At 38.7% G+C, this 72,089-nt stretch overlaps 1 protein-coding gene and 1 pseudogene across 1 annotated transcript; both read left to right on the top strand.

The window, feature by feature from the left end:
- The first annotated feature begins 14,909 nt into the window (after positions 1-14,909).
- On the top strand, positions 14,910-15,845 carry LOC100730990 (olfactory receptor 4X2-like). Its single transcript, XM_003465159.1, has one exon. The coding sequence runs from the start codon at positions 14,910-14,912 to the stop codon at positions 15,843-15,845; it is 936 nt and encodes a 311-aa protein (XP_003465207.1).
- An 855-nt stretch (positions 15,846-16,700) lies between these two features.
- Positions 16,701-69,576, top strand: LOC100730710 (olfactory receptor 4B1-like; annotated as a pseudogene).
- Positions 69,577-72,089: the final 2,513 nt, after the last annotated feature.

The following is a 72,089-nucleotide window of genomic DNA, read 5'->3' as shown; positions in this document are numbered from 1 at the left end:
TACCTTTATTTAAAATATTTCTAAATATGACAAAATAGAAATGGTGACAAGTACATACTTTCCAATGCTTTGGTGATAATTGCACTGAAATGTAAAGTTTTTAGTGAGAATGCCTTTTTAACTTTTCCCAATATTCATGGGAACAATGGAGAGAAATAGTTCCTTTTAAATTCTGTGTTTTTTCCCAGTGAGACCAAAACAAAAGTAATCAACTCTCCTTAGCCCATGATGTCTCCATGCGTTGCAGGTGAGGGAAAGCCTCAGAATTTGGACATTGCAGGTGGAGTGGGCCCTGTTGGCCTCTGCAATTACCAGCTCCTCAGACCACAGTGACAGTGTTTTCTCCCTCACTCTCAGTCTGAAAGCCAAACTCATCCAGAAGTAAAAGATCCTGTTGCAACCTGCATTTGAAACTCCTACCCTGTAGTAATGCAATAAACTGTCCAGAGATAGAGACTGCCACAATAGTATTTATTGTTGGAGCAAATGCTTTAAAATACAAGTTAATAGAACATAAGAAAATTCAACATAAAATACAGTGGGGAGGCTGTATCATAACCAAAACCCATTTAAAGACATTTACTAAATACCTCTGATGTACTATGTAAAATTTGAATTAAAAGTACCAGACAGGGTTTACTCTGAAGAAGCATATCTGAAAGCTCTGGGGTGGAATCAAGGCCTATTCTCATCAGCTCTGCAAAAGAGAAAAACACTAATGTGTGGCTACAGTCATTTCACAAATAAAATTCATGACCAGCACAAATTATGATGCTAGCGATGACTAATACTCACTCAGTGCCACGTCCTCTGCACCATGTTCTTTTGAAACTCCTAAAGATTCCTAAACATTTTACAGTATTTTTGTGACTTAAATTCAGAATAACCTCATGACGTTGCTGATAGTCTTGTTTATGTTGCTGCTATTAGTCTTGTTAAATGTAGGCAAAACCAAGATAAAATAGGTAACTTTTATTTGTGTTGTGGCTGATAAGCAACAATAACGAACCAAGAAATCTCAAATTATGACCTCTTAAAAGTTCAGCAAGTGGGATGTGCTGTGTACCAAGGAACTGTCCAGAAACCCTGGGAGAGTTGGTACAGCAAAGACTGAACATGGAGCATCATGGTTATTTCCTCAGAAAGTACTTAGGAATACACTTCCTGCCCTGCTCGGCAGACTCTGAGGATTTGGGCCTGCTGGCACCCTCAGTTCCAAAGACTGGGCAGCCTGGGGTGAGTGTCCCCACAACATCCCCCAAACCCCGGGTGTTTAAGATCCTAGCTCCTGCCCCAGCCAGGGAACTTTATGGCTTCCTGCTGTACTGGACCAACTCAGCAGATCTTGAGCCTACCTGCACCAACTTCCTGGCTTCCAGCCCTGCTTGGAGGACTCTGGGGATTTGGGCCTGTTGGCACCCTCAATTCTGGAGACAGGTCAGCCTGAGGTGAGTGTCCTTGCACCATCCCCCGAGCCACAAGAGTTTAAGATCCTTACTCCCCTCCCTTACAGGGAACTTTATGATTTCCAGCTGCACTGGACCAGCTCAGCAGGTCTTGAGCCTTCTGGCATCAACTTCCTGGTTTCCTGCTGTGCTTGGTGCACTCTGGGGATTTGTGCATGCCTGCGCCCTCAATTCTGGAAACTGGGAGCCTGAGGTGAGTGCAGCACCCCAAAACCAGAAGTTTGGTATCATTACTCCCACCATCCAAGGAACTTCACAGCTCTCTGCTATATTCAACCTGCCTGGCAGGGCTTGGGCTTGCCTGCCTCACCACCAGTGACCCTCTCTCAATACAGGGAACTGGGTGGCCAGAGTCCCAGGACCTGAAGGCATAAAAGATGATTTCCAACAGGCTTTGGGGAAACCTTGGAATAACACTTGAAACATGGAAATATAGGAAAATGATAAAATGAAAGACCAAAATACAATCTCAAACCTTTAGTCCATCGCAAGAAAACCTAGCAACTATGTACATAGAAGAAAATGTATGCCATACACCTGAAATAATAGCAACTGAAATACAGAAGCAACTCCAGGAAGCTTTAAAGCAATTTAAACTAGAAATAATCTCCTAGGTAATGAAGAAATAATAAAAGTAATAAAAGAGATGTTGAGCAAATCTAAAGAAGACACAATTTAAAAATTGGAAGAACTAAACAAAAAGGTAGAATCCCTGGATGAACAATATAAGAAACAAACAGGATACATGGAGCAGATGCAAAGAGATACATAGGAAATAACAAATTTCATTGAAAGTTGTAAAAACCACCTCAGTGAAAGTGAAGATAGAATTTCAGACCTTGAAGACAAGATTGCAGCTAGTGAACAGGAAAGGAAAGATCTTTTAAAAATAACAAGAAATCAGGAAATAATTCAACAGCTGCAAGATGATGCAAAGAAAAACAACAAAAGATTGATAGGAATAAATGAAAAAGAAGGGGACAACATGAAGGATGTCAAGAGGATATTTAGAGAACTAATAGCTAAAAATTTCCCAAACATGAGAATGGAAACTGACATCAGGACGAGTGAAGTATATAGAACTCCAAATACCCATAACAAAAATAAAACTACACCCAGACATATAATAATCACCATGCCAGAAATCCAAAATAAGAGTAGAATATTAAAAGCTGTCAGAGAGAGACCAGAGAACATGGCGGACAGACAACAGCAACTACCAGAGGCTCTCTGAAAGGTTCGGCTCAGAGGCCAGAAATAATGCGGACTAGGGAGACACGAATCAGTAGAGATATGCTCTGCTGACTCAGGAACGAACTGGGCTGAGAGAATCCAACTTGGAATACAGTCCTGGCGCTAAAATAGGAACAGAAAAATCTCGGTGTGGAGGCTCGACTCCGCGCCATCGGAAACCGGTTTGGATTTCCCGCCGTGCGGCGGCCGGCTATCTCCACAGCGGCTCAGCAAGGAGAGACGCGCCGAGCTCTGGGAGCGCCGAGCTCTGGGAACGGGAGAACGGAGTCGAAAAAAAAAAGGACGGACAGAGGTGTACACGAAAACTGACTGGTGGCGAGGTGAGTGAGAATCTGACCCCCCACCACAGTTTGACTCTAGCGGAGATCTCTCTGGGCGCCATTCCCCTCTCGGACGGGATTGGAGAAAAGTGCCTGGCCTGAGTGACGCTGCTGGCGGACTCTCTAGGCTAGACTAGCCTAACCCAGATCCCAGAGCCGGACGATGGCCCGGAGGAGCGACTGACTTCCGCGTAGGCTGCCTCCTCCGACTCCCTGGTGCGCAGCGGCGGGCGGGAACAACTAGCCAGCGCAATTTGATCAGGCTGTGGCTGACAGGCAGGGAAGCCGGGCCTCCTTTGTAAGATTGCATTTTATAAGGAACAAAAAATATGGGGAAGGGAAGCAACAAAAAAAGCTCCTCGGCCCCCAATCCTGAGAAACAGGCAATAATGGATGCCGCACCAGTATACATTAAGCACCATATTGAGAGCCTCATAGACCAATTCAGGAATGAAGTTATCAATGATCTGAAGCTAGAAGTATGCAGAATAGTTAGAGAAATGCTAAACACCACCCAGGAAAAAACAGATGGTGGAATGGAAGAACAGAAAAAGAGGGGAGAATTGCTTGATGGAGAAAACAGAGAAAGCATTGAGTATGTGAAGCAGGTTCAAAGGGACTATCAAGAAATTAATAAGTCTATACAAGACTGGCATAACAGCTTGAAAGAAACTAAGGACAGACTATCTGAACTGGAGGGCAGACTTGAAATATGGGAGAATGAAATGAAAAACTTCTTAAAAATAACAAAGAAACAAACAGCAATAATACAAAGACAAGAAGATGATAAGAGGAGCCACCACTTAAGGATTAAGAACATAGAAGAAGAAGTAGGGACACAAACAAATGAATTACAAAAGCTACTCACAGAAATAATCCAGGAGAATTTTCCTAATTTAGCAAAAGGTAAAGATACTCAGCTGTATGAGGCATACAGGACCCCAGCTACCTACAACCCTAACAGAGAAACACCCAGGCATATAATAATAAAAATCCCAGAAATTCAATACAAGAACAGAATATTAAAAGCTGTAAGAGACAAGAAACAGATCACTTACAAAGGAACACCCATCAGAATTACAGCAGATTTCTCTTCACAAACCATCAAATCACGAAGAGCATGGGGGGAAATAATTCAAGCTTTGAAAGATAATAATCTCCAGCCAAGATTGAGATATCCTGCACAACTGTCCCTGGAAATTGATGGAAAAACGAGGTGCTTCCAGGATAAAGAGGAACTGGGGGAATTTGCAACCACCAATTCAACTCTACAGAAAGTATTGCAGGATATTCTAAAAAAAGAAAAATACAAAGAACCCAGAAATAGTGGCAGGGAGGCCACAACGAATGGAGCAGAGAACAAAATGAAGAAGACAAACTGACAGCTACTGACAGAAAAAGAGCTCAACAGAAATGAGACAGAGAAGATTGGATGATAGGAACAGCTATTTTTGAGAAAATGACATCTTAATAGGTAATGCTGATTCAGTACCATCTTGTTTTGAAGTCTCATCTAGCTTTTGTTCTTCTGTCTCCAATGGTCTAACCAGGTTGTATCTTATTGGATTTTGTTATGTACGTTAGTATAAGCAAAAACCTTTTAAAGACAAGGAGATTATACAGAGACCATTGTTCATTTTCTGTTAGTCAATTCCAAATACTCTATAATGCTGTCATTCTCTTAAATGGTTTTACATTGTTTTGATATACTTAATGCTACAGTATATGAAGTTGTACTCAAGGACTTCAGGGAGGGAGTCAATATGGTAACTATTTTTAAGTCGGAAATATCTGGTGGTGAAACACTATTCTGCTTAAAAGGTTATGTTTTGATCTGCCCTGTTTCGCTGTTATGCCCTCTTTTTCTTTTTCTCAATCTCCACTCCATTATATACTTTTTTATTGTTATCCATTTAATTAAAGGGAAAAATATAGCAGGATATAATATAGTAACCCACTTTGACTTTCTATTTTCTCGATTTGAAGCCCTGTATTACTCTCACCATCTTGTTTTTGACTGAGGTTCCTCTATTCTGTTTTGCTGAATAGTATCAGGTTCGAAAGTTTAGGCATCAGCTGAGAAGATAATGAGATTCATTATAACGCCCATTCTCGTTGACTTCTATCTACTTTTGAAGACCTACAATATCTCCAATGTTTTGGTTTTGTCGGTTTTATCCTTTACGGTTTTGTTCAATAGTATTACAACTAACGATATAGGCAATTCTATTAGAAATAGCGGGAGGCATTAGGGTAACCATTGTTGATCACCTTGTATTATGTTTTTATATTATCTATTATATCCACCCTTTTGACTTGACCGATTCTGTTCTGTCATGTCACATTTGGTTTTACTCTCTTCCAAAAAAGCAATAAGAACAGTGGGAGCAATGAAACCCAAAATGTGTAATAGTCACTGTACAAAAGAGAGGAAAAGAAAATGCTCTAAACTATATAACTGCATGTATATTTAAATGTATAAGACAGAAAATGATATCACAGAGTTCTAATGGATCATTGAACAGAACTGTTTGCAGTATCATTGCTGGAATGTCCACTCTACAAACTTTAATTCTGTGACTTGAACAATTATTTCTAAGATGGCAATATGTAATCTATTAACTAGTGATTTCCTACTGCGCATTTTTTTTCTTCTGTAAATCTGTATAACTTGTACCCTTCACTGTTTTTTTTTTCTTTTCTTTTCTCCTTAAATAAAAATTAAAAAAAAAAAAAATAAAAAAAATAAAAGCTGTCAGAGAGAAAAGAGGCATAACCTATAAAGGAAAACCTTTCAGAATTACAGCAGACTTCTCAAACAATAAAGTGAAAAAGAGCATGGAGTGAATTTTTTCAGATTCTAAAGTAAAATGATTTCCAACCTAGACTGATGTACCCTGAAAAACTGTTCTTCAAAATGAATGGAGAAATAAGATACTTTCATGACTAAGAACAGCTGAAGAACTTCATTATCACCAAGTCAACCCTGCAAAGAATACTGAAACACAGTTTAGATACACTTAGGAAAAAAACACTAAGCAAAGAAGACAATTAAACATAATGGAAAGATAAAGATGTAACAGTAGAAAGATAATATGTCAACAATAAACCAACATATAACAGTTATAACCATTAATGTAAATGGTCTCAATTCACCAATTAAAAGAAACAGACTGGCAGAAAGGACCAAGAAACAGCATCCAACCATATGCTGTCTACAAGAAACCCATATAACAAAAAGGGATGATCACAGACTGAAAGTCAAAGGGTGGGAAAAAAAAATACTTCATGCAATAGGAACCAAAAAAAAAAGCAGTGGTAGCTATTCCCTTTGCAGACAATGTGAACTTCAAGCCAAGAAAGATCAGAAGAGATAAAAAAAAGTCATTACATACTGGTTAGGGTAAAACTTCAAGAGGAAGAGATAACCATCTTAAAATATATATGCACCAAATTCCAGAGCACTGAGTTATACAAAACAAGTATTAATAGAAATGAAAAATCAAATTAGCAATAACACAATTATAACAGGAGAACTTAACACACCATTGACACCAAGGGATAGATCAACCAGATAGAAAATCAGCAAAGAAATAACAGAACTGAATAACTTCTGTGAACAAATGGACTTAATAGACATATACAGAGTGCTACATCCAACAACATCAGGATGCACATTCTTCTTAGCAGTACATGGGACATTCTCTAAAATAGACCATACACTAGCCCATGGAACATATTTAAATAAATGCAAAAGAATTGAAATTATCCTATGCATGTTATCAGATCATAGTACCATGATATTAGAAATTATTGATAAAAGGTACTGCAAAAATCACATGAACACATGGAAACTCAGTAATACACTCTTTACTAATCAGTGGGTCACAGAGGAAATGAAAGAAGAAATTAATCAATACCTGCAAGAAAATGAAAATACAAATACAAATTACCAAAATCTGTGGGACACAATGAAAGCTGTCCTCAGAGAAAAATTTATTGCACTGAGTTCCCAAATCAGGAAAAAAGAATGAATACAAATAAATAACCTGGTGCTACACCTCAGAAGTCTAGGAAAAGAAGAGCAAGTCAAGCCCAAAGTCAAAAGAGAGGAAATTATAAAAACCAGAGCAGAAATTAATGTAATAGAGACTAAGAAACAATCCAAAGAATTAATGAATCAGAGTTGGTTCTTTGAAAGAATACATAAAATTGATAAGCCCCTAGCCAACCTTACTTTTAAAAAGGAAAGAAAAAGCTCAATTTGATGCAATAAGAAATCAAATGATGAAATCACTACAGACTCTATAGAAATACAGATGATCATCATCACCTATTTTGAAAACCTCTACTGAAAGGTTTGATAACACAGAAGAAATAGAGAGATTCCTAGAAACATATGAAGTACCAAAGCTAGATCAAGAATATGTAAAACTGCTAAATAACCCAATTTCAATTAGTGAAATTGAAAATGTAATTAAGTCCTTACCTACAAAGAAGGGCTCAGGCTCAGATGGATTCACTGCAGAATTCTACAAGAAATACAAGGAAAACTTAATGCACACAAACCTCAAACTCTTCAATGAAGTCAAAATGGAAGCAATCCTTCCTAAGTCATTCCTGGAAGCAAATATTACAATAGTATCAAAACCTAAGAAAGAACCAACTAAAAAATAGAACTACAGTCCAATCTCCCTAATGAACACAGATGCAAAAATCCTCAATAAAATATTGGCACATAGGATGCAGCAAATCATCAAGAAGATTATACACCATGACCAAGTGGGATTCATCCGAGGCATGCAGGGATGGTTCAACATACGTAAATCAATAAATGTAATCCACCATATCAATAAAACCAAAAGTAAGAACCACAAGATCATTTTTATAGATGCAGAAAAAGCCTTTACTTTAAAATCAGGCACAAGACAAGGATGTCCCTTATCACCGCTCCTATTTAATATAGTACTGGAAATACTAGCCAGAGCAATTAGACAAGAAAAAGAAATAAAAGAGTAAAGATAGGAAAAGAAGAAGTTAAATTATCATTACTTGCAGATGATATGATACTCTACATAGAAGACCCCAAAAAACTACATTGAAAGTCTCCTAGATATAATAAATAAATTCAGCAGTATAGCTGGATACAAAATCAATACTCAAAAATCAGTAATATTCCCATATACTAACAACAAAATCACAGTGAGATAAACAAGACACGCCCTTCACACTAGCAACCAAAAAAATGAAATATTTAGGAATTATTCTCATGAATGAAGTGAAAGATTTATATATTTTCCCTGGGCATGCTGAAGTTAAAAATTAAAAACTAAGAATTTGAGAAATTAATATTCTAGAGCATGATAAACACTACGGAAATAAGACTCTATCATCTCAGAGATGCCAAGGACTTAAATGAGTCAGCTTTCCAAATTTTAGAACAAAATACCCACTCTCGCAATTCAGAGGAGGAGAGGGTTGTCTGATTCACAGTTTCAGAGGTTTCAGAGGTCGACGGACTGGCTCATAGCAGAGAGGCTAGTGGAACGAAGCTGCATATTTCTTGGCAGCCAGGAAATATGGCCCAGGGAAAATTTTTTATCAAATAAAAATTGTGAGAATGACAAATCCAGAGAGTAAAATATGTTTTGATGAGAAAATCCTCCACACTCATCCAATATTCAGATTAAATATTGAGATTTTTTGAACTATGTATAATTAATTAAGCCCAACAGAGTAATAAGGAGAACAACTTCCCCATGGAATTTATTTTCTCTGGAGTAAAACTCTTCCAAATAAACAATGGCTTCAGGAAAGTTTCAAAATCTGTTTTAAGATATTGACATTTCCATAGGCATTAACATCTTATAACAAAGAAATAAAAAGAAGAAAATGGAAATTATGGTACTGTCTTGGTTACTTTTCTCTCATTACTGGGCCAAAATATCCAACACCTAAAATGAAAGAAGAAAAGGTTTATTTAGCTCACAATTTGTGGAGGTTTCAGTGTATAATCAGTTGGCTCCAGAGCAGGATGCCATGGCACTCGGGCAACATTTCAGGGCACAGTCAGCAACAGTATCCAGAGCAAAAGGGGAGCAAGCCTCTCTTACTCCATTATATTCTATGCAGACCACTCCCACTACACCCCCAGGGCAGATGTAGCACCCACAAAATCTCTGTGCCCTTCTCTTGTACAGGATGAGGGTACTTACAAAGTGAGGATCCTAGCTCCCTACTGAACCTCTTAGTTAAACTTCTAAACTTCTCAAGTTTACACAATGTACATAATAGGTACATGAAAGTATTTTCCCCCAGTGCTGCACACTGAAAATGAATTTTAGGAATACAGAAAAAAATCTCTAACTCTGGTTCGGTCATTGGTTAACTACTGAAGACCATTTCACCTCCTTATCTCTCACACTCTGTGATTTCAAGTTTTGTACAAAATGTAGACTGAGTTAGAAACCATGTTCCAAGAGTTAAAAATTTGGTAATTATAAATAAAGTCCTTAGCTTCCAAGATGTTACAAAATGGCCACATCCTTCCCTGACATAAAGAAGGGAGAGGTGCACAATAGACATATAAAAATGGATGTGTAATTCAGATAGCAGTAACTCCTGTGAAGAAAACTAAATAGGTTAAGGGTGACAAAAGTGTTTCAGGGGACTTTGTACACAGTAACAGGGAAAGGTTCCCTTCGGTTGAAAAGGTCCTGTCTTGAAAGGATTGGAGGGAAGTGAGAAACAGAGAGAACCATACAGGGGACTATCATGTCAGTCATTCAAGAGAACTAAGACATTTTGTAACTCTTCTTCTACTTGGTGAGATGGCAGAGGTTGAAAGAAGTTGATGTGCTTCCTTAAGCTATGCTCTAGTTATTTCCCAGGCTCATAAGAGGCTCAGAAGCCAGGATTCTTCTAATAGTTAGACCATCTCCTTATTGCAGAAAAACCAATATCAAACTGATTGTAATCCTCTTTGCACCAAACAGCTAGATGGTAACTATTATTAGGCTAGCAGGCTGGTGGTAATCAGTTCCAAATTATCAACCTCAGGTCAGTTTAGAGTTCAGTTTAAATATAGTTTGAAAGGAGAAAGTTAAAGTTGATGGCAGGTTATACATAACTGGTTACATGAATTCAGTCACATGTTTTCAAGAAAACTAGCTCTAAGTAGATTCCTGGGAAGGAAGGAAGGAGCTTTGAGTGAAGCAAGTAGAATTAAATGTGTCCTTGACTGTGCCAGTCTGTTCCAAACATGAAGTCCTGCAAGCAGGTTGGAAACAACACCTGTTTCATTCAGTAGGGAAAAGCACAAGCATCACAGCTAGACACAGTCAAACTGACCTAGTACGATATCAGGGAGAATCAGCTGGATGCAGTCAAGGCTAACTGAATTTAGCAGAGTATTATACATTCTGCACTTCCTCGAGAATATGACAGCATGAGCATAGGCATAGGCCACTAATTTATGTTTAACTTTTGCTGTAAGATGTTTATAAGTTTGCTTTTCTATAGTTTTGTTCTTACATCCTGAAGATGACAGTTCTGACTTGATTCCAAGATTGACTGTTCCTCAAAGGCAGGCCATCAATGGTCCTGGAGCTTATAGAAAACAGAGCAGGTAACTGCTGAGATTAAAAAAAAATAAAGAAGCTTTGATTCACTTGTATCAGTGTTAAATCTTAGATTTGTAACATGTATGAAAGATGAGATATTAAAAAACAAATCAATCAGAAAATCTGAAGATCATCTTTTCATGTGGAAATCTGATAACCCACTCTGACTCTGAAAATCATGATGAAATACTGAAGTCCTAGAACTATTGAAAGTAAATTAAGCCATACTCTATAATCAAGAGGCTGACCTCCCCACTGAATTTGTTAACTCTAGTGTGAATTTCATCAAATGAAGTATAAGAAAAAGCTCAATTTGTTTCAATTAATTTAATGAGATAGCAGTAAAATTTTGGAACCCAGGAATGAGGTAGTAAAAGGAGGAAGTTTAAGATGGAAACAGGGACTGGCCACTACTTCTGCTGTTGTGTGAATTTAGTAAATTGCTGTCTCTCATTCTGCTGTTGGATATGACATCTGGATCTATCGTCCCTAAATAACTGCCCTTGTACAAGAAAGAACAAGAATTTTATGGGGTGTAATTACTGTTTCCTTTGTTATGTTCCTTTGTCAACATTCTTCAGAATAAGTATTTTATTAAGAAGGGAACCAGCTAGGTGAATTATCAGGGGACGCCTGAGGATGCGGCTACCATAGGGCAAATCCTATACAACTTTAAGTGAGGTTAAAATCCCCTCTACTCTAAGACCTTGTGTAATCCCCTTTTTCTCTGGGTAGAATTACAGGTGCCTTACATGGTCATTTTTCATTTTCATGACATTATTCCTCATGAGTTTCTATATAATCATTGTATTTGTGTCTCTCTCTCACTTATATGTTAGCCTTCAAGAGCACCCATACTCATGGCCTTGGGGTTGCAGCTCTAAAGATCATTCTCACCCTGGACACTTCCTCAGTGAGTGCCAAGGAAACTGCCCTTAAGCCTCACGTACGATCTGTGCTGGATCCATGTCCAGGGATTCTTCATGAACACTTCATGGTGAGTAAAGCATCTCTTTAGATTAAAATTTATCATGAACACACTATTTGTTGATATACATTTTTCCTTATTCATCCATGTGTTGATGGGCACCCAGGCTGATTCTTTATCCTGAGTGTTGTGCATCGTGCCTCAATGGGTGTGGGTGTGCAGATATCTCTATACTATGTTGACTAATGGCTTCAGATATATACAAAGCATGGTATAGGTGTATCAAATGGTAGCTCTATTTTTAGGGGGTTTTTTTTGAGAATTTCTGTTCTGATTTATATTTTTATTCCTACCAGCATGTAAGTTTTCCTTTCCCTCCACTACCTCCAAGGTGGGTATTGCTTTTTGAATTTTTGGTGATATGACTCCGAGTGGAATGAGATAGAATCTTGAGAGACTTTTGATTTGCATTTCTTCAATTCTAAGTTTAAACAAAACTCAATCACCAGCACTTGTGAGTGGCACTGGCACTCACATTTCACTTTAAAAAGTGCTCTTATGGCATATTTAAGATGCTTTGTTAGATAATTTGAAACAGACAGATGTGGTCAAAGTGATGTAAAGTTATCCTATGTACCCAACACCCAATTTCAGTACATAGACAGTACCTTAGGGGATAATCTATACCCAGGGGATCTCAAAGGCAGCTCTATGGATCCTTGTATCACATAGTTCTCTGCCCCGTGGGCCTCTGGTGAGCCTTGCAGGCTATCCTACAGGATCATCAGCCTCTACCTATTAGCATTAATCACCTCCTCCCTCCCCAGCCTGGCAGAACAATGGAACATCCTTCAGAGGTTGCCAAGCCTCGGTGGGAATAAGCCTGGCTGGGAACCACTGATCTCTGCCAAGCCTCAGGCTACCTCAGTCTCCTGACACCATGGTCCCCAGTCTTTGGACCCACCCTTTTGAACAGGGTGGTTTTATTTACAGACATGTGATTCAGGTCATGATGATCAAGTACTTTTCACTGTCTCATATGGGTAAGAGTTTTGAATTTGGTGGTTCTGCTTCCCCTGAGATCTTCTGCCTGACTGGGGAGGCTGAGAGAACAGCTCCCTGGGGCCATGCCTACATCTGGGCAAGGTTCCTTTCCAGTGTTGCAAGAACTGTGAACAGGATGCCCAGCTGCTCCAGTTCACAGACCTCAGTGGAAAACCTGTGAGCCAGTACTTCATTCCTGTCCTTTTAAAATGAGGTGGGCAGAGACTCCAGCACTCCATTTGTGAGTTCCCAGGCCAAGGCTGGAAACCAGATCCTGGACCTGCAGTCCTCAGCAAGACAGAAGCTCTAGTTGCTCTGGGCCCAGTACTTCTGGGCCTGGATTCCTGAGAACCTACAGGACCCACTGATCTCAGGCCTCCTCTGCAGAGTTGTGTTGGACAAGAGCACTTCCTCATGCTAAGAACAGCAGAGTCACAGAAAAAATTGCAGAGTGAGTTGTCTTTTGTCACCATGGCCTCTTCTGCATGTGATGATTGATTCTACATTGAAAGCAGAGGGAACAGAGCTGTGACCCACAGGGAACTTCGCAAGTACTCCTGCATGGGCCTGGGCTCAGAGGTGAGTGCAGGGTGACGGCCTGGGACTGAGGAGGGGCAAAGGTGTGATAGTGGACCCTGGGCACTGTTATTCCTTCCACATGTATTAAGCACTTCGTGCTAAGGCTCAGAAGCACGCAGCCCCTTCCATCAGTCCTGGGACAGTGCCTGAATGCAGTTTCCCCACAATGACTTCAGTGAGTATTGGAGATGGGTGGGGAGCCAGTCTTATCTACCCCTAGATGACTCACACTGCAGAGAGAGAGAGAGAGCGCAACACAGCAGTTCTGATTCAGCATGATCCACACTGTGCCTCCAAACATCCTTGAGAGAGTGGGTATTTACAGTGAGGGCCTGTGGGTTGGAGGGATGGATTTCCTGCCTCTGAGAGAAATCGAAAGCAACACATAGAAGGGGGTTTAACTTAGTTTCGGATGGAGCTGGGAATGGCACCTATGGCATCTACCTGAGAGTCAGGTAGTATCTGCATGCTTGGATCTTGACTCTGTGAGAGGTTAAAGAACTTACTCACTGTCTCATAAGTGGTGCCTGAAATACCCTGAACAAGAAACTGGAAGTCCAGATTGTTAGCAGCACTTTCTTCCATGAATGGCTTCCTATAGAACCCCCCACTTAGACAGGAAGTTAGGACTTGTCTCTGGCTCTTTGTGTCTGTAAATGTAAGTTCTATCAATGCCTTCCTCATAGCTCCTGGTAGCTTTCAATCATTTGAACCCTGTTAATCACTGGAAGAAGGAAGCTTTAAGTTACTAGTGGAAATCCTCTGGATCCTTGTCTCTTTATGTGATGGGTTCTCTTCACACACACAAGTTTTAGCTAAAACATCATGGAGTGGAGCAGTCAGCAAATCAGCCATTGAGCATTTTGCTAAGGCCAGGATGTAGTTGAGCTGTAGAGAAGGATGTGATGAAGGGGTGGGCACTCAAGACAAACAGTGGAGGAAAGGAAGGCATCAGCGAAGAGCACTGTACAGGGGTTTAAGTGTTACTGAGTACAGAAGGCAAGAACTAGGAGAGTAAGCAGTGAAACCATCACAGATTCTATCTCTGGTCACACACATGGCTACTAACACAAAAAAAGGAACACCATGAGCTCCTCTTCTGATAACTCTGAAAGGTCTGTGGAGAGACCAAGAACACTGTTCTACAAGCCAAGTATAGAAAAGGAACAAGCAGAAGTGGAAGTACAGGAAAATTTCAGGCAAAAGACAAGAGCACCAAAGGCAATAGCAAGGGACACAAGGACAATAAACTTGCGGCCCCACACAGCCCTGTGAGGGGACTTAATCTCTTTCTCATAAGCTGGCTGTTCTCAGGTCTGTCTCCACCACTTCAGCCTCTGCATCTGAAGTGATTTTACTTCCTAGTAGAAAACATTGTTGACTATTCCCTATTAACTCCAGTATAAAGTCCAAAGCCCAAAACAGTCCTTTATATACTGGTACCCGTCTATGTGAGAAATTAATTTCTGCCATTCTCTCCTTTCTTCCCAGCCACATACGAAACGTTTGCACTACATTTCTGCCTTCAAGGACTGCTTTTCCCTTTTGCAAATCACTAACTCCTGCTCAGCTTCAATAATTAGCTCACAAGAATTCCAAAGGTTTCTCTGTAATTCACTGACTACATGAAGAAGTATTTTCTTTGGTATCATTTCAGAACACACCACAGAAATCGATGCCCTTTGGTTGTGGACTCATGCCTCACTCACACAATGTGACTGAATTCATTTTCCTGGGATTTTCTTCCAGTCAGCAGGTGCAAAGGCTTAGCTTTGTGATATTTCTGCTCCTGTATATTGCAATCGTGCTGGGGAATCTCCTCCTCATACTCACTGTCGTGAGCAGCACAAGTCTTGGTTCTCCCATGTACTTCTTCCTCAGCTGCCTGTCCCTGGTGGAGATCTGCTACTCATCCACTACCGCCCCCAAACTCATCTCAGATCTGCTGGCTGACAGGAAAGCCATCTCAGTGTGGGGATGCATGGCACAGCTTTTCTTTATGCATTTCTTTGGCGGTGCTGAGATTTTCCTTCTGACAGTGATGGCCTATGACCGCTATGTGGCTATCTGCAAACCTCTGCACTACACCACTATCATGAACCGGCGGGTGTGTGCTGTCCTGGTGGGAATTGCGTGGGCAGGAGGCTTTGTGCATTCCATTGGCCAGATTCTTCTCATCTTCCGGTTGCCCTTCTGTGGCCCCAATGTCATTGACCACTATTTCTGTGATGTGCTGCCACTGCTCAAACTCGTCTGCTCAGACACCTTCCTTGTTGGTCTCCTGATTGTTGCCAATGGGGGCACACTGTCTGTGATCAGCTTTGTGGTCCTGTTAGCATCCTATGTGGTCATCTTGGTCCATCTGAGGACCCGGAGCTCTGAGGGACGGCGCAAAGCCCTCTCCACCTGCGCATCTCATATCACTGTGGTGACCTTGTTCTTTGCACCCCTTGTTTTCATCTGTCTAAGACCTTCTGCCACTCTGCCCGTGGATAAACTGGTAGCTGTATTCTACACCGTGGTGACCCCACTCCTCAACCCTGTCATCTACTCACTGAGAAACGCTGAAGTGAAGAAAGCCATGGAGAACCTGTGGATCAGGACTGTGAAGCTCATGACAGACAGAGGCTGAGTCTTGGTTTACATCCTTCGATTTGAAAAGATTTGGAATCCAAACTGATGAAACCACATGTATACATGGAAAGTTCACAGGATCATTTGTTCTAGTGGCATTCTATCTTGGGTATATCTTTTACCATTTCATTTTAATCATTTGTGAATTGTGTCTTTATGGTTGTACTGTAACAAATTTAGTCACTTTAGACTGTTTATAACTTTTACTATACTAAATTAGAGTGTGTTATATACCTTCTTCCTTTATTGGAGATAAGGTCTTGCCATATAGCTCAACCTCAAGTCACTGTGTATACCACTGACGCCTGGAACTCATGGGAATCCTCTTGCCTCAGCCTACCAAGTGCTGGGATTACAGGCATGCATCACTACACCAGGCAATATCTTGTATAGGAATATTCACACCTGTGCTTCTAATTTCCTTCCAGATTGATTTCCTATAGTGAGTTTCCCATGTTAGGGAACATAAAAATCTTTGGTGTAGTGTTAAATTGAAACATATATCTTCTAAAGTGCTGCTGACAAAATCAAACACTGTCTTTAAACACTTGATAGTGAGCAATAACATTTTAAAGCTTCTTGAGTACGTTTATTAATTACTGTGGGAAAGATGAAAAAACACCCATAACTTTATAGACTGCTCCCTTACACAGTGTCCCAAAATTGACATCCAGGAGTGAGGTACATGGAGTCCACATGCTTCTTGAATTGATGTACTTGGAAACACAGAGAAATGCTGCTGCAATGTGGCTCCCAAATACACACAACCTGAGTAGAGCATCAAAAGGCCTAAGGGACAGCAGAGTTGAGCAGTGTGCTCCACAATCATTCTTTACTCTCTAAAAGCTCGACGATGACAAACACTGAAGGACTCACCCACATTACAGACAGAGGACGGCTCAGGGTGGCGTGTGCTCCTGGATAGGATCCTGCATTAGACTGAAGATGCTGGTGGCCAAACCTCTGTAGGTGGATGTGAATGTTCTGATTCTGAAAATCTGTACTGGGTTTATCTCCAGTAACATCCCTGGATACAGGAGTCAGTTATGTAGGGATCTAGAGATGAAAGATCATTCCAGAAAATATATTTAACCCATATGACATGCTGTTTTATATAAATAAACACAATTAAATGATTAGTATCGGAAAGCAAATTCACATATCCATGACCTTCATAGTTTGGTTCTTTTTAATAAATATGCCTAAACTCTACTCTGATACCAAACTGTTACTGTGCAAAATCTTCAATATAGTTTTGATGCTACGCTTCAGTCTTCTACCTTATTCATGCTACCTCTGCAAGCAGGGCTCACTTATTGCAGTTCTCCCTGTTTTCAGTGCATAAGAAAAATTCTACTAATCTTTGTTTTTGTCTGTATTTACTCATTAAGCAACTGAATGATGAAGCTACCAAGTTTTGAGAAATTTCGGTTAAAGAATAGCAGGAATTATTATTTATAAACTTGCAGGTTTGAGTAAGTGAAATTATTTTACAATAGAAGTGTATAGTATTTTGCAAATTACCCTTCTTATTGTTGTTTAATTTGTAGTTCTCTGTTTTTTAAGAAATTTTTCTTTTTTAGTGGGCTTACATCTTAAAAATTAATAATTTGTTCTTTAAGACTGCAAAGATAAATAGAAGTCCAGTAAAATGTTTTAAAAGTATTACATTGCTATAATAAAATGATCATCTTTTCTAGTAATTTTTAAATTCATTTTGAGTTTAAATTATCTTACATCATTAATTATATAAATTCTTTGAAAACAGTTGAATTTTTAAATTAATGTTATGCAAAAATGGCATATTTTAAGGTTTAAAAAATGAAACAGAAAGATAAGGAAACTAAATTTTTTTGTTTTCTTATTTCTTTTTTACCCTTACCCCTGATATGATTTACTTGGAAACACACAGAAATGCTGCTGCAGTGTGGCTCCCAAATACACACAACCTGAGCAGAGCATCAAAAGGCCTAAGGGACAGCAGAGTTGAGCAGTGTGCTCCACAATCATTCTTTGCTCTCTAAAAGCTCGATGATGACAAACACTGATTTTCTTAGTCTCCTGTGCTTCTTTCTGAGTTGCTCTAACAAATATCTATCATCTTTCTAAATTTAATATGTGTAACCTGAATCACTTTTTACAAACAAACACTTTACTAGGAAGAATACATCTCCATGATTTTTGTCCTACAACAAATTTAAGAGAAGTTCTCTAAAATGAAAGAGTTCTTAATCATGAAGAAGATGTAGGAAACTATTAAACGGAAAGAGCAATTATATAGACAAATTCATAGTACTCCAAATTTGTAAATATACACTTTGATTTTTTTTGAAAGAGAATGAAACCAAACAAATTAAAGTAGAATAAAGCCAATGAAATTGAAACAGTGAAAGTCATACAAGACTCACAAACAAGGTAAGAGGAGACTGATGGTGGCTGCCATGATGTCTCTTATTGTCTTAAAAATAGCTGCCCATTCCATCAGACACAGTAAAATCACACAAAACAGAACAAAATAGCGCCACTGAAAACAAAACAATGAATGCAATACGGGACTTCAAAATAAGATAATAAATTATCCAAAATGGCTACCATAATATATCTTATTATCTTTGTTTGTTTTATTTCAGAGAAAAAAGAAACACAATATAAAAACAAAGATTAAGAGAAAAATAAACAGCAACCAACCCAAAACAATAACATTATAGGTTTACAAAACAAATTATGGGAATTTGACAATGGTTGTAGTAGTTCATATTGTTACCTTCAAAAGGGTTGCTCAGATTACCAGAGATAGACATGTAAAATTGATTTAATCTTATGAATATTATGTGTTCTTTTCCAAGAACTAATACAATTGGTAGTATAGTCATTTTAGCTAACTTGTGTGTGTGTGTGTATACACAAATTTATGCCTTTTTCCTTTTCCTTTCTTCTTTCCTACTTTCCCCTATCTCAGTTACTTTGCCTCTTTGAGTAGTTTCTAATGTTTACATGGTATTAATTGTAGATTTTAGATCACATATACTCTTTCATTTTCTTATAATAGGGAGACAACATGATACTTATACATGTCAGTTTGATTTATTTCACTTATGAATATGATCTCAAGTCATGTCTATCTACTTATAAAAGTCCCAATGCAATCTTTCTTTATGGCTAAGGAGTACTCCATTGTATAAAAATACCACAACTTCTTTATCCACTCTTTAGTGGATGTGCACTTGGACTATTTCCAAGATTTGGCTATTACAAAGTGTGCTGCTATAAACATCAGTGCAGATACATCACAGTGGTATGATGATTCCACTTCTTCTGGGAAAATGTCCAGAAGTGAGATAGCTGGGTCCAATGAAATCTATAATCCTGGCTTTTTGAGAAATCCCCACACTGATTTCCACAGTGGTTGCACCAGCCTACATTGCCTCCAACAGGGGAGAAGGGTTCCTTTTTCCCCACATCCCCTCCAGCATTTGTTATTGGTTGGTTTCTTGATCTTGGTCACTCTTTCTGAGGTGAGATGGAATCTCAGTGTTGTTTTAATTTGCATTTCTCAAATGACTTCTGATATTGAACATTTTTTATGTATTTATTTGCCATTTATATTTCTTCATCTGAGAAATGTATATTCATCATATATGTCTATTTTGGGGTTGGGTCCTTGCATTTGGGACATGAGTTTTTTAATTCTTTAGATAGTCTAAATAGAAATCCTTTGTCTAAGGGACAGTTGGTCAAGATATTTTCCCAACTCATGAATTTTCTTTTCACTCTGTTGGAGATTTCTTTTGACATGCGAAAAATTTTTGATAGGATGAGATCCCAGTTGTGGATTTTTTGAAGTATTTCCCATGCAGTTTGATTTTTGTTCCTGAACTCTCTGCCTACCCCTATGTTATCTAGATTTTATCTTTGATTTTGTAACTTGAACAACTATTTCTAAGATAAAAATATTTAATTTATCAAGTAGTGATTTCTTACTGTTATTTTTTGAAATTCTGTATTATTTCTACCCTTAGTTCTGTTTTGCTTTTTTTTCTCTAAATAAAAAAAATTTCCACCTACTTGTGTCTTCCAGCAGAAGATAAAGTCCACAGCTTAAAGTCCATTTTGACTTTAGTTTAGTGCTTAATGATAGACATGGTTGTACATTTAGTTTTCGGCAGACACAAGGCCTGTTTTTCCAGCGTTACTTATTAAAGAGACTACCCTTCTTCCAGTGAACATGTTTGATGCCTTTGTCAAAGATGAGGTGGCTGAGTGTGTTTGTGATTGTGACTGTATCTTTGAATCAATTCCACTGCTCTTTAGGTCTGTTTTTATTCCAGTGCCATGGTCATTTTATCACAGTAGTTTTCTAATATAATTTTCAAGTCAGGAATTGTGATGCCTCCTGTCTTACCTTTGTTGCCCAGATTTGCCTTTGCTATTCTAGGTCTCTTCTCATTCCAGATGAATTTTAGGGACAATTTCTCTAGATTTGTGAGATATGTAAGTGGTATTTTCACTGGAATTGCATTAAATTTGTATAACAATTTTGGTAGAATAGCCATTTTCATAATGTGTTCTTCCTATCCATGAACAGGAACTATCTTTCCATTTCCTGAAATCCTCTTCAATTTCCTTTTTCAGAGTAATATAATTTTCAATAAACAGATCTTTTACTTCTTTTCTTATATTGATTCGTAAGTATTTCATCTTTTGGATGCTATAGGGAAGGGTGTGGTTTCAATTATTTCTCTCTGTGTGAGTTTATTGTTTCTGTGTACAGTAGTGCTATTGAATTTTGAGTGTTGACCTTGCATTCAACTATTTTACTGAATTTGTTTATTATACCTAGAAATCTTTCAACAGAGTTTTGGGGCCTTCTATGCAGAGTATCATGTCATCTTCAGATAGGCATAGTTTAAGTTCTTCTTTTCCCATCCTTATTCCTTCTGTTTCTATCTCTCATCTAAATGCTCTGCTAATGCTTCCAGAACTACATTGAATAGAAGTGGTGATAATGGACGTCCTTGTCTTGTTGCTGATTTTAGGTTGAAATTTTTCAGTTTTTTTCCATTTAGTAAGATATTGACTGTTAGTTTATCACATATAGCTTTTATCAGATTTGGGTAGAGACCATATATTCCAATTTTCTCTAAGGCTTTTATCATGAATGAGTGCTGACTTTTGCTGAAAGCTTTTCTTGTATCTATTGAGATGATCATGTGATTCTTTTCCTTGGCGCTGTTGATATAGTGTATTACATTTATTAACTTCTTTATGTTGAACCACCCCAGAATTCCTGGGATAAATCCCATTTGATCAAGGAATACAATCTTCTTGCTGAATGAGTACATTCTATTTGCCAGTATATTATCGAGGATTTTTGCGTCTATGCTCATTAGAGAAACTGGCCTGTAATTTTCTTTTTTGGTTGGATCTTTCTCTGTTTTTGGTATTAGGGTGATATTTGCTTCTAAGAATGACCTAGGGACACTTGCTTCCCTTTCAGTTTCCTTGAAGAGGAATTACCAGGGGTATGTTTGTGAATAAGAACGCTAATTGACTTTCTCTTCCAATGTTGTTTATGTCATTGAAAAGTAGATCTGAGGAATTTGCAATTCTATTTGGGCTTCTTGATGTCTTAAACCATAGGTCATTTGAACATGCCCAGCACAGACTCTCAAAGCATTTTCTTTTCTGTAGGCATGTTGCCACAAGACAGTCCTTTGGGCCTTGTCACAATGGTCAGCACTCACAAAGCATATCAAAATGAGACAGAGTTGACCCATCCGTGGTGAATGACCATGTCAAATATTTTTCCTAGAAAGAAAAGCATTTTCAGACTTATCCAGACATAAAAAATTACAGAAAGCACCAGGTGCTTCTGGACCTTGTTTGGAGGATAAAAAGAGAGTGTGTTACTATTAGTTTCTACTCCATGCCTCTGTCCCTCATCTCACGGTGACCATGCCAAGTCATTTCTTTTCATGTCTATCTTTCTTGGTACAATGAAATGAGTCTGTCTCTCTCCATAGTTGTTTCACATCTTAGAATCTCCATGTCATCTCACTTTCAGTTTTCTGCTTATCTTCTTCACTTTGTTTTCTACTCCATGCATTGAGGCCTCTCTGCCACTGTTCCTGGAATCCTAGTACTTTTCTCTCTCTCTAGAAAACCCTGCAGTATTCTCTGTAGAGTTGGATTGGTGGTTGCAAATTTTCCACGTTCCTCTTTGTCTTGGCATCTTGTTTCTACATTAATTTCTAGAGACAGTTTAGCAATCTGGGATGCAGGTTATTTACCTTCAGGGCTTGGAATATATTGCTCTTCTTGACTGGGTGGCTTGTGTCAAGAAGTCTGCTGTTATTCTCATGGGCCTTCCTTTATAGGTTATCTGTCTCTTGTCTCTAATAGCTTTTAATATTCTGTTCTTATATTGAATTTCTGGGATCTTGATTATTATATGCCTGGGTGTACCTCTGTTTTGGTTGTAGGTGGCTGGAGTTCTGTATGCCTCATATAGCAGAATATCATTTCCTTTTCCTGTGTTTGGGAAGATTTCCTTAATTATTTCTATGAATAACCTTGGTAGTTTCTTGTTTGTACCCTTTCTTTTTCATTCACGTTCTTTATTCTCACATTCTTTATAGATCCTCTTGTCATCTTTTAGCCTTTATATTGTTACTGCTTATTTCCTTGTTATTTTTAAAAAGTTTTCCCTTTCATAATTCCACACTGAAAAATTGTCCTCCAGTTTGGATAATCTATCCTTAGTTTCTTTCAAGTTGATTTGTCATCTTTCCATAGAGTTTTTAATTTTCTGGTAATCACTTTGAATCTGCTTCATGTATTCTATATTTTTTATATTCTTCATCAAATGGTTCTCTCCTTTGTTTGAGTTCCTCCCTTCTTCTGTCTGTGTCTGCTTGAGGGATGCTTAGTATCTCTTTTATTAATCTTTTTATATCTTGCTTTACTTGGCTAAATATTTCACTTTTGAACTTGTCTAAGAGGTCCTGAAGATATCTCTTTATACCCACTGGTACCATGTCTGATATTGCATGTTTGCTGTTCTCATTCTCCTTTGTATTTACCTGTCCTGGGTCACTGTACTCAGGATTGGGTCCTGGGGACTTTTTCTTGTTGCTTCCTCTTCCCATCTTTTTTGCTTCTTCCAGGAGGTCCCAGTTTCTCTCTTTGTTGATTACAATTCTTCTGAAGCATGCTAGCTAGACAACCCTTCCCACTGCCATGTGCTACTGAGTTGCAGACAGGGACAGCATATGCTGCCCCCCCCCTCCAGATCAAGCTGCTGTGGCCTTCACTGTACTACTATGCACTGCCTCCCCTCTAGGTCAGTCAAGCTGCTGTGGCCTGCACTGTATTACTTTGCGCCACCTCCCCTCTGGGTCAGTCAAACTTCTGAGGCTTCACTGGGTTAGTGTGGTTAGTGTGCACCACCACTATAGGGACTTGATTTCAGATAACCTATTGGGTCTTCGCTGGATCACGTGACCCAGGCCTAGCTCACTCCACCAATCTCGTTCAGGAAGGTAACAACTGACTGAAGTGACTGCTGTCCCTTGTACTTCCCAGTCCTGCCCAGTCCCAGAATGTCATCCACTGGAGCTCCCCTTTCTATAGAATAGCTCCACTCCTGTCACTCACCACAGGTCAATGTAGGCACCCTGCCAAGTCATCCCTCTGTTCAGCTCGCCAACCCCCAAGCTCAATGTAACTGTGCCGCCAGTGAGTCAAAGCGGTGGGACCTTGGACGGCTTGGCAAGTCACGGCAGGATGTCGGCAAGTTGCAGTGGGACCTCAGATGGTCAGCAAGTCACCCGCTCTGGCAGGAACACTGAACCCTTAGCTGTTCCAATAATAGCACCAGGACTGTCTATTTGGTTGGTTCTTCTCACCTTAATTTCTTCTTGGGATGAGAGAATTCATCTCCCTCTGTTTGGGGCTCTCCATTCTGTATTACGTTGAATTCTAAGTTGACTATCTCAGGGAGCCTCTGTAGCCAGTTTTTATCTATACGCCATCTTTGCTCCTCCCCAGTATATTTCACTTCTTGTCTTTGAAGTATCTTATTTCTCCATTAATTTTGAATTACAGCTTTGTAGGGTACCTCATGCTGGGTTGTAAGTTGTTTTCTTTCAGGACCTGAAATTCTTCACTCCAAGTTCTTCTTGACTTAAGAGTTTGTTGAGATGTCTATCATAATTCTAAGTCAATTCCCTTTATCAGTGACCTGTTTCATTTCTCTAACAGCTTTTAATATTCTGTTCTTGTGTTGAATTTCTGGGATCTTGATTATTATATGCCTGTTTGGACATTTATTTTGGTTATGGCTAATTGGAGTTTTATACACTTCAGTTATCTGTGTGTCAGACTTTTTTCTCATGCTGAAAATTTTCTGCTATAATTTTTTTTATTTTAAACAGCATAAAACAAAACATAAACAGAACAAAGCAGATCAGAAGAAAAAAATGTAAGTTACACTGTATTTCAAAGTAAGACATCAGGAGATCAACAGTGGCTACCATAATGTCTCTTGTTTCCTCCTAAATAGTTGTCTATATCTCCACACACAATACATTCATACAAAACAAAGTAGTATAAAATTGGTAAAAGTAGAATAATGAAGACATTACAGGCCTTAAAACCAGACAATAGAAAAATCAGCAATAGTACTATAATGACTCCTGCTCTCTTCAAATAGTTGTCCATACCTTCATGTATGTTGAAATTAAATAATACCACAGCCAGGCACAAAGTCCCACCACTACACTCCTGTGGTGCGTCCTTGTTACCTGCAGAGAGGGTCTGAGGTCTGCCCAGCACAGCATCCCAGTACAATCCATCAGGGGAACATGTAGCCTCACAGGTCACGGGGGTACTGAGCCAACCCCAACCCAGAGCCCCAGAGCTACATATAAGGGAGCAACAAGCCTACAGGACAAGTCTTAGAAAATCTGAGATCTGCCCATCAGAGCACAAGGCCCCAGAGCCATAGTTCAAGGGTGGATACCACTAGGCACTTGGATCCCAAAGGTTCCAAATTCCACCCAGCCAGGATCAAGGCTCTGGTTACACACTCTAAGGGTGCATTTCTGTTGGACATCTTGTCACACAGGTTCTCACCTCCACCAAAAAAGGTGCTAGGCTCTGTTGACACACTCTGAGGATTCATCCCTGCTAACCACCTGGGTCCTGGAGATTCTGAACTCCATTCAGCCAGGTGCTAGGCCCTGGCAACACTCTGGGGATGCATCCCTGATAGCTGCATGGCAGATCCAAGCTCTAACCAGTCCACTGTCCCAGTGCAACCCACCCATTACATCAGGGGAGCACCCACCAACCCCACAGTTCACAAAGCAGAAGGCTCTGGCACCATAGTTTGGGTATGCATCTGGGCTAGTGGTGGGAATATCAGAGGACTGAAGCTCTGTCCAGCACAACATTCCAGTACAGCCTATTAGGAGGGGGCTTGGCCAGCCACATGGGTCCCAGAGGAAGATGGCAAAATGAAAGAGCAAGATACAGTCTCAGTGCTCCAGCCTACTAAGAACAAAACCAGGAGACATTGAAATGGAAGACACTGGAAATTGTACAACTGAACTTTCTGAAATGATACCAACTGAAGTAAATAAACAGTTCCACGAAGCTATAGAGAAAATTAGATCAGAAATAATCTCTCAGGTAAGGAAAATAAAAAAAATAAAATAAATGGCAAACATTAACAAAGAAATGCTGTGTGTATCTAAAGAAGATCTATATTTAAAAAGATTGATGAACATAAGAAAATACTGAAAACCTTGAATGAACAATGTAAGACAGAATTAGAATGCATAAAACAGATTCAAAGGGATAATCAGGAAATTAAAAATTCCACTGAAAACTGGCAAAATCACTTAAATGAAGTTGAAGATAGACTCTCAGACCTTGAAGACTGGATGGAAGCTGATAATCATGAAAGAAAAAAATCTCTTAAAAATAATAAGGAACCAAAAACCAACAGCTCAACAACTGCATGATGATGCAAAGAGAAACAATATAATATGTATAGGTGTCAGCAAAAAAGCAATGGCCACCATGAATAATATACAAAAATTATTTACAGAAATAAAAGCAGAAAATTTCCAAACATGGGAAAAGAATCTGATATCCACATAAGTGAGGCATACGGAATCCCTATTAACCATAACCAAAATTAATCTTCACTCAGACATATAATGATTACAATATCAGAAGTTCTGCACAAGAACAGAATACTAAAAGCTATCAGAGAAAAGAAACAGATCAATTATGAAGGGAAGCCTATCAAAATCACAGTAGACTTCTCAATACAAATCTTCAAGTCAAGAAGAGCTTAGAGTGAAGTATTTCAGGTTCTGAAAGAATTCAACTTTCAATCCAGATTGATGTACACAGCAAAACTCTTTGAAAATTGATGGATAAATAAGATACTTCCATGACAAAGAACAACTAACAAAATTCATGACCACCAAACCAACACTACAAAGAGCACTGAAAACACTCTAGAAAGAGATAAATGTAAGTGTAACTCCAACAACAACAACAGAAGGAAACCACTAAGCCAGGCAAACAAATAGAAAAAGTAGACAGCCAACAACAGAAAGCTAACATGAGAGTGATGTCAGTACATATCAGTTATATCCTTGGATGTAGATGCTTTCAACTCACCAATAAAAAGAAACACTCTAGCAGAGTGGATTAAGAAACAAAATCCACAAATATGCTGTGTAGAAGAAACACATTTAACTCAAAAGGAAATTCATAGACTAAAAGTCAAAGGAGGGAAAACAATACTCTATGCAACAGGAGCCCAGAAAAACTCAGGGGTAACTATTCTGCTTACAAACAATGTGAACTTCAAACCAAAAATGATCCAAAGAGATAAAGAAGGTCACTACATACTTGTTAGGGGAAAACATAAAGAAGAAGAGATTACAATCATAAATATACATACACCCAACATGGGAGCATCTAACTATGTAACACAAATCTTAATAGACATGAAAAATTAAATAAGTAATAATACAATTACAGTGGGGGACCATAATGCTCCTCTGTCACAAAAAGACAGATCAAACAAAAAATCAACAAAGAAATAACAGAACTCAATCAAACTTGTGAGCAAATGGACCTAGTACATGTGTACCAAGTTTTCCACACAACATCAGAATAATACACATTCTTCTCAGCTGCACATGTGTCATTCTCTAAAATAGACCATATACTAGCCCACAGAACAAGCTTAAATAAATATAAAGGAATTGAAATAATCTCATGCATATTATCTAGTCATAGCATAATAAAATTGGAAATTAATGACAAAAACCCACAAGAAACCCATAGGCACATGAAAATTAAATAACACTCTGCTAAATAACCAATGTATCACAATAAATTAAACAATGTCTACAATCCAATTAAAATACAAATATAAATTACTGTAACCTATAGGACACAATGAAAGTAATGCTCAGGGGAAAATTTATAGTAATAAATGTCCACGTCAGGAAAATGGAATGAACACAAATAAATAACCTAATACCTCACTTCAAACTTCTAGAAAAAGAAGAACAAATCAGACACTAACACCAAAGAAGGGAGGAAATTATAATGATCACAGCAGAAATTAATGCAACTGAAACTAATAAAATAATACAAAGAATTAATGAATTGAAGAATTGGGTCTTTGAAATAATAAAATTGATAATCCCCTAGAAAATCTTACCAAAAACAGGAAAGAAAAAACTGAACTCCATGCAATAAGGAATGAAAAGGGTAAAATAACTACAGATCCTATAGAAGTACAGATCATCAATATCTATTTTGTAAATCTTTACTCTCATATATTCAATAACACCGAATAAAAGTACATATTCCTAGAAACATATGAATTACCAAAGCTGAATCGGGGAGATGTAAAACTGCTAAATAACTGAATTTCAATAAATCAAATTGAAAATGTGGTTGAAACATTACCAACAAAAAAAAAAAACCCCAGGTCCTGATGGATTCACTGCGGAACTCTACAAGAAATATAGGGAAGAGTAATGCCAACACTTCTCAAATTCTTCAAAGAAATTGAAGGGAAGCAATTCTCCCTAACTCATTCCTGGAAGCAAGTACTACTCTAATTCCAAAACCAGAGAAAGATCCAACCAGAAAAACAATTATAGGCCAACTTCTCTAATGAATATAGATGCAAAAATTCCTCAATAAAATACTGGCAAATAGGATGCAACAAGTCAGCAAGAAGATTATACACCATGATCAAGAGGGATTCATCCCAGGAATGCAGGGGTGGTTCAACATACACAAATCAATAAATGTAATTCAACATATCAACAGAACCAAGGAAAAGAATCACATGCTCATCTCAATAGATGAAGTGAAATCTTTCAACAAAATCCAACACTCATTCATGATAAAAAAAAAAACATGAGAAAATCAGAATAGATGGTCTCTACCTCAATCTAATAAATTTATGTATGATAAACCAACAGTCAGCATCTTACTAAATGAACAAAAACTGAAAACTTTCAGCCTAAAATCAGGAACAAGACAAGGATGTCCATTATCACCACTCTTATTCAACATAGTTCTGCAAACATTAGCCAGAGCAATTAGACAAGTAAGAGAAATAAAAAGAATAAATATAGGAAAGGAAGCATTTAAATTATCACTATTTGTAGATGATATGTTATTCTACATAGAATACCCCAAAACTCCATTAAAATACTTCTAGATGTAATAACTAAATTCAGTAATGTAGCTGGCTACAAGGTCAACACTCAAAAATCAATAGAATTATTGTACACAAATAAACTCACTGAGAGAGACATAAAGGAAATCACACTCTTTACAATAGCACCAAAAAGTGAAATACTTAAGAATTCACCTAACAAAGGAAGTAAAAAATATGCTTATTGAAAATTACATTAGTCTGAAAAAGGAAATTGAAGAGGATTAAAGAAAATGCAAAGATATTTCCTGTTCAGGAATAGGAAGAACAAACATTGTGAAAATGGCCATTCTCCCAAAATTGTTATCCATATTTAAAGCAATTTCAATCAAAATACCACCTGCATACCTCACAGATCTAGAGGAACCACATGTAAAATTCATCTGGAACCAGAAGAGCTCTACAATAGCAAAGGCAATTCTGGATAACAAAGATAAGGCAGGAGGCATCACAATCCCCAAATTGAAATTATATTATAAAACTATTGTGATAAAATGACTGTGGTACTGCAATAAAAACATACCTAAAGATCAATGAAATAGACCCAAAGATGTGGCCACAACAAACACACTCAGCCACCTCATCTTTGACAAAGGGGCCAAACATGTTCACTGGAAGAAAGCCTCTTTGATAAGTGGTGCAGGAAAAACTGGCCTTGTATATGCCAAAAACAAAAACTAGATCCAAGCCTATCACTATGCCCTAAACTAAAGTCAAAATGGATCAAAGATCTTAATATTAAAACAGAAACACTAAATCTGCTGGAAGACAATGTAGGTAAAAATCTTGACTACATAAGGGTAAGCAGAGAGATAATGAACAAAAATCAAATGGCATGGGAAATACTCCAAAGAATCAAGAGCTGAGAATTCATCTTATTAAAAATTTTTTGCATGTCAAAAGAAATCTCCAACAGAGTGAAAAGAAAACCCATGAATTGGGAAAATATCTTGGCCAACTGTCCCTCAAAGGATTTATATCTAGAACATATAAAGAATTTAAAAAATCAAGCCCCCAAAATTCAAGGACCCAATTCAAAAATGGTAATCTGGGGGCTGGAGATTTAGCTCAGTGGCATAAGCGCCTGCCTTGCAAGCAGGCAGTCGTGAGTTCGATCCCTGGTACCAATAAAAACAAAAAAGACAAAAAAAACAAAAATGGTAATCTGAGACAAGCACACACTTCTCAGATGAAGAAATACATGAGGCAAATAAATATATGAAAAAATTACCATCAATAATTTGAGAAATGCAAATTAAAACAACATTGAGATTCCATCTCACCCAAAAAGAATGGCCAAGATCAAGAAATCAACCAATACCAAATGCTGGAGAGGCTGTGGGGGAAAAAGAACCCTTATCCACTGTTGATGGGAATGTAGGCTGGTGAAACTACTGTGGAGATCAGTCTGAAGGTTCCTCAATAAACTCGGATTGGAGATTCCATTGCACCAGCACCTCCTGCTTATGGGCATTTTCTCAGAAGAATTGAAAACATCATATCACAGTGATATATGCACACCTACATTTATAGCAGCACAATTTGTAATAACCAAATCTTGGAAAATAGTCCACTTATCAGTCAAGGAATGGATAGAAAAGATATGGTGTTTTTATACAGTGGAGTACTACTCAGCTATAAAGAAAGATGGCATTGGGACTTTTACATGTAAATGGATGTGACTTGAGACCATTACTCATAAGTGAAATAAGTCAAATCACATGTGTAAATACTGTATTGTCTCCCAAGTGTAAGAAACTGAAAGAGTATATATGAACCTAAGTCTACAATAAATATTGTGTAAAGACTCAAAGAGGCAAAGTAAATGGGATAGGAGATAGTAGATAAGTAGAAAGTGAAAAGGAAAAAGGCAAAAATCTGTGTATGTGGGTGTGTATACACACAGAGAAGATAGGTAAAATGACTTTACTACTAATTGTATTAGTTCTTTGAAAAGAACAGTTAATACTTATAAGGTTAGATCAATTTTACATGTCTACATTTGGTAATTTAAGCAACACTTTGGAAGTTAACAATATGCAATACTACAACCATTGTCAAATTCCCATCATCTTATTTTGTAAACCAATACTCTTACTGTTTTGGGTTTGTTATTATTGTTTATTTTTCTCTTGATTTTTGATTTTCTTTTCTGTGTCTTTTTTTCTCTTAAATAAAAAACAAAGATAACAAGATATATTATCGTGGCCATTTTAGATTTACTTTTATTTTTATTTAGATTTACTTTTATTCTGTACTGCATTCATTGTTTTTGTTGGTACTATTTTGTACTGTTCTGTTTGATTTTACTGTGCCTGATGGAATGGGCAGCTATTTTGAAGACAAGAGACATCATTATAGCCATTGTCAGTCTCCTCTTACCTTGTTTTGGAGTACTGTATCACTTTCACTGTTTCATTTTCATTGGCTTTATCCTGTTTTATTTTGTTTTGTTTCATTCTCTTTAAAAGAAAATCAAAGTACACATCTACAAATTTAGAATACACTTCTATTCTAGAATATTCTATTCTATAATGGTGTATTCTAGCATTGACTTCTATTTATTTTTGCAGTCTTAAAGAGCAAATTGTTAAGTTTTAAATAAGATATAAGCCCATTAAAAGTACATATCTACAAATTTAGAATTTGTCTATATAATTGATCTTTCCATATAGTTTAATATCTTCCTACATCTTCTTCATAATTAACAACTATTTCAGTTTAGAGAACCTCCTTTAAATTTGTTGTGGGGCAAAAATCATGGAGGTGTATTCTCTCAAGTAAAGTATTTGTAGAAACTGATTCAAGTTATACATATTAAATTTAGATAGATAAGTAGACATTTGTTACAGCAACTCTGAAGGAAACACAGAAGACTACAAAAGTGAAAGGTAAAGAAGAAATAAAATAGAATAAAATTTCAGTTTCTTTATCATTCTATTTTACATTTTAAATCTTGAAAATATACCACTTTTGCAGTAAATTAATTTAAAATTCAGTTGTTTTCAAAGAATTTGCATATTTGTATAATCAATGGTATAATTTAAACTGAAAATGAATTGAAAAATGGTAATTTAATATAGATAAGTACTCCTTTTAACACATTTTACTGGACTTCTATTTATTTTTGCAGTCTTTTTTTTAATTGGTACTGGGGAACAAACTCATGACCACACGCTTGCAAAGCAGTTGCTTATGCCACTGGGCTAAATCCCCAGCTTCATGCCACACTCAACCTGCCCCACAGGCTTGGGCCAGCCTGCTCCAAACCCAGTGACCCTGAGGGATACAAGACAATTTCCAACAGGCCCTGGGGAAGCCTTGAAATAACACTTGAAACACGGAAATACGGGAAAATAACAAAATGAAAGACCAAAATACAATCTCAAAGATCCAGCCCATCCCAAGAACCTTAGGAGATATGTACATAGAAGAAAATATATGCCATACAACTGAAATACCTGCAATAATAGCAATTGAAATAAAGAAGTAACTATGGGAAGCTTTAAAGGAATTCAAACTAGAAAATGATCTCCCAGGTAAAAGAAGAAATGTTAAAAGAAATGAAAGACATGTTGACCATATCTAAAGAAGACACAGTTGAAAAATTGGAGGAAATTTTTAAAAAGTAGAATCCCTGGATTAACAATATAAGAAGTAAACAGAAAACATAAAGCAGATGCAAAGAGATATACAAGAAATCAAAAATTCTATCAAAAGCTGTCAAAACCTACTCAATGAAAATGATGATAGAACTTCAGTCCTCTCGGAGGAGGAGCTGGGCGGATCCGGAGGGACTGCAGAAGCCCCTTCCTTTGTCTGAAGGACTGAATATTTCTGCAAGCAGGGAGGGATTGCAGGTTCCTGAGGCACCTCAGCCTGTGGTGAGTGCCCAGCACAGTCTGCCCAAATGTCAGACTGTTCCGGACCCCCAGGCTTCTGGGTGCAGTGAAGTGGAGCAGTGGGTTAGAGGCCACTACAGCCACCTCCCCATCCCTCCCGGCTACACTTGGAGCTCTGCTGAGCTCCCGACGGATGGGCAGGCCCACACTATCCCCCGAGCCCAGCCGCGCCTAGCCATCTGCATGCTGAGGAGGAGCTGGGCGGATCTGGAGTGCCTGCAGAAGTCCCTTCCTTTGTCTGGAGGACTGTGGATATCACTGCAAGCAGGGAGGGATCACAGGCTCCTGAGGCACTGCTGCCTGTGGTGAGCACCCTAACCCGGCTGCTATTGAAGAGCTTTCGAGCTTCCAAGGGGCAGGAGGGCGCACAGTGTCCCTGAGGCCCAGCTTGTCTGGAACTGCGGAGTTCTGAGCAGGCAGAGGAGGGCCACTGGTTCTGTAGGCCTAATGGCTTGGGGTAGCGCGGCGCCAGAGTCTCAGTAGCTCCAAACATAGAAGGGGATTTTCAACAGATCCTGAGGAAGCTTTCAAATAACACTTGAAACACAGAAATATAGAAAATGACAAAACAAAAGACCAAATTACAACCTCAAACCTCCAGCCCATCTCAGGAAACCCTAGGAGTGATGTATATAGAAGAAAATATATCCCATCCACCTCATATATCAGACATAAGAGCTACTGAAGTTGACAAGCAACTCCAGGAAGCTTTAAAGAAATTCAAACTCGAAATGATCTCCCAGATAAAAGAAGAAATGATAAAAGAAATGAAAGAGATTCTAAATATATCTAAAGAAAACACAGATAAAAAAATTGGAGGAACTAAACAAAAAGATAGAATCCCTAGATGAGCAATATAAGAAACAAACAGAATACATAATGCAGATGCACAGAGATATACAAGAAATAAAAAACTCCACTGAAAGTTGTAAAAACCGCCTTAATGAAAGTGAAGATAGAATTTCAGACCTTGAAGACATGATTGCAGCTAGTGAACAGGAAAGGAAAGATCTTTTGAAAATAACAAGGAATCAGGAAACAACAATTCAACAACTGCAAGACGATGCAAAGAATAACATAAGAATGATAGGAATTAATGAAAGAGAGGGAGACAACATAAAGGATGTCAAGAGGATATTTAGAGAAGTAATAGCTGAAAATTTCCCAAGCATGAGATCAGAAACTGACATCAGGATCAGTGAAGCATATAGAACTCCAAACAGTCATAACCAAAATAAAACTACACCCAGACATATAATAATCACCATCCCAGAAATCCAACATAAGAATAGATTATTAAAAGCTGTCAGAGAGAAAACACAGATCACTTATAAAGGAAAACCTATCAGAATCACAGCAGACTTCTCAGCACAAACGATAAAGTCAAGAAGAGCATGGAGTGAAGTATTCCAGATCCTAAAGCAAAATGATTTCCATCCAAGACTGATATATCCTGCAAAACTATCATTCAAAATAGATGGTGAAATATGATACTTCCATGACAAAGAACAGCTGAAGAACTTCATGAACACCAAACCAACCCTGCAAAAAATATTGAAAGACAGTTTAGATACACAAAGGAAAAAACCACTAAGCAAAGCAAATAATTAAACAGAACAGAAAGATAAAGATGCAACAGCAGAGACATAACATTCCTACAATTCACCAGCATTTAACAGTAATAACCATTAATGTAAATGGTCTCAATGCACCAATCAAAAGAAACAGACTAGCAGAATGGATCAAGAAACAAAGTCCAACCATATGCTGTTTACAGGACTCCCAACTAACCCAGAAGGATACTCACAGACTGAAAGTCAAAGGATGGAAAACAATTTTTCATGCAACAGGAATCCAAAAAAAGGCAGGAGTAGCCATTCTGTTTGCAGACAATGTGAACTTTAAACCAACAATGACCATAAAGGACAAAGAAGGTCACCGCATACTCATAAGGGGAAAACTCCAAGAGGAAGAGATAACTATCTTAAATATATATCCACCAAACTCCAGAGCACCCAGTTATATAAAATAACTATTAACAGAAATGAAAACTCAAATTATCAGTAACACAATTGTAACAGGAGACCTTAATACGCCACTGACACCAAGGGACAGATCAGCCAGACAGAAAATGAGCAAAGAAATAACAGAACTGAATCACACCTGTGAACAAATGGGTTTGATAGACATATACAAAATGTTCCACCCAACAACATCAGAATACACATTCTTCTCAGCAGTACATGGATCATTTTCTAAAATAGACCATATATTAGCTCACAGAACATATTTAAACAAGTGCAAAAGAGCTGAAATCATCCCTTGCATGTTATTGGATCATAGCGCTCTGAAATTAGAAATTAATGATAAAAGATACTGCAAAAATCCCACAAAAAAAATGGAAACTGAATAACACACTCTTGAGTAATCAGTGGGTCACAGAAGAAATTAAAGAAGAAATCAAACAATACCTAAAAGAAAATGAAAATACAGATACAATTTACCGGAATCTGTGGGACGCAATGAAAGCCATCCTGAGAGGAAAATTTATTGCACTGAGTTCCCACATCAGGAAAACAGAACGAATACAAATAAATAACTTGATGCTACACCTCAAACAGCTAGAAAAAGAAGAGCAAGTCAAGCCCAAAGCCAAAAGAAGAGAGGAAATTATAAAAATCAGAGCAGAAATCAATGCAATAGAGACTAAGAAAACAATCCAAAGAATCAACAAATCAAAGAGTTGGTTCTTTGAAAGAATAAATAAAATCGATAAGCCCCTAGCAAACCTTATTAAAAAAAGGGAAGAAAAAGCTCAAATTCATGCAATAAGAAATGAAAAAGGAGAAATCACTACAGACCCAATAGAAATACAGAAGATCATCAACACCTATTTCGAAAACCTCTACTCTCAAAAGTTTGATAACACAGAAGAAATAGACAGATTCTTAGAAGCATATGAAGTGCCAAAGCTAGATCAAGAGGATGTAAAACTGTTGAATAACCCAATATCTGTTACTGAAATTGAAAATGTAATTAAGTCCTTACCCACCAAGAAGAGCCCAGGCCCAGATGGATTCACTGCAGAATTCTACAAGAAATACAAAGAAGACCTAATGCCGACACTCCTCAAACTATTCAATGAAATTGAAAGGGAAGCAATCCTTCCTAAGTCATTCCTGGAAGCAAATATTACTCTAGTACCAAAACCTGAGAAAGACCCAACTATAAAAGAGAATTATAGACCGATCTCCCTAATGAACACAGATGCAAAAATCCTCAATAAAATATTGGCAAATAGGATCCAGCAAATCATCAAGAAGATTATACACCATGACCAAGTGGGATTCATCCCAGGAATGCAAGGATGGTTCAACATACGCAAATCAATAAATGTAATCCACCATATCAATAAAGCCAAAAATAAGAATCACATGATCATTTCTATAGATGCAGAAAAAGCCTTCAATAAGGTCCAATATATATTCATGATAAAAACTCTACAGAAAATTGGAATAGATGGTCTTTACCTCAATATAATAAAGGCCATTTATGACAAACCAACAGCCAGCATCATACTAAATGGCCAAAAATTGAAAGCCTTTACTTTAAAATCAGGCACAAAACGAGGATGTCCTTTATCACCACTCCTATTTAATATAGTACCTGAAGTACTAGCCAGAGCAATTAGGCAAGAAAGAGAAATAAAAGGGGTAAAGATAGGAAAAGAAGAAGTTAAGTTGTCATTGTTTGCAGATGACATGATACTCTATATAGAAGACCCCCTAAGCTCCATTGAAAGACTCTTAGATACAATAAATAAATTCAGTAATGTGGCTGGATACAAAATCAATACTCAGAAATCAATAGCATTCCTATACACAAACAACAAAATCACAGAGAGGGAAATAAGAGAAACTGGACTATTCACATTAGCTAGCAAAAAAATGAAATATTTAGGAATTACTCTTACGAAAGAAGTGAAAGACTTACACAGTGAAAACTATAATACACTGAAAAAGGAAATTGAAGATGATCTCAGAAAATGGAAAGACATCCCTTGCTCATGGATAGGAAGAACAAACATTGTGAAGATGGCCATTCTCCCAAAACTGTTATACAGATTCAATGCAATCCCAATAGAAATACCATCAACATACCTTATAGATCTAGAGAAATCACTCCTAAATTTCATCTGGAACCAGAAGAGACCTAGAATCGCAAAGGCAATTCTAAGCAGCAAAGGCAAAGCAGGAGGCATCACAATCCCTGACTTGAAATTATACTACAAAGCAACAGTAGTAAAATCAACATGGTATTGGAATCAAAACAGAGGCGAAGATCAATGGAATAGATTAGAAGATACAACCACAACTACAAACACACTCAATCACCTTATCTTTGATAAAGGAGCCAAGCAGGTTCATTGGAAGGACGACAGTCTCTTTAATAAATGGTGCTGGAAAAACTGGCTCTCCATTTGCCGAAAACTAAAGTTAGACACATGTCTATCACCATGTACTAAATTAAAATCTAAATAGGTCAAAGATCTGAATATGAAAACAGAAACACTAAATCTATTGGAAGACAAATTGGGTAGAAACCTTGGAGACATAGGAGTAGGTAGAGAATTCATGAACAGGACTCAAACCGCACGGGAAATACTTCCCAGAATCAATAACTGGGACCACTTCTTATTAAAAAGTTTCTGCACATCAAAAGAAATCTCCAGCATAGTGAAAAGAAAACCCACAAACTGGGAAAAGATTTTAGTGAACTCTCTCTCAGACAAGGGACTCTTGTATAAAACATATAAAGAATTAAAAAAAACTCAGACCTCCAAAATTCAAAGATCCAATCCAAAAATGGGCATCTGAGATGAATATGCACTTCTCAGATGAAGAAATGCAAATGGCAAATAAATACATGAAAAAATGCTCATCATCATTGGTCATTAGAGAAATGCAAATTAAAACCACACTGAGATACCATCTCACTCCTGAAAGAATGGCCAGGATCAAGAAAACCAACAACAAATGCTGGAGAGGCTGTGGGGAAAAAGGAACACTCCTGCACTGTTGGTGGGAGCGTAGACTGGTATAGCCTTTGTGGAGGTCTGTCTGGAGGTTTCTCAAAAAGTTGGGATTGGAAATCCCATTTATTCCAGCTATTCCACTTCTAGGCATATTCCCAGAAGAACTGAAAGCATCATACCACAGTGATTTATGTGCACATATGTTTATAGCAGCACAATTTGTAATCGCCAGATCTTGGAAACAACCCAAGTGTCCATCAACTGAGGAATGGATAAAGAAGTTGTGGTATTTCTATACAATGGAGTATTATTCAGCTATAAAGAAGGATCACATTGAGATATTTATCAATAAATGGGCGCAGCTTGAGACCATACCCATAAGTGAAATAAATCAATCTCGCATGTATGAATACCGAATAGTTTCCCTAACGTAAGTGATGATTCAAATATATAAAAATATGTGGCAATCATGATTCCCCATTATGTGGCCTTGAAGCCTTATAAAATTTTCACTTATTAATTAGAAAGGCTTTATTCTGGGCTTCTTGATATGGAAATATTTGAAGCTATAGTATATGAAGTTTTATCCAAATATTTCAAGGAAAAAGACACACACTATCGTAACTACTATTCTTTAAAAAAATTATTTAGTTATTTCTTATGTTTATTTTAATTAAGGGAAAAATTCTAAAAATTAGAATATATAATAGTAACTCTTTTCGATTTCCTATTAACTTGTTTTGACATCCTGTAATACTCCCACGATCTTGTTTTGACTGATTAGAGTCTGTTCCATTCTGTGCGATAGTATCAAGTCTGAGGGTATAGGCAACTACTTTGAAGGCAATAAGATTTACAAAGATTCCCATTCTGGTTTGACTATTGTCTCCTTTGGAAGTCCTGTAATGTTTACAATGCCTAAGTTTTATTGGTCTTGTTCTCTACTGTTTTGTCCAACTTTATAATATCTAATGAGATAGACAAATCTTTTTAAGGAAACAAGAGACAACGTTGATAAACATTGTTGATAACTTTGTACTCTGTTCTACATCATGTGCTATGTCTATCCTTGGTTTTGACTGACAGCTTTGTTTTGCCATATTTGACTTTATTCTCTACCCCCCCCCCAAAAAGTAATAAGAACTAAGGAGTAATAAAATCCAAAATGTGTAAATTTCGTTGTAAAAAAGAGAGGAAGGGAAAAAAAAAGAGCTCTAACGAATATAACAGCAAGTGTGTATAGGGCTGTTAAATAGCTGACTATATTAATGTTTTTGGATCATTGAACACAGCTGTTTGCAGTCTCTCTGTTTGAATGTCTACTTTGTATTCTTTGATACTGTGATTTGAGCAACTATTTCCAAGATGATAATATGTAATCTATTAACAGGTGATTTCATACTGTTATGTTTTTTTTTGTAGTTCTGTATTATATGTAACCTTACACTGCTTTATTTTGTTTTGTGTTTTTCTCTTTTTCCTCTTAAATAAAAAAAAGAAAAAAAAAAGAACTTCAGTCCTCAAGGACAGGATTGCAGTAGTGAACAGGAAAGGAAAGATCTTTTAAAAATAATAAGGAATCAGGAAATAACAATTCAACAGCTGCAAGATGATGCAAAGAAAAACAAAGTATTATTGATAAGGATAAATGAAAAAGAAAAGGACAACATAAAGGACATCAAGAGGATATGTAGAGAAGTAACAGCTGAAAATTTCCCAAACATGAGATTGGAAAGCAGCATCAGGATCAGTGAAGCATATAGAAATTCAAATAGCCATAACCAAAATGAAAATACATCCAGAAATATAATAATCACCAGGCCAGAAATCCAACACAAGAATAGAATATTAAAAGCTTTCAGAGAGAAAAGACAGATCACCTATATAGGAAAACCTATCATAATCAAAGCAGACTTCTTAGCACAAACAATAAAGTCAAGAAGAGCATGGAGTAAAGTATTTCAGATCCTAAAGGAAAATGATTTCCAACCTAGACTGATGTACCCTGAAAAACTGTCCTTCAAAATGGATAGAAAAAAAAGATACTCCCATGACAAAGAACACTTGAAGAACTTCATGATCACCACATCAACCCTGCAAACAATACTGAAAGACAGTTGAGCTAGACTTAGGAAAAAACCACTAAGCAAAGAAGACAATTAAACAGAACAAAAAGATAAAGATGTAACAGAAAAAGATAACATATCAAAAATAAGCCAATACATAACAGCTATAACCACTAATGTAAATGGTCTCAATGCACCAATTAAAAGAAGCACACAGGCAGAATGGATCAAGAAACAACATCCAAACATATGCTGTCTACAAGAAACACATCTAACCAAAAAGGATACTCACAGACTGAAAGTCAAAGGACAGAAAATAATACTTCATGCAACATGAACCAAAAAAATGGGGGTTGCTATTATGTTTGCAGACAATGTGAACTTCAAACCAAGAAAGATCAGAAGAGATAAAGAGGGTCATTATATACTGGTTAGGGGAAAACTTCAAGAGGAAGAGATAAAAATCTTAAATATATGTGCACCAAATTCCAGAGCCACCAGCTATATAAAACTGATATTAACAAAAATGAAAAACCAAATTAGCAGTAACACAATTATAACAGAAGACCTTTTTTTTTTTATTTAAGAGGAAAAAGAGAAAAACACAAAACAAACCAAAGCGGCGTAAGGGTACACGCAATACAGAACTACAAAAAACAAAACAAAACAAAAAAACATAACAGTAAGAAATCACCTGCTAGTAGATTACACACTATCTTCTTGAAAATAGTTCCTCAAATCACAGTATCAAAGAACACAAGGTGGACATTCAAACAGGGAGACTGCAAACAGCTGTGTTCAATGTTCCAAAAACATTGATAAAGTCAGCTATTTAACACCCCCAAACACACTTGCTGTTATATCCGTTAGAGCTCTTTTTCTTTTTTTTTCCCCCCTCTCTTTTTTACAACAAAATTTACACATCTTGGATTTTATTACTCCTTAGTGCTTATTACTTTCTTGGGGGGGGGGGAGAATACAGTCAAATATGGCAAAACAAAGCTGTCAGTCAATACCAAGGATAGACATAGCACATGGTGTAGAACAGAGTACAAGTTTATCAACAATGGTTATCAACATTGTCCCTTGCTTCCTTAAAAAGAATTGTCTATCTTATTAGATATTATAAAGTTGGACAAAACAGTAGAGAACAAGACCAATAAAACTTAGGCATTGTAAACATTACAGGACTTCCAAAGAAGACAAGGGTCAAACCAGAATAAGCATCCTAGTGAATCCCACTGTCCTCAAAGTAGTTGCCCATGTCCTCAAACTTGATACTATCATATAGAATGGAACAGAGTCTAATCAGTCAAAACAAGACTGTGGGAGTACTACAGGACTTCAAAACAAGTTAATAGGAAATCGAAAAGAGTCACTATTTATATATCCTAATTTTTTTGAATTTTTTCTTTAATTAAGACAAACATAAGAAATGACTAAATAATTTTTTTGAAACAATAAGGGGGAGATTGAGATAAAACAGGACATAACAATATAACAATAGAGGTCACAACATGACTGTTTCAACAACCTAGTACTTCACCACCTTATAACCTGACCCAATAGTAGCCACCATAGTGTCTTTTTCCTTGAAATATTTGGATAAAACTTCATATACTCTAGCTTCAAATATTTTCATATCAAGAAGCCCAGAATAAAGCCTTTCTAATTAATGAGTGAAAACTTTATAAGGCTTCAAGGCCACCTAATGGGGAATCATGATTACCACATATTTTTATATATTTGAATCATTATTTACATTAGGGAAACTATTCGGTATTCACACATGCGAGATTGATCTATTTCACTAATGAGCATGGTCTGAAGCTGCGCCCATTTATTGATAAATATCTCAATGTAATCCTTCTTCATAGCTGAATAACACTCCACTGTACAGAAACACCACAACCCCTTTATCCATTCCTCAATTGATGGGCACCCGGGCTGCCTCCAAGATCCGGCGATCACAAATTGTGCTGCTATAAACATAGGTGCACATATATCACTGTGGCACGATGCCCTCAGTTCTTCTGGGAACATGCCCAGAAGTGGAACAGCTGTAATAAATGGGATTTCCAGTCCCAACTTTCTGAGAAATCTCCAGACAGATCTCCACAAAGGCTGTACCAGTCTACACTCCCACCAGCAGTGCAGGAGAGTTCCTTCTTCCCCACAGCCTCGCCAGCATTTGTTGTCGGTTTTCTTGATCCTGGCCATTCTTTCAGGAGCGAGATGGTATCTCAGTGTGGTTTTAATTTGCATCTCTCTAATGACCAACGATGATGAGCATTTTTTCATGTATTTATTTGCCATTTGCACGTCTTCATCTGAGAATTGCATATTCATCCCAGATGCCCATCCTTGGACTGGATCCTTGAATTTCGGAGGTCTGAGTTTCTTTAATTCTTTATATGTTTTAGACAAGAGGCCCTTGTCTGAGAGAGAGTTCACCAAAATCTTTTCCCAGTTTGTGGGTTTTCTTTTCACTATGCTGGAGATTTCTCCTGACATGCAGAAACTTTTTAATAAGAAGTGGTCCCAGTTATTGATTCTGGGAAGCATTTCCCATGCGATTTGAGTCCTGTTCATGAACTCTTTACCTACTCCTATGTCTCCAAGGCTTCCACCTATTTTGTCTTCCAATAGATTTAGTGTCTCTGTCCTAATATTCAGACCCCTGACCCATTTAGACTTTAATTTAGTACATGGTGATAGACATGGGTCTAGCCCTAGTTTTCGGCAAATGGAGAGCCAGCTTTTCCAGCACCATTTATTAAAGAGACTGTCGTTCTTCCAGTGAACCTGCTTGGCTCCTTTATCAAAAATAAGGTGGTTGAGTGTGTTCGTAGTTGTGGTTGTATCTTCTAATCTATTCCACTGATCTTCAGCTCCGTTTCGATTCCAACACCATGCTGATTTTACTACTGTTGCTTTGTAGTATAACTTCAAGCCAGGGACTGTGATGCCACCTGCTTTGTCTTTGCTGCTTAGAATTGCCTTTGCGATTCTAGGTCTCTTCTGGTTCCAGATGAAATTTAGGAGTGATTTCTCTAGATCTATAAGGCATGTTGATGGTATTTCTATTGGGATTGCATTGAATCTGTACAACAGTTTTGGGAGAATGGCCATCCTCACAATGTTCGTTCCTCCCATCCATGAGCAAGGGATGTCTCTCCATTCTCTGAGATCATCTTCAATTTCTTTCCTCAGTGTATCATAATTTTCACTGTATAAGTCTTTCACTTCTTTCGTAAGAGTAATTCGCAAATATTTCATTTTTTTGCTTGCTAATGTGAATAGTCCAGTTTCTCTTATTTCCCTCTCTGTAATTTTGTTGTTTGTGTATAGGAATGCTATTGATTTCTGAGTATTGATTTTGTATCCAGCCACATTACTGAACTTATTTATTGTATCTAAGAGTATTTCAATGGAGTTTAGGGGGTCCTCTATGTAGAGTATCATGTCATCTGCAAACAATAATAATTTAACTTCCTCTTTTCCCATCTTTACCCCTTTTATTTCTCTTTCTTGCCTAATTGCTCTGGCTAGTACTTCCAGTACTATATTAAATAGGAGTGGTGATAAAGGACATCCTTGTCCTGTACCCGATCCTAAAGTAAAGGCTTTCAATTCTTGGCCATTTAGTATGATGCTGGCTGTTGGTTTGTCATAAATGGCCTTTATTATATTGAGGTAAAGACCATTTATTCCAATTTTCTGTAAAGTTCTCATCATGAATAAGTGTTGGACCTTATCAAAGGCTCTCTCTGCATCTATAGAGATGATCATGTGATTCTTATTTTTGGCTTTATTGATATGGTGGATTACATTTATTGATTTGCGTATGTTGAACCATCATTGCATTCCTGGGATGAATCCCACTTGGTCATGGTGTATAATCTTCTTGATGATTTGCTGGATCCTATTTGCCAATATTTTACTGAGGATTTTTGCATCTGTGTTCATTAGGGAGATCGGTCTACAGTTCTCTTTTATAGTTGGGTCTTTCTCAGGTTTTGGTACTAGAGCAATACTTGCTTCCAGGAATGACTTAGGAAGGATTGCTTCCCTTTCAATTTCATTGAATAGTTTGAGGAGTGTCAGCATTAGGTCTTCTCTACATTTCTTGTAGAATTCTGCAGTGAATCCATCTGGGCCTGGGCTCTTCTTGGTGGGCAAGGACCCAATTACATTCTCAATTTCATTAGCAGAGATTGGGTTATTCAACAGTTTTATATCCTCTTGATCTAGCTTTGGTACTTCATATGCTTCTAAGAATCTGTCTATTTCTTCTGTGCTATCAAACTTTTGAGAGTAGAGGTTTTCGAAATAGGTGTTGATGATCCTCTGCATTTCTATTGGGTCTGTAGTGATTTCTCCTTTTTCATTTCTTATTGCATGAATTTGAGCTTTTTCTTTCCTTCTTTTAATAAGGTTGGCTAGGGGCTTATCGATTTCACTTATTCTTTCAAAGAACCAACTCTTTGATTCGTTAATTCTTTGGATTGTTTTCTTAGTCTCTATTGCATTGATTTCTGCTCTGATTTCCATAATTTCCTCTCTTCCCTTGGCTCTGGGCCTGACCTGCTCCCCTTCTTCTAGCTGATTGAGGTGTAGCATCAAGTTATTTATTTGTATTCGTTCTGTTTTCCTGATGTGGGAACTCAGTGCAATAAATTTTCCTCTCAGAACGGCTTTCATTGCATCCCACAGATTCCGGTAAGTTGTATCTGCATTTTCATTTTCTTTTAGGTATTGTTTAATTTCTTCTTTAATTTCCTCCGTGACCCACTGACCACTCAAGAGTGTGTTATTTAGTTTCCATGTGTTTGCGGAATTTTTGCAGTATCCTTTGTCATTAATTTCTAATTTCAGAGCGCTATGATCCGATAATATGCAAGGGATGATTTCAACTCTTTTGCATTTGCTTAAATATGTTCTGTGAGCTAATATATGGTCTATTTTAGAAAATGATCCATGTACTGCTGAGAAGAATGTGTATTCTGATGTTGTTGGGTGGAACACTCTGTATATGTCTATCAAACCCATTTGTTCACAGGTGTGATTCAATTCTGTTATTTCTTTGCTCATTTTCTGTCTGGTTGATCCGTCCCTTGGTGTCAGTGGTGTATCAAGGTCTCCTGTTACAACTGCGTTACTGATAATTTGAGTTTTCATTTCTGTTAATAATTGTTTTATATAACTGGGTGCTCTGGAGTCTTGTGCGTATATATTTAAGATAGTTATCTCTTCCTCTTGGAGCCTTCCCGTTACGAGTATGCAGTGACCTTCTTTGTCTTTATGGTCATTGTTGGTTTAAAGTTCACGTTGTCTGCAAACAGAATGGCTACTCCTGCCTTTTTTTGGATTCCTGCTGCATGAAGAATTGTTTTCCATCCTTTGACTTTCAGTCTGTGAGTATCCTTCTGGGTTAGTTGGGAGTCCTGTAAACAGCATATGGTTGGACTTTGTTTCTTGATCCATTCTGCTAGTCTGTTTCTTTTGATTGGTGCATTGAGACCATTTACATTAATGGTTATTACTGTTAAATGCTGGTGAATTGTAGGAATGTTATGTCTCTGCTGTTGCATCTTTATCTTTCTGTTCTGTTTAATTATTTGCTTTGCTTAGTGGTTTTTTCCTTTGTGTATCTAAACTGTCTTTCAATATTTTTTGCAGGGTTGGTTTGGTGTTCATCAAGTTCTTCAGCTGTTCTTTGTCATGGAAGTATCGTATTTCACCATCTATTTTGAATGATAGTTTTGCAGGATATATCAGTCTTGGATGGAAATCATTTTGCTTTAGGATCTGGAATACTTCACTCCATGCTCTTCTTGACTTTATCGTTTGTGCTGAGAAGTCTGCTGTGATTCTGATAGGTTTTCCTTTATAAGTGATCTGTCTTTTCTCTCTGACAGCTTTTAATAATCTATTCTTATGTTGGATTTCTGGGATGGTGATTATTATATGTCTGGGTGTAGTTTTATTTTGGTCATGACTGTTTGGAGTTCTATATGCTTCACTGATCCTGATGTCAGTTTCTGATCTCATGCTTGGGAAATTTTCAGCTATTACTTCTCTAAATATCCTCCTGACATCCTTCATGTTGTCTCCCTCTCTTTCATTAATCCCTATCATTCTTATGTTATTCTTCTTTGCATCGTCTTGCAGTTGTTGAATTGTTGTTTCCTGATTCCTTGTTATTTTCAAAAGATCTTTCCTTTCCTGTTCACTAGCTCTAATCCTGTCTTCAAGGTCTGAAATTCTATCTTCACTTTCATTAAGGTGGTTTTTACAACTTTCAGTGGAGTTTTTTATTTCCTGTATATCTCTGTGCATCTGCATTATGTATTCTGTTTGTTTCTTATATTGCTCATCTAGGGATTCTATCTTTTTGTTTAGTTCCTCCAATTTTTTATCTGTGTTTTCTTTAGATATATTTAGAATCTCTTTCATTTCTTTTATCATTTCTTCTTTTATCTGGGAGATTATTTCGAGTTTGAATTTCTTTAAAGCTTCCTGGAGTTGCTTGTCAATTTCAGTGGCTATTGTGTCCGATATATGAGGTGGATGGGATATATTTTCTTCTATATACATCGCTCCTAGGGTTTCTTGAGATGGGTTGGAGGTTTGAGGTTGTAATTTGGTCTTTCGTTGTGTCATTTTCCTATATTTCTGTGTTTCAAGTGTTATTTGAAAGCTTCCTCAGGATCTGTTGAAAATCCCCTTCTATGTTTGGAGCTACTGAGACTCTGGCACCGCGCTACCCCAAGCCATTAGGCCTACAGAACCAGTGGCCCTCCTCTGCCTGCTCAGAACTCCGCAGTTCCAGACAAGCTGGGCCTCAGGGACACTGTGCACCCACCTGCCCCTTGGAAGCTCGAAAGTTCTTCAATCACAGCCGGGTTAGGGTACTCACCACAGGCCGCAGTGCTTCAGGAACCTGTGGACCCTCCCTGGTTGCAGAGATATCCACAGTCCTCCAGACACATGGAGAGGCCGATGCAGGCACCCCAAAGCTGCCCAGCTCCTCCTCTGCAGACCAATGGCCAGGCGCAGCAGCTAAACAGGCTGGGCTAGGCTGGTAGTGTGGGCCAGCCCACCTATGGGGAGCTCAGCAGGTCTCCAAGTGAAGCCGGGAATGGGGAGGCTGATGTGGAAGCCTCAAACCCACCTCTCTCCTTCACTGCACCTGGAAGACTGAGGGAACTCCAGCAGTCTGGGCGCAGATATCCAGAGTCCTCCAGACACGCAGAGAGGCCAGTGAGGGCACCCCAGAACTGCCCAGCTCCTCCTCTGCAGACCTATGGCCAGACGCGGCAGCTAAACAGGCTGGGCTAGGCTGGTAGTGTGGGCCAGCCCACCTATGGGGAGCTCAGCAGGTCTCCAAATGCAGCCGGGAATGGGGAGGCTGATGTGGAAGCCTCAAACCCACCTCTCTCCTTCACTGCACCTGGAAGCCTGAGGGAACTCCAGCAGTCTGGGCGCAGATATCCAGAGTCCTCCAGACACGCAGAGAGGCCAGTGAGGGCACCCCAGATCTGCCCAGCTCCTCCTCTGCAGACCTATGGCCAGGCACAGCAGCTAAACAGGCTGGGCTAGGCTGGTAGTGTGGGCCAGCCCACCTATCGGGAGCTCAGCAGGTCTCCAAATGAAGCCGGGAATGGGGAGGCTGATGTGGAAGCCTGAAACCCACCTCTCTCCTTCACTGCACCTGGAAGACTGAGGGAACTCCAGCAGTCTGGGCGCAGATATCCAGAGTCCTCCAGACACGCAGAGAGGCCAGTGAGGGCACCCCAGATCTGCCCAGCTCCTCCTCTGCAGACCTATGGCCAAGCGCGGCAGCTAAACAGGCTGGGCTAGGCTGGTAGTGTGGGCCAGCCCACCTATGGGGAGCTCAGCAGGTCTCCAAATGCAGCCGGGAATGGGGAGGCTGATGTGGAAGCCTCAAACCCACCTCTCTCCTTCACTGCACCTGGAAGCCTGAGGGAACTCCAGCAGTCTGGGCGCAGATATCCAGAGTCCTCCAGACACGCAGAGAGGCCAGTGAGGGCACCCCAGATCTTATAACAGGAGACCTTAACACACCATTGACACCAATGGACAGATCAACCAGACAGAAAATCAGCAAAGAAATAACAGAACTGAATCACACTTGTGAACAAATGGACTTGATAGACATATATAGAGTGTTCCCTCCAACAACATCAGAATACACATTCTTCTCAGCATTACATGAGACATTCTCTAAAATAGACAATATACTAGCTCACAGAACATATTTAAATAAATGCAAAATAGTTGAAATAATCCCATGCATGTCTTCAGATTATAGAGCCATGAAACTATAAATTAATGATAAAAGATATTGCAAAATTCCTACAAAAATATGGAAACTAAATAACACACTCTTGTGTAATCAGTGGGTCACAGAGGAAATTACACAAGAAATTGAACAATACCTACAAGCAAACAAAAACACAAATACAACTTATCGGAATCTGTGGGATGCAATGAAACCTGTCCTCAGAGAAAAGTTTATTGCATTGAGTTGCCACATCAGGAAAACAGAATGAATACAAATAAATAACCTGATGCTACACCTCAAAAACCTAGAAAAAGAAGAGCAAGTCAAGCCCAACGCCAAAGGAAGGGAGGAAATTATAAAGATCAGAGCAGAAATTAATGAAATAGAGACTAAGAAATCAATCCAAAGAATCAGTGAATCAAAGAGTTGGTTCTTTGAAAGAATAAATAAAATCGATAAGCCCCTAGTCAATCTTATTTGAAAAAGGCAAGGAAAAGCTCAAATTCATGCAATAAGGAATGAAAAAGGTGAAGAACAAAGAAAGGACAGACATCTGCTTTAAGATCTTAGACCAATGGGAAATTTCACCAAGAAGAAATTCATGGAAGAAAGAACTTCCAGCAGTCTGGACTCCTAGGATCACAGTCAAGGTCCAAACTGCCACATGCAGATGCTATCTGAATTTCAGGTGGATGCCATGGGAGCCACTCTCAGATCCATTCTAGGCTAAATTCTGTGCTGCTGCTTTCTCTCAAGAGGCAGGAAATCCATCCCTCCAATCCACAGGCCCTCACCACAAGTGTCCACTCTATCAAAGAAATGTGGAGTCACAGCACATACCATGCTAAATCAGAACTCGGTGTCATCATCTGCTCCTCTGCAACATGGGCCTTCTGAGAGCAGAAAAGTCCTGCTCCCGCCTATCTCTAGTGCTCACTGAAGTCATTGCAGGGAATCAGCAATCAGACACTGTTGCAGGACAGATGGAAGGGGCTGTGCACCTCATGAAACTTAGCACAAAGTGCTCAGTACATGTGGAAGGAATCATGTTGCCCAAGGTCTGCTATCACACCTTTGCATTCCTCAGTCCCAGGCTCTGGCCTTGTGCTCACCTCTGAGCCCAGAGACATGCAGGAGCACTTGCAACGTTCCCTGTGGGTCAGAGACCTGTTTCCTCTGCTTCAGGGTGAAATTAATCATCTCATGCATAAAAAGCCATGGTGACAAAAGACCACTCACAGCAGTGTTCCTGTGATTCTTCGGTTCTTAGAAGAGGATGCATTCTTTTTTTTTTTTTTTTTTAGAAAAGGAAACAAAAAAATACATGGAGATTTTAAAAAAGGGTAGAAATAGTACACACTTACAGAAAAACAAATGGTAAAGAAATTGCTGGTTGATAAGTTATACATTGTCATCTTAGAAATAGCTGTTCATGTTATAGAATTAAAGTATTTAGAATGACATCCAAAAAGTGACACTACAAACTGTTCTGCTCTATGATCGAACAAAAGCTCAGTAATATGGTTATCAGTCCTACACATTTGTTTTACATCTCAAAGAGGGTAAGATTAAACATATCAAAACAGAACAAAGCAGTTTAAAAAAATTTAAAGAAATACAGATTTCAAAGCGAGTCCACTGGAGATCTTCATTGTCTATCTAACTGTCTCTAGTTTTTTACAAATAGTTGCCCCCATCTTCACCCACTTTATATACTTATTGCATATTATAGAACTAATCAAATCATTGGAGGCTTTTTAGGTCCTCAAGTTCCAAATTAGGGAAGACAATAGTAACTACCATCGCATCTCACATTCTCTTTGTGATAGCTGTCCCCATCTCTACATATGCTGAAATTGAACTCAAGAAACCAGTCCAATGTCATTCTAATCAACAAACAATAGTATTGCTAGAATTTATGTGAATTTCTACATATATATCTATCCTCTCTGTATTATAGGGAAAACTAAGTCATAGCAAGACAGCAAAACAATTTCCTAGAAAAACATGCCATGGATAAGACATATAAGACCACAATATAGATGATCTTCCATAGTTACTATGTTTTCTCTTGTTATTTTCAATAGATTTGACTACAACACTGGCTTATTATACTTAAATATAGTATCACCTATTTTTATAAAAACTTAACTTTAACAGCATTGTAGGATTTGAGAGCTGTTACTAATTAATACCAGTATGGATATCCTTTACATCTTGTCATCCTCAGAGTAGTTGCCTTTACTTTTAGGGTTGATGCTAACAAGCATACCAATTTCAAATAAAATCAGCCAAGGCCAACCCATAGTCTTATGATTCAGATTCAATTAAGAGCAGTCATAGTAAGACAATGTAAGTAACACAGGATTTCAGTTTAAGTTAATAGGAAAGTAAGGATAGTTACCATGGTATAACCTGCTATTTTTGGGTCAAGATGTCTGTGCCCTCAAATCTGACATGAGTGGACAGATCAGAACTAATTAAATTCAAATTAAATATGGCAATAAGACTACTGTGTCTTTTAAATCCTTATACACCATTAACAATGACCTCTGCCTTTTTTTATAGAGTTTCAGAGCTGTCTATACTAAAGACTATAGCTTACTGTCTCTGCCTCATGTCTGCTACTCCACTTTTCTGCTATAATTTGTCCACCTTATTCCCTCATTCCACTGTCTGCCCCATTCACTGAGGCCTCTCTGCCACTGTTGCTGGAATCCTGGTATCTCTTCCTCTCTTTCTCTGTAATGTCCTTCAGCACTCTCTGTAGGGTTGGATTGGTGGCCACGAACTCCCACAGTTCCTCCTTGTCTTGAAAGTATCTTATTTCTCCATTAATTTTGAGAGAGAGTTTTGACTAGTATATGAGCTTCGGTTGCATATTATTTTCTTTCAGGACTTGGAATATTTCTCCCCACTCCCTTGACTTAAGAGTTTGTGTTGATAAGTCTGCTGTTATTTTGATAGTTTTCCATTGTAGGTAATCTGCATCTTTTCTCTGGCTGCTTTTAATATTCTGTTCTTTTGGTGGATTTCTGGAATCTCGATTATTATATGTCTAGGCGTAGATCTGTTTTGGTTGTAGGTAGCTGGCGTTCTGTATGCCTCTTTTATCTGGATATCATTTCTTTTTGTTATACATGGGAAATTTTGCTTTAATATATCTGTGAATATTCTTTGTATTTCATTTTTTGGTTGCTCCTGCTTCCTCACTCACATTCTTTATTCTTAAGTTATGTATCTTTTTGTCATCTTCTAGTTTTTGAATTGCTTCTTTCTGGTTCCTTGTTATTTTTAAGAGGCTTTTTCTTTCACAATCATATGCCATAAATCTCTCTTCAAGTTTCAGAAGGCTGTCTTTAGTTTCTGTCAAGGCATTTTGCCAGTGTTCAATGGAGTTTTTAGTTTCCTGGTATTCTCTTTGGATCTGTTTCATGTATTCTAAGTTATGTTTAAATTCTTCTCCAGAAGTTTCTCTTTCTTTTCTGATTTCCTCAGTTCTTCCATCTGTGTTCTCTTTGGCAGGGCTTGTCATTTCTTTAATTAATCTCTTTATATCTTGCCTCACTTGGATCAGGAGTACAGCTTTAAATTCCTCTATGAAATCATGAAGGTACTTTTTTAATTTCAGCTGATGCTGTGTCAAGCAATGGATGGTTACTGTGCTTGTTCTCTTCAGTATTTACTTCTCCTGGGCTTATTTTCTCATGTTTGGCAGCTGGAGATTTTTTTTTATCTCTTGTCATGTTTCTGGTTTCTTTCAGACTGTCCTGGGGTTCTCTGGCCTTCTCCAAATTGCTTAGGGCTTTTCAGAAGCATGCTGACTTGAGTTTTTGCTGTCCTCCCCAGTTTGCTGTTATCTGGGGTAGGCTGGGATGCAGGGGCGGTACAGGCTAGTCTCCAGCCTCTGCACCAGTCAATCCATAAATTAGGCTGTACTTTCTGGATGTCACTAAGTTGTGACTATTTTGTATCTGCTTATTGGGCCCCAAGCAGAGGCTTGGTTTAGCCCCAGTAGCTCCTGCCAGTTCTCTTTGTACCAGAAGCAGCTGACTAATGTCACTGTGGCACAGGGTTCTGCCCAAATCCCAGCTGTTCTCTTCCAGACCTCTCTGTGACAGGAGCACCAGAACAGCAGATCTGCCCAAATCCAAGATGTCTCCCACTAGTTCTCTGTATGACACTGAAGCCAACACGCTCTCAGGCTCTGCCCAATTTCAAGATGTCTTCCACAAGCCCTCCCTACAGGGGGACTCAGTGATGCCACCAAGCTCTAGGTTCTGCCCAACTCTAAGATGGCTGCCACCAGACTCTGTGTTATTGATGTCCCCGTGGTGGCGGGCACCACCCAGTTCCAAGATGTTCTCTGGCCAACCCCAGCAGCCGCAGGGTCCCCAGTACTCACCAGGGACCAGCACAGATCCTCCTTCTGGGTCCACCGCACACCACGCCGCCCACCTTTCCCACACTCCCGGCACAGCACGAAACGGTCAGAAGTCTGCACAGCGTGCACTCCCGGCACAGCGCGGAATGGTCAGAAATCTGCTCAGCGTTCGGCTTTGGAGCTCCAGAGCCTTTCACGATCTCCTCTGGTGCAATGGGGCAGTCCTGGCTGCTTCTCAGGATCCCAGGTCTCAGTTACCAGCAGTCACCAAAAGCCAACCCAGCTTTTCCTGTTGGGTCCATGGGTCAGTTTGTTGATTTAAAGGCGCAGAATGCAGCCTCCTGTTATCAGCCTTCACAATCTCTGCACGACTTTAAATCCTCCAGTTGCACTGTCTTGGTTAATAAGAATCATTATCCATTTGTCTGGCCCTCTCCATGTTGTCATATTCTAGCTTCTAATATGATTTCTCCGGAGAGACTCTCCGCCCGATCCCCTAGCAAGCCACCATTTTCTCCCCTCTCCCGAGGATGCATTCTTTTTGGAACACAGACATGCAGATGAGACCTGAGACCAGCCCTGCAGACTCCCAGGGAGTGATGAGAAAGCACAGGGCCCATAGGCAACTGGAGCTCCTGCTCTGTTGACCCTGTAGATGCAGGCTCAACTCTCCCAGCATTCACAGAGCTCCTTCTCTTGTGGGGCTGTTATTAGAGAAAGGAGACCTTATCTGAATCATGTATCTGTAAATAAAATGACACTGCTCAAATGGTTTGGCCCAACCAAGGATTACAGACCACAGGGATCAGGAAACTGAACTAGCCTTGGGTTAGTGGAGGAGGATCCAGTTGTTCCCATCTAGGGTGACCTTATTCCACAGAGGAACTTGGCAATCTCTGAGGAATGTTCACTTGTCCAGCCTGGCCTGGGAGGGATAGTGTGATTACTGCTAAGTAAGTAAAGGCTGGTGATGCTGTGGGATATCCTACAAGGCCCAGGAGAGCCCACAGAGCAGAGAACTATGTGATGCCAGTATTCACAGTGCCACTGGTGGAAGTAAATTGCCCCAATTTGGCAATCATTGGAAAGTTGAGTACATGGAAGTGCATTACACTGCTGTGATGTTACCTGTGTGTGTTTAAAATTTCTGTGATGGGAGGTCTGCAGAGGAGGAGCTGGGCAGATCTGGGGCGTCCTCACTGGCCTCTCTGCATGTCTGGAGGACTCTGGATATCTGCGCCCAGACTGCTGGAGTTCCCTCAGGCTTCCAGGTGCAGTGAAGGAGAGAGGTGGGTTTCAGGCTTCCACATCAGCCTCCCCATTCCTGGCTTCATTTGGAGACCTGCTGAGCTCCCCATAGGTGGGCTGGCCCACACTACCAGCCTAGCCCAGCCTGTTTAGCTGCCGCGCCTGGCCATAGGTCTGCAGAGGAGGAGCTGGGCAGATCTGGGGTGCCCTCACTGGCCTCTCTGCGTGTCTGGAGGACTCTGGATATCTGCGCCCAGACTGCTGGAGTTCCCTCAGGCTTCCAGGTGCAGTGAAGGAGAGAGGTGAGTTTGAGGCTTCCACATCAGCCTCCCCATTCCCGGCTTCATTTGGAGACCTGCTGAGCTCCCCATAGGTGGGCTGGCCCACACTACCAGCCTAGCCCAGCCTGTTTAGCTGCCACGCCTGGCCATAGATCTGCAGAGGAGGAGCTGGGCAGATCTGGGGTGCCCTCACTGGCCTCTCTGCGTGTCTGGAGGACTCTGGATATCTGCGCCCAGACTGCTGGAGTTCTCTCAGGCTTCCAGGTGCAGTGAAGGAGAGAGGTGGGTTTGAGGCTTCCACATCAGCCTCCCCATTCCCGGCTTCACTTGGAGACCTGCTGAGCTCCCCATAGGTGGGCTGGCCCACACTACCAGCCTAGCCCAGCCTGTTTAGCTGCCGCACCTGGCCATAGGCCTGCAGAGGAGGAGCTGGGCAGATCTGGGGTGCGCTCACCGGCCTCTCTGCGTGTCTGGAGGACTCTGGATATCTGCGCCCAGACTGCTGGAGTTCCCTCAGGCTTCAGGTGCAGTGAAGGGGAGAGGTGGGTTTGAGGCTTCCACATCAGCCTCCCCATTCCAGCTTCATTTGGAGACCTGCTGAGCTCCCGATAGGTGGGCTGGCCCACACTACCAGCCTAACCCAGCCTGTTTAGCTGCCGCGCCTGGCCATTGGTCTGCAGAGGAGGAGCTGGGCAGATTTGGGGTGCCTGCATCGGCTATCCATGTGTCTGGAGGACTGTGGATATCTCTGCAACCAGGGAGGGTCCACAGGTTCCTGAAGCACTGCGGCCTGTGGTGAGTACCCTAACCCGGATGCGATTGAAGAACTGTGGAGCTTCCAAGGGGCAGGTGGGCGCACAGTGTCCCTGAGGCCCAGCTTGTCTGGAACTGCGGAGTTCTGAGCAGGCAGAGGAGGGCCACTGGTTCTGTAGGCCTAATGGCTTGGGGTAGTGCAGCGCCAGAGTCTCAGTAGCTCCAAACATAGAAGGGGATTTTCAACAGATCCTGAGGAAGCTTTCAAATAACACTTGAAACACAGAAATATAGGAAAATGACAAAACAAAAGACCAAATTACAACCTCAAACCTCCAGCCCATCTCAAGAAACCCTAGGAGCAATGTATATAGAAGAAAATATATCCCATCCACCTCATATATCGGACACAATAGCCACTGAAATTGACAAGCAACTCCAGGAAGCTTTAAAGAAATTCAAACTCGAAATAATCTCCCAGATAAAAGAAGAAATGATAAAAGAAATGAAAGAGATTCTAAATATATCTAAAGAAAACACAGATAAAAAATTGGAGGAACTAAACAAAAAGATAGAATCCCTAGACGAGCAATATAAGAAACAAACAGAATACATAATGCAGATGCACAGAGATATACAGGAAATAAAAAACTCCACTGAAAGTTGTAAAAACCGCCTTAATGAAAGTGAAGATAGAATTTCAGACCTTGAAGACAGGATTGCAGCTAGTGAACAGGAAAGGAAAGATCTTTTGAAAATAACAAGGAACCAGGAAACAACAATTCAACAACTGCAAGACGATGCAAAGAAGAATAACATAAGAATGATAGGGATTAATGAAAGAGAGGGAGACAACATGAAGGATGTCAGGAGGATATTTAGAGAAGTAATAGCTGAAAATTTCCCAAGCATGAGATCAGAAACTGACATCAGGATCAGTGAAGCATATAGAACTCCAAACAGTCATGACCAAAATAAAACTACACCCAGACATATAATAATCACCATCCCAGAAATCCAACACAAGAAAAGATTATTAAAAGCTGTCAGAGAGAAAAGACAGATCACTTATAAAGGAAAACCTATCAGAATCACAGCAGACTTCTCAGCACAAACGATAAAGTCAAGAAGAGCATGGAGTGAAGTATTCCAGATCCTAAAGCAAAATGATTTCCAACCAAGACTGATATATCCTGCAAAACTATCATTCAAAATAGATGGTGCAATACGATACTTCCATGACAAAAACAGCTGAAGAACTTCATGAACACCAAACCAACCCTGCAAAAAATATTGAAAGACAGTTTAGATACACAAAGGAAAAAACCACTAAGCAAAGCAAATAATTAAACAGAACAGAAAGATAAAGATGCAACAGCAGAGACATAACATTCCTACAATTCACCAGCATTTAACAGTAATAACCATTAATGTAAATGGTCTCAATGCACCAATCAAAAGAAACAGACTAGCAGAATGGATCAAGAAACAAAATCCAACCATATGCTGTTTACAGGAAACCCATCTAACCCAGAAGGATACTCACAGACTGAAAGTCAAAGGATGGAAAACAATTCTTCATGCGACAGGAATCCAAAAAAAGGCAGGAGTAGCCATTCTGTTTGCAGACAACGTGAACTTTAAACCAACAATGACCATAAAGGACAAAGAAGGTCACTACATACTTGTAAGGGGAAAACTCCAAGAGGAAGAGATAACTATCTTAAATATATACGCATCAAACTCCAGAGCACCCCGTTATATAAAACAATTATTAATAGAAATGAAAACTCAAATTATCAGTAACACAATTGTAACAGGAGACCTTAATACACCACTGACACCAAGGGACAGATCAACCAGACAGAAAATGAGCAAAGAAATAACCGAACTGAATCAGACCTGTGAACAAATGGGTTTGATAGACATATACAGAATGTTCCACCCAACAACATCAGAATACACATTCTTCTCAGCAGTACATGGATCATTTTCTAAAATAGACCATATATTAGCTCACAGAACATATTTAAGCAAATGCAAAAGAGTTGAAACCATTCCTTGCATACTATCGGATCATAGCGCTCTGAAATTAGAAATTAATGACAAAGGATACTGCAAAAATTCCGCAAACACATGGAAACTAAATAACACACTCTTGAGTAATCAGTGGGTCACAGAAGAAATTAAAGAAGAAATTAAACAATACCTAAAAGAAAATGAAAATGCAGATACAACTTACCGGAATCTGTGGGATGCAATGAAAGCCGTTCTGAGAGGAAAATTTATTGCACTGAGTTCCCACATCAGGAAAACAGAACGAATACAAATAAATAACTTGATGCTACACCTCAAACAGCTAGAAAAAGAAGAGCAAGTCAAGCCCAAAGCCAAAACAAGACAGGAAATTATACAAATCAGAGCAGAAATCAATGCAATAGAGACTAAGAAAACAATCCAAAGAATCAACGAATCAGAGTGTTGGTTCTTTGAAAGAATAAATAAAATCGATAAGCCCCTAGACAACCTTATTTAAAAAAGGGAAGAAAAAGCTCAAATTCATGCAATAAGAAATGAAAAAGGAGAAGTCACTACAGACCCAATAGAAATACAGAAGATCATCAACACCTATTTCGAAAACCTCTACTCTCAAAAGTTTGATAACACAGAAGAAATAGACAGTTTCTTAGAAGCATATGAAGTGCCAAAGCTAGATCAAGAGGATGTAAAATTATTGAATAACCCAATCTCTGTTAATGAAATTGAAAATGTAATTAAGCCCTTACCCACCAAGAAGAGCCCAGGCCCAGATGGATTCACTGCAGAATTCTACAAGAAATACAAAGAAGACCTAATGCCGACACTCCTCAAACTATTCAATGAAATTGAAAGGGAAGCAATCCTTCCTAAGTCATTCCTGGAAGCAAATATTACTCTAGTACCAAAACCTGAGAAAGACCCAACTATAAAAGAGAACTATAGACCGATCTCCCTAATGAACACAGATGCAAAAATCCTCAATAAAATATTGGCAAATAGGATCCAGCAAATCATCAAGAAGATTATACACCATGACCAAGTGGGATTCATCCCAGGAATGCAAGGATGGTTCAACATACGCAAATCAATAAATGTAATCCACCATATCAATAAAGCCAAAAATAAGAATCACACGGTCATCTCTATAGATGCAGAAAAAGCCTTCGATAAGGTCCAACACTTATTCATGATGAGAACTTTACAGAAAATTGGAATAAATGGTCTTTACCTCAATATAATAAAGGCCATTTATGACAAACCAACAGCCAGCATCATACTAAATGGCCAAAAATTGAAAGCCTTTACTTTAAAATCGGTTACAAGACAAGGATGTCCTTTATCACCACTCCTATTTAATATAGTACTGGAAGTACTAGCCAGAGCAATTAGGCAAGAAAGAGAAATAAAAGGGGTAAAGATAGGAAAAGAAGAAGTTAAATTATCATTGTTTGCAGATGACATGATACTCTACATAGAAGACCCCCTAAACTCCATTGAAATACTCTTAGATACAATAAATAAATTCAGTAATGTGGCTGGATACAAAATCAATACTCAGAAATCAATAGCATTCCTATACACGAACAACAAAATTACAGAGAGGGAAATAAGAGAAACTGGACTATTCACATGAGCAAGCAAAAAAATGAAATATTTAGGAATTACTCTTACGAAAGAAGTGAAAGACTTATACAGTGAAAATTATAATAAACTGAAAAAGGAAATTGAAGATGATCTCAGAAAATGGAAAGACATCCCTTGCTCATGGATAGGAAGAACAAACATTGTGAAAATGGCCATTCTCCCAAAACTGTTATACAGATTCAATGCAATCCCAATAGAAATACCATCAATATACCTTATAGATCTAGAGAAATCACTCCTAAATTTCATCTGGAACCAGAAGAGACCTAGAATCGCAAAGGCAATTCTAAGCAGCAAAGACAAAGCAGGAGGCATCACAATCCCTGACTTGAAGTTATACTACAAAGCAACAGTAGTAAAATCAACATGGTATTGGAATCAAAACAGAGCTGAAGATCAGTGGAATAGATTAGAAGATACAACCACAACTACGAACACACTCAACCACCTTATCTTTGATAAAGGAGCCAAGCAGGTTCACTGGAAGAACGACAGTCTCTTTAATAAATGGTGCTGGAAAAACTGGCTCTCCATTTGCCGAAAACTAAAGCTAGACCCATGTCTATCACCATGTACTAAATTAAAATGTAAATGGGTCAAAGATCTGAATATTAAAACAGAAACACTAAATCTATTGGAAGACAAAATAGGTAGAAACCTTGGAGATATAGGAGTAGGTAAAGAATTCATGAACAGGACTCAAACCGCGCAGGAAATACTTCCCAGAATCAATAACTGGGACCACTTCTTATTAAAAAGTTTCTGCATGTCAAAAGAAATCTCCAGCATAGTGAAAAGAAAACCCACAAACTGGGAAAAGATTTTAGTGAACTCTCTCTCAGACAAGGGCCTCTTGTCTAAAACATATAAAGAATTAAAGAAACTCAGACCTCCGAAATTCAAAGATCCAATCCAAAAATGGGCATCTGAGATGAATATGCAATTCTCAGATGAAGAAATGCAAATGGCAAATAAATACATGAAAAAATGCTCATCATCATTGGTCATTAGAGAAATGCAAATTAAAACCACACTGAGATAACATCTCACTCCTGAAAGAATGGCCAGGATCAAGAAAACCGACAACAAATGCTGGAGAGGCTGTGGGGAAAAAGGAACTCTCCTGCACTGCTGGTGGGAGTGTAGACTGGTACAGCCTTTGTGGAGGTCTGTCTGGAGATTTCTCAAAAAGTTGGGACTGGAATTTCCATTTATTCCAGCTATTCCACTTCTAGGCATATTCCCAGAAGAACTGAAAGCATCATACCACAGTGATATATGTGCACCTATGTTTATAGCAGCACAATTTATAATCGCCAGATCTTGGAAACAACCCAAGTGCCCATCAACTGAGGAATGGATAAAAAAGTTGTGGTATTTCTATACAATGGAGTATTATTCAGCTATAAAGAAGGATCACATTGAGATATTTATCAATAAATGGGCGCAGCTTGAGACCATACTCATTAGTGAAATAAATCAATCTCGCATGTGTGAATACCGAATAGTTTCCCTAATGTAAATAATGATTCAAATATATAAAAATATATGGTAATCATGATTCCCCATTAGGTGGCCTTGAAGCCTTATAAAGTTTTCACTCATTAATTAGAAAGGCTTTATTCTGGGCTTCTTGATATGAAAATATTTGAAGCTAGAGTATATGAAGTTTTATCCAAATATTTCAAGGAAAAAGACACTATGGTAACTACTATTAAGTCAGGTTATAAGGTGGTGAAGTACTAGGTTGTTGAAACAGTCATGCTGTGACCTCTATAGTTATATTGTTATGTCCTGTTTTATCTCAATCTCCCCCTTATTGTTTCAAAAAAAATTATTTAGTCATTTCTTATGTTTGTCTTAATTAAAGAAAAAATTCAAAAAAATTAGGATATATAAATAGTAACTCTTTTCGATTTCCTATTAACTTGTTTTGAAGTCCTGTAGTACTCCCACGGTCTTGTTTTGACTGATTAGACTCTGTTCCATTCTATATGATAGTATCAAGTTTGAAGACATAGGCAACTACTTTGAAGACAATAAGATTCACTAAGATACCCATTCTGGTTTGACTATTGTCTTCTTTGGAAGTCCTGTAATGTTTACAATGCCTAAGTTTTATTGGTCTTGTTCTCTACTGTTTTGTCCAACTTTATAATATCTAACAAGATAGACAATTCTTTTTAAGGAAACAAGGGACAACGTTGATAACCATTGTTGATAAACTTGTACTCTGTTCTACACCATGTGCTATGTCTATCCTTGATATTGACTGACAGCTTTGTTTTGCCATATTTGACTGTATTCTTCCCCCCCCAAAGAAAGTAATAAGCACTAAGGAGTAATAAAATCCAAGATGTGTAAATTTTGTTGTAAAAAAGAGAGGGAAAAAAAAAAGAAAAAGAGCTCTAACGGATATAACAGCAAGTGTGTTTGGGGGTGTTAAATAGCTGACTTTATCAATGTTTTTGGAACATTGAACACAGCTGTTTGCAGTCTCCCTGTTTGAATGTCCACCTTGTGTTCTTTGATACTGTGATTTGAGGAACTATTTTCAAGAAGATAGTGTGTAATCTACTAGCAGGTAATTTCTTACTGTTATGTTTTTTGTTTTGTTTTGTTTTGTTTTGTTTTGTTTTGTAGTTCTGTATTGTGTGTACCCTTACGCCGCTTTGGTTTGTTTTGTGTTTTTCTCTTTTTCCTCTTAAATAAAAAAAAATAATAATAAAAAAAATAAAATTTCTGTGATGGGACTTGTTCAAAATGGCGGCTGGCTAGGGGATCGAGCGAAGAGTCTCTCCAGAGAATTCATACTCGAAGCTAAAAAAAGACAGCATGGAGAGGGCCAGACAAATCAATAGCGATTCTTATTAACCAAGACAGTACAGCTGGAGGATTTAAAGTCGTGCTGAGACCTTGAACGCCAATAACGAGAGGCTGCAAATCCCGCACCTTTAAATCAACAAACTGACCTGTGGACCCAGCAGGAAAAGCTGAGTTGCATTTGGGGACTGCGGGAAACCGGGACCCGGACCGGGACTCCAAGTAGCAGCCAGTTCTGCACCGCTGCACCAGAGCGGATGTACAAAGCTCTGGCATTTCAAATCTAAACGGTGCACAGATATCTGACCGGTCAGCGCTGTGCCGGGAGTGCAGGAAAGGTGGGCAGCTTGGTGTGCGGCGGTCCTGGAACGAGGACTTGCACCGGACTCTGGTGAGTACCGGGAACCCCGCGGCTGCTGGGTTTGGCCAGAGAACAGCTAGCCCGCCACCACGGGGCAATCAATAACACAGAGTCTGGTGCAGACATATTAGCCTGGCGGCAGAAACCGCAGCTTGGTGACATCACCAGGTCCCCTTGTAGGGAGGGCTGGTGGAAGACATCTTGAGTCCTGGCAGAGCCTGATTACTTGCTGGCTTCAGTTCCACACAGAGAACTTAGTGGGAGCCATCTTAGTTTTGGGCGGATCTGCTATTTTGGTGCTCCTGTCACAGAGAGGTTTGGGGGACTTGGGCAGAATCCTGTGCCATAGTGACATTACTCAGCTGCTTCTGATACAAAGAAAACTGGCAGGAGCTACTGGGGCTAAACCAAGCCTCTGCTTGGGGCCCAATAAGTGGATACAAAATAGTCACAACTCAGTGACAACCAGAAAGTACAGCCTAATTTATGAACTAACTGACACAGAGGCTAGAGACTAGCCTGTACCGCCCCTGCATCCCAGCCTACCCCAGATAACAGCAAATTGGGGAGGACAGCAAAAACTCAAGCCAGCATGCTTCTGAAAGGCCCTAAGCAATTTGGAGAGGGCCAGAGAACTCCAGGACAGTCTGAAAGAAACCAGAAATATGACAAGAGATAAAAATAAAAAATCCCCAGCTGTTCAACAGGAGAAAATAAGCCCAAGAGAACTAAACACTGAAGAGAACAAACACAGTAACCATCCTCTATTCGACATAGCATCAGCCGAAATTAAAAAGTACCTACATGATCTCATAGAGGAATTTAAAGATGTACTCCTGATCCAAGTGAGGCAAGATATAAAGAGATTAATTAAAGAAATGACAAGCCCCGCCCAAGAGAACACAGATGGAAGAACTGAGGAAATCAGAAAAGAAAGAGAAGCATCTGAAGAAGAATTTAAGCATAACTTAAAATACATGAAACAGATCCAAAGAGAATATCAGAAAACTAAAAACTCCATTGAATATTGGCAAAATGCCTTGACAGAAACTAAAGACAACCTTCTGAAACTTGAAGAGAGATTTAGGGCTTATGAACGTGAAAGAAAAAGCCTCTTAAAAATAACAAGGAACCAGAAAGAAGTAATTCTAAAACTGGAAGATGACAAAAAGATACATAACCTAAGAATAAAGAATGTGAGTGAGGAAGCAGGAACATCCAAAAATGAAATACAAAAAATATTCACAGATATATTAAAGCAAAATTTCCCACGTATAGCAAAAAGAAATGATATCCAGATAAAAGAAGCATACAGAACGCCAGCTACCTACAACCAAAACAGATCTACGCCTAGACATATAATAATCGAGATCCCAGAAATCCACCAAAAAAACAGAATATTAAAAGCAGCCAGAGAAAAGATGCAGGTTACCTATAATGGGAAATCTATCAAAATAACAGCAGACTTATCAACACAAACTCTTAAGTCAAGAAGGGAGTGGGGAGAAATATTCCAAGTCCTGAAGGAAAAAAATATGCAACCGAAGTTCATATATCAGTCAAAACTCTCTCTAAAAATTAATGAAGAAATAAGATACTTTCAAGACAAGGAGGAACTGTGGGAGTTCGTGGCCACCAATCCAACCCTACAGAGAGTGCTGAAGGACATTATAGAGAAAGAGAGGAAGAGATATCAGGATTCCAGCAACAGTGGCAGAGAGGCCTCAGTGAACGGGGCAGACAATGGAATGAGGGAATAAGGTCGACAAATCATAGCAGAAAAGTGGAGTAGCAGACATAAGGCAGAGACGGTAAGCTAGTCTTTGGTAGAGACAGCTCTGAAACTATATTTAAAAAAAAAGCAGAGGTCATTGCTAATGGTGTATAACAATTTAAAAGACACAGTAGTCCTAGTGCCATATTTAGATTGAATTAAATTTGTTCTGATCTGTCCACTCATGTCAGATTTGAGGACACAGACCTCTAGAACCAAAAATAGCAGGTTATACCATGGTAACTATCCTTACTTTCCTATTGACTTAGGCTGAAATCCTGTATTACTTACATTGTCTTAATATGACTGATCTTAATTGTATCTGAATCATAAGACTATTGGTTGGCCTTGACTGATCCTATTTGAAATTGGTATGCGTGTTAGAATCAACCCTAAAAGTAGAGGAAACTACTCTGAGCATGACAAGATATAAAGGATATCCATACCGGTATGAATCAGTAACAGCTCTCAAATACTACAATGCATTCAAAGTTAAGTTTTTATAAAAATAGGTGATAGTATGTTTAACTATAATAAGCCAGTGTTGTGGACAAATCTATTGAAAATAACAAGAGAAAACATAGTAGCTACGGAAGATCATTTATATTATAGTTTTATATGTCTTATCCATTGCATGTTTTTCTAGGAAATTGTTTTGCTGTCTTGTTATGACTTGGTTTTCCCTATAATACAGAGAGGACAGGAACAAATACTCTGAGGAAGAGACCTGAAAAACCCGAGGCTTATTTTGTAGCATTATAATATAAATTCTAGCAATCTATTGTTTGCTGATTAGAATGACATTGGACTGGTTTCTTCAGTTCAACTTCAGCATATGCAGAGATGGGGACGGCTATCACAAAGAGAATGAGAGATGCAAAGGTAGTTGCTATTGTCTTCCCTAATTTGGAACTTGAGGACCTAAAAAGACTTCATCATCCTGTAATGATTTGATTAGTTCTATAATATGCAATAAGTATATAAAGTGGGTGAAGTTAGGGACAACTATTTGTAAGAAGCTAGAGACAGTTAGATAAGGAAGATCTCCAGTGGACTTGCTATGAAATCTGTATTTCTTTAAATTGTTTTTTATCTTTTTTAAATGTTCTGTTCTGTTTTGATATGGTTAACCTTACCCTCTTTGAGATGTAAAACAAATAGGTGAGACTGATAATCGTATTACGGAGCTTTTGTTCAATCATAGAGCAGAATGGTTTGTAGGGTCACTTTTTTGAATATCATTCTAAATACTCTAATTCTATAACCTGAACAGCTATTTCGAAGATGACAATTTGTAACTTATCAACCGGCAATTTCTTACCTTTTGTTTGTCTGTAATTTTGTATTATTTCTACCCCTTTTTTTAATCTCCGTGTATTTTTTTTCTTTCTCGTTTCCTTTTCTTTAAATAAAAAAAATAAAATAAAAATTAAAAAAAAATAAAATTTCTGTGATGAAATGTTTTACTGATAAGAGCAGCTTACAAAATGAAATGAGCTCTGCTCAGTGCTGCTGACAAATGTTGACCTAATCTTGATTCAACATATAGCTGACACAAGAGCTGTTCAGAGGCAGAAATTTTGGAAAGTGATTGGATCATTAGGGCCATAAATCATCAGTGGAAAGTCCACTGATGATTTACACTTTGATGGACTATTGGAAAGTAATGGACACTTAGGAGGTGGTTCTGGGTGAAAGGTCCTTTGGGGAGTGCCCGGAGGGTTTTATCTTGTCCATAGCTCACCCTCTGCTTTCTAGATGCTATTTACTTGGCAGGCTTTTCTCCATCATGCATATTAACTATGATATTTCTGTGCCAGAACAATAATAAAAGCAATAGTCAGTGACCATTAAACTGACACTTTTGAAACCATGAGCCAAAATCTCTTTTCCTCTAAGTTGTTTTTCTCAAGTGTTTTGTCACAGTGAAGAAAAGATGACTGACATAAATGGTAGAGTTAATCACATAGTAGTGTTGGTATTAGTTTCTTGAGGAACTTCACATAGTTCTCCATATTTATTCTCCCCCCCAACAGTGTATAGAAGTTGCTTTTTCTCCACCTCTTCATCAGTGTCACCTACTTATTTTAATATTAACCATTTAAACTGTGTTGAGATGGCATCTCAGTGAAGTTTTGATTTGTACTCTCCTTAGATATTGAACACTTATTGTCTATTTGTACTTCCCTTTTCAAAAGTATTTGTTACATTCATTTGACCATTTACTGATTTAGTTCTGCTTCTGGTGTTATGATTTCTGAGTCCTTTGTATATCCTAGTAATCATCTGTAGCTATCAAGGATTTTTTTTTCCTACTGTGTTGTTATCTCTATATTTGATTGTTTCCTTTGATCATTTTTTTGAAACTGGGAATCAAACTAGGATCTCATGCTTGCCAGGTAGGTGCTGTGCTACTGAGCTATATTCTCAGCATCCTGATCATTTCCTCTGCTATGTAGAAGCTACTTAATTTGGTGCAGTGTTATTTGTTGATTACTGTAAAAATTTCCTGTACTTTTGGAATGGTACTGAGGAAATCTTTTTGTGTTTATACATTGTTATCCAGATAGTGTATACTGTATTCCCTTAAACTACTGTAATCCAAATATTGTAATCCCTTTTCCTGTCCACCACTAATTCTGCAAAGTTATACTTAGAATCCTACTGATATGTTATTGGAATCCCACAAACTACACTTTTGACTTCTAAGAAAAGGTCAGCTACTTAAGTTTCCAAGGTGCCAAGTTATTCCTAATGCTTTTGGGGCTCTGGGGCCCACATAATTTACAGTTGAAAGGCTGCACTTTGAGGAATTTGCCTCTGTTGCTTACCTTGGCCATAGGTTTCAATGTGATGGTTTCCTGAATCAACCTCTTTTGAAATTTTTCCCTCTTAAGTAGGCAGTTCATTTTTATTTTAATGAATGGATGATACTTTTTATTCTATAATTAACAATTCCTCTTCCTTTAGCCACATGGAAGATTTTCTCCCCAAAACTTAATGGTTTCTCACATCTGTTTGAGTGGGTAGATAACTATCATACATCTTTATGAATCTAAATTGCATATAATTTTAACTGTTATAAGTTACTTATAGAAAATATTACTTCAATGTTTTCAAGAAACTTAATACATTTATTTTTTATATTACTGATGAACTAATTCGGAAAAAATGTGAGTGGGTTGAAAAGATTGTCTTTTTTACTGACAAAGGTCATAATGGAGGTGTTAGTTTCTCTATTTTAAGTGAGCTTCCCCTCACTCTCCCCCAAAACTGACAAACACATATACATTCTATCATGGAAGCATGGTGCCTACATGCAGAATACTCTGTTTCAATCGCACAGAAATGGAAGTTGCACAAAAAAGATGTGACCTTGACAGACGGGAGAACGTCTTTGACCTCAGATTCTCTTTTTTGCCTAACCTAGCTTGAATGCCCCTGTATTACTTGCAAGGAAAACCTCACTCAGGAATGGAGAGGAAATGCTCTGCACAACCCTCTACCCAGTGTCTTTCTGGAAAGCATTTAAAAATTGGCTGCCCATAAGTGACTCTGACCCATAGCATTTGCTGATGCTCAATGTAGAAATTCTCCCAAATGGGCTGAATTCAACCTACCAACGTGACGTGACTGAACACCAGTTGGGAGATAAGCCTCCAAAGCCAGGTGTGCTGGGTCCAAGACATCACTGCCTCAAACTGGGCCACCATCTCCTTGGATTTCATGCCTGGAGAAAGAGGCATGTACATGTGAGCTTAACTGTAAGGGTGTGGCTCAGGTGTTTGTAATGATCTTCATTCTAGGTCAGAAAATGAGATGAACTCTAATGCTAAGCCCTGATAACTCTCTCATGCCCATTAATGCTTCAAAGACCACTCCTTTATTTGCATATAAAAGTATCGTATATTTTTGGTCTTTTTCCTTGTTAAACTTATAATTATTACTGTATTTTGGTTGTACAAATCAATGAGGGATATTAATATAAAATTTCCATACAAGCATATAGCAGTATTTAATTCTATCTGTTCTCACTACCGAGCTATCTTACCCTTCCCTCACTTTCCTTTCCAATTCCTTTTCCCTTTCTCTCTAATCCCTCTCCCAGGTTCAGGTGTTAAAAATCCTAGGTTTTACATAGGAAAGAACAGCTGTGGACCTATCTTTGTACATGGCTTAACATGAAGACTTACACTAGTTTTCCTACAAATACCATGATTTTATTCTAAAAAGAATATTTCTTATGCTTTAAAGGACATTTCATTTATTAGTGGGCTTTAATGTCTTTCGTATGTATATTGATATGTTCCTTTTTGTCAAATGATATACAAAAATTCCACTGAATTTTTGTTGAGGATGGATATATTTCAGATCAATTTGAAAGTGCTGAGTTTAAGAAAAAAATAAAACAGAATTTATTATTTAACACGATTTCATAAAGTTTTGGTGGTGATATATGTTTCTTTATATAAGAAGATCTCAAGGAACACTATTTTCAGGGAAGTAACTTAGAGAAAAATCATCATACTTCCATTATTATACTCACCCCAGTGACTGAAGTCGTTGCTATGGTTTTGCTGGGTCTTCACAATTCACATCTTAGAAACATAACCCTAAAGGTCATGTTTTAATGGTATTTGGAGGTAACCCCTTTGGGCAGTGGCTGGGTTATGAGGGCTTTGAGCTCATGAATGCTTTCTTCTCTTGGTGGGTTCATGGGAGAATGGATGAGTGAGGGGGTTACATTCATTGAAGAGGGTTCTCTCTAGCCTGATTGCTCTATTCTACCTGGTAAGCTGCTGCACCATGTGAGGATCTTGTGGGGCGGTGGACTCTGATGCTGACCACATGCCTGGTCTTCCTGCCTCCAGGGCTGTGGACTGACTAATCTCAACTCCATTGTTATCAGTCTGGCATTCAGTAAGGCCACAGAAAATGGACCAAGACATTCCCTAATTCATAGAAGTTAAGGAAACATGGACTCCAGAAATAGAAGCCATGGAGGGATCCCCAAATAGGAAGAGCTATCAGAATTCAGTGCAGATACTAGAAATATGGGCTTTTAGCTTGAGTGCCTCTTAGGATAAGAGTGACCTGTGGCAAATGAGTCAGATGCCTGCACTGAAAGTGAGAAACAGTGAATCCCAGAGCTTACAGCAGTCTGTGATTATGGGAAAATTGCTATGTTTCTGGACATTTATTTTTAATAAGAAAATTTAAAACCTTACATTAATTTAAGGTGTTAGAGTGGTAATATTCAGTGCTAAATGAGTACATATTGGCTACATGCACAATTGAGTGATAAGTGGATTACATTCTCCACAATGCTACAAATGAAGTGAATCTGTGCTACCACTTTTGTTTTACTGCAGGATCTCAGCAATAGCATCTGGCACCCCTGAGCTAGGTCCACGGCCAGCACATCTAACATGACCGAGTTCATCATCATTGGGCCTTTCCAGGGCACAGAGGTGCAGAGAGCGTGCTTTGTGCTCTTCCTTCCCATTTACCTGGCCACATTGGTGAGCAATGGCCTCACTGTCCTGACAGTCAGTGTCAGTGAGTGTCTGTGCTCCCCTATGTACATCTTCCTGGGCTACCTGTCCCTGGTGGAGATCTGTTACTCCTCCACTGTGGTCCCCAAATTCATTGCAGATCTACTCACTGAGATTAAAACCATCTCCCTGCAAGGCTGTCTGGCTCAGATATTCTTCTTACATTCCTTTCTGGTTACTGAGAGTCTTTGTTAGTGGTGATGGCCTATGACCACTACATGGCCATCTGCAGGCCTCTTCACTATACGAACAATATGATTCACCAACTGTGTTACATGCTGGTGGCTGGTTCCTGGCTGAGAGGCTTTGTTCACACTCCTTAATTCAGATTCTGGTCACCATTGCTCTACCTTTCTGTAGTCATAATGTGATTGACCACTACTTCTGTGACCTCCAGCTATTTTTCAAGCTGGCCTGTGCTGACACATTTGTGGAGGATGTCACTATATTGCCAACAGTGGATTAATGTCTGTTCTCTCCCTTCTTATATTGGTGTGCTCCTATATAGTCATGCTGGTCAGCTTGAGGAACCATTCAGCAGAAGGGAGGCACAAAGCCCTCTCCATCTATGCCTCTCACATCACTGTGGTCATCTTGTGTTACAGACCTGCCACTTTCCTCTACATGCGTGGCTCCTCCACCTTCACTAGGGACAAGCTGGTGGCTGTGTTCTACTCAGTCATCACCCCCATGGTGAACCGCATCATCTACACACTCAGAAATGCAGAAGTGAAAATTGCCATGAGGAAGCTATGGAACACAAAGAAGTCAGGTTTGCGGTGAAAGAAGGGTAAGGAAATTTAATAGACTGTTGCTGAAATGGTTCTTTTTTGTGAGATGTACAAGAATGGGAACAGCCAATAGATAGGTTCTATTTTACTACTTCTGTGATTATCTTTAGACACCACCTCCAGTGTCCCAGAATACCACTCTATGGACAGAGTTTAGACATTTTACTCATCTTATGGAGCCTGGTGTCTCTATGAAACCCAAAAGTATAGGTTGATACTTGAATTTCAACTAGAAATTCAAAGCACAATTTAAAACTTTTTTTTAATTTTTTATTGACAAATAGTTATTGCATATGTTTATGAGATACAATATGAAATGAACTTATATTTCGATAAATCAATGCATTTGCATAACATGTGATAGTCAGATTGGGTAACTGATATTTCCTCCATCTCATGTACATCTCTTTGTGTGGAAAAATCCAATGTCATTTCTTTTTGCTCATGTGAAATATTTAAATCATTTTGTTACTCGTAGTTGTCATGATGTTAGTAACTAATCCTCTTATCCAACTACATATATTAGGAGTAAGAGTATTTTGAAAAATGTTTTAAGGGTTGGAATTACTTTTTTCATTTTCTTGTTTATTTATAATACTTTCATTATATTTCATTAAATTAGGGAAATAATAATGAGTATCATTAGGTGATTAATTTCCTTCTTTCTTCTAATATGGGAAAGTGTATCTTTGGATTTTAAACCTTGGAACATGTCCTTTATTCTCTGTTGTTCTTATAATCTTGTACCATAGACCATCTGATCATGGTCACTAGAAAACTTGCTGGAGCAGTTTCAGTTTTTGTGACATTTTTGAACATAAATTAGACTTTGGCAAGGAATGTAGTCATTACTTACTGCAAGAATGAGCTAATAAAAAATTCTAAAAGAATTAAGTTTTTGCTTTCTCCCAATGTCCAACATTGCTAAACAATGATGCAATATTATTAAAATATCAAAATTACCTGGATTGTAACTTCAATAGGTATGATGAAGCCAAAGTTTCCACAAAACAGAAAATTTCAGCGTTGTCCAGAATTAGGAACACAGAGTGTTAGCCTACTCCTGCTCTCCTTAACTGAAGAGTGGGGTGGCACTACACACATGTGTGTTTCCACCCCAAACCTCTCCCCCTTATGGTGAGTGATGAGGTCAATTGCACTTGGTTTACTACTTGTCACTATTTTTAGATGAAGGGAGATGACACATTTTGTGTCATGTTGTTCCCCTCAGGATCTCCATGTCACCTTGCTCTCCCATATCACTGTGCATCCTTCAGAGAACATCACAAAATTGGCCCTTTGTGGCACTGAAATTATACAGAGTTGCATTGATTCTGTACTGCATCAATGCTCTTGTTTTTTGTTTTTGTTTTTTTTTTTAGGAACATTTGAAGTAACACCAGAAGTTTCCCAGGCAGACAGATGGAGCATCCCTGGGATGGTGCAGCCTCAGAGACTTTTCCCTTTGTCTTGGGATTCTGGCTGAACTTGCAGGTGAAACACAGTTTTAAGGGCACCATGAGACTCCTTCAATTCCTTGGTTTCTGTATTAGTCAGGGGCATCGTCTCAACAATGAATAAAAATGTCATGGTTTATGTCTGTGTCCCCCAGGCCTCATAAGTCTGCATTGTTCATTTGTGATGATTCATTGTATAGTGCTTGGATTGATGGTGTCAGTGCTCCACCCACATAGGGGTGGAGCCAGGATGTGATGTAATGGCAGGAAGAAGGCGTGTCTTGCTCTTTGCTGGTTCCGGCTTGTTGTTTGCAGCCACCATGAAAGGCAGTCCAGTCATGCCCGCCTGCCTGGGAGCCAACTGAGTGTGGACTGAAACCTCCAAAAACTGTAAGAAATAAACCTTTTCTTTCCCAACTTTGGGCTTCAGGTATTTTGTCTCAGCGACGAGCATAAAGTAATTAAGACAGAAATTTGGTACTGAAGAGTGGGGTCATTTGCTGTGACTGTATCTGACCATGTTTTTCAAGAGGCTTTGGAACTGGCTTGTGAGCAGATTTTGGAAAGGTTCGGACATGTTGCCTGGATGCATAGAGCTGAAGCAGCTTAGGCTGTTCTGTAGAGGAGATTCTGGTCAGAGCTCCAGAGGCCAGAAGGCTGATAAAAAGCCTCATGGTAAAGACCAGGCTTGGGAGGTTTCTGCTGGGAAGGAGGATTGCATTGGTTGTTGGACTCTTCATGATGTGTGTTATGGCTTGGCAGAAAGTTTGTCTGCATTTTGCTCCTGCCCAGAGACTTTGCCTGAGATGGAGACAAAGGGCAGTGGACAAAATAATTTGAAAAAGAAATTAAAAAGCAATCAAACATGGAGGCTGTGGCATGGCTATTGTTGGGGGCTTTCAGCCAGCTTTATGTTTCAAATCAAGAGCAAAGAGCCCAGCAGGATAATTTCCAATACTATGACTTTGGCCAGAAGGAAAATTCCAGGAAGGCTGTGGATCGTAAAGACAGAGTTGAGATTTTGATTCCTGAAAAGAAACAGAGAGAT

Source organism: Cavia porcellus, unplaced genomic scaffold (genome assembly GCF_034190915.1).
Source record: "Cavia porcellus strain 051 isolate PalLab524CR breed Dunkin Hartley unplaced genomic scaffold, mCavPor4.1 scaffold_17, whole genome shotgun sequence".
NCBI lineage: Eukaryota > Metazoa > Chordata > Mammalia > Rodentia > Caviidae > Cavia > Cavia porcellus.
The sequence above is the reverse complement of the archived record's forward strand: the minus strand, read 5'-3'. Positions and strand labels throughout refer to the sequence as shown.

Coding starts and splice junctions, on each gene's coding strand:
- LOC100730990 (XM_003465159.1), top strand. CDS start 14,910: ATGCCTCACTCACACAATGTGACTGAATTCATTTTCCTGGGATTTTCT.